Source organism: Sylvia atricapilla, chromosome 6, assembly GCF_009819655.1.
Source record: "Sylvia atricapilla isolate bSylAtr1 chromosome 6, bSylAtr1.pri, whole genome shotgun sequence".
Classification (NCBI taxonomy): domain Eukaryota; kingdom Metazoa; phylum Chordata; class Aves; order Passeriformes; family Sylviidae; genus Sylvia; species Sylvia atricapilla.
Window position 1 is genome coordinate 38,151,799 of NC_089145.1, and position 71,871 is coordinate 38,223,669.

General features: G+C 42.6%; 2 protein-coding genes across 3 annotated transcripts; one reads left to right on the top strand and one right to left on the bottom strand.

The window, feature by feature from the left end:
* Positions 1-16,648: 16,648 nt before the first annotated feature.
* On the bottom strand, positions 16,649-42,929 carry EXOC5 (exocyst complex component 5). 2 transcript variants are annotated; one of them, XM_066321576.1, is made up of 19 exons: positions 42,766-42,929; positions 38,026-38,117; positions 35,571-35,718; positions 35,007-35,201; positions 30,771-30,835; positions 30,298-30,326; positions 30,039-30,148; positions 29,499-29,543; positions 29,250-29,390; positions 28,071-28,153; positions 27,426-27,635; positions 27,143-27,178; positions 26,112-26,259; positions 23,938-24,046; positions 23,131-23,251; positions 22,636-22,722; positions 20,301-20,409; positions 19,142-19,357; positions 16,649-18,996 (listed from the first exon to the last, which is right to left on the bottom strand). In XM_066321576.1, the coding sequence occupies exons 1-19, from the start codon at positions 42,790-42,792 to the stop codon at positions 18,808-18,810; spliced, it is 2,160 nt and encodes a 719-aa protein (XP_066177673.1). In that variant the 5' UTR covers positions 42,793-42,929; the 3' UTR covers positions 16,649-18,807. The 2 variants fall into 2 exon arrangements, with proteins under 2 accessions (XP_066177673.1, XP_066177674.1); XM_066321577.1 differs by lacking the exon at positions 27,143-27,178.
* Positions 42,930-42,984: 55 nt separating this feature from the next.
* AP5M1 (adaptor related protein complex 5 subunit mu 1) lies at positions 42,985-52,458 on the top strand. Its single transcript, XM_066321578.1, has 8 exons — positions 42,985-43,098; positions 47,071-47,716; positions 49,074-49,301; positions 49,768-49,907; positions 50,627-50,712; positions 50,811-50,926; positions 51,170-51,266; positions 52,288-52,458. The coding sequence occupies exons 1-8, from the start codon at positions 43,031-43,033 to the stop codon at positions 52,368-52,370; spliced, it is 1,464 nt and encodes a 487-aa protein (XP_066177675.1). The 5' UTR covers positions 42,985-43,030; the 3' UTR covers positions 52,371-52,458.
* Positions 52,459-71,871: the final 19,413 nt, after the last annotated feature.

Sequence of the window (71,871 nt, forward strand, 5' to 3'; positions counted from 1 at the left end):
CAGCACAGTTACAGAACAATGATGCTGCAGCATTCAGTTACAGATGCAGCCCAAAGTCTCACAAAAAATGGAGTCGCTGCCTAGTAAAAAAAAGGCAGACATCTAAGTCCTGGTACAAACCAAAGTATTCCCTGCATTTTTGACATGCAAGTGAACTGAAACATCAAAACTCCTATCCAGACATTTTGGGCACATCAAGTAAGTCCATTAGTGCACAGAAAACTAAAGGCAAAATAAATGCCTCTTTGAGCTTTATCACCCATGGATTAATTTGGAGAGCACACCTGCTCAGCAGGCATAGAAACAACCTTCAGACCCTATCATGGTTCTGAAATATGTGGCAAATTATGTTGGAAAGGCACAATGATCTCTCTTCTGACAGCTCTCTGAGTGTGGCAGGATTTAAACTCCTTGTGCCACCAGATCTCACAGAGCCAGGTGGAAAAAGAAAATCTGAGAAGGAGATGAGTGAAGGAAGTGGCTTGACGATGAGAGAGGAGTACAGAGCAAACAAAAAGAAGGAAAAGGAAAGCACGTGGCTGTTCTGTGAAGGGGTCAACAGCTGCCTCATGAGGCAGGAGAGCAGCACTTGGCAACTGCACAGCACTGCAAGACCATGAGACACTACAGGATAATTTCACGGAGCAGGAGCCTGGTCTGAGCTTCTCACTCAATGCAGAAAAGTATCAGGAAGGTGATCTCAGCATAAGAATGAATGCATGACAGAAAACAACTTGTTTCACAGTGTTCTGAGCTGTCTCAAATTTGATGCCGTTGGAGGCTCTGTGGAAAAAAAAAAATTCAAAAATCAGCAGAAACACTAAAAAGATGACAATATAGATGGGTTCCTCAAGGGTCCCAGACAATCAGGATCCCGGCCCTGTCCTCTTTGCTCAGACAAAACTATTGAAGAGAGGAATTTCCTCTGTGACAGAGCATGCTGGAAGCATGCCCAGGCCCACCATGGCTCCATCCCAGCAGTTCAGTGTGGAGCTCCTGGTGCTATTCACAATCAAGAGAGTGAATTCTATAGCCTCCTGCTTCCCCCTGCCCCACTGGCAGCCAAATTCCTGCACTGGCCTTATGCAAATCCAGCCCAGCCCCCCTGCTCCCCACTCCTTAACTCTGTGCAATATTTTATTGACCTATTGTTTCTCCAGGACAGTACAGAAAACATCATGTATTTTTCTCTGCTGACAACGTCAGACCACAAAGGAAAATATCCCTGCCCTCACAGAGGAGGCCTGTGAGCACATAGCACGTGCTTAGATCCTGTTCCTGGTGCCACAGTCCCACGAGGTCTGGCACACCAGTTTCCATCCAGGGCAGGCTGTTTGCCCAGCTGGTGCTACCCCAGGCATTGTCCCAACACTGGGACAGCACAACGATGTCCCCAGCATCCAAAAGGCAAAACTTTGCCCTCAACCCCATCCAGCCATGGGCCTGTCATGGTTTACAGGCAGCTGTGCTCCTTGCAGAGGGTTCTCTGACTGGGGCTCAGACACTTTACATGGCTCTGCAGAGGGATCTGCACAGGCTGCATCCATGGGCTGAACCCTGTGGTGTGAGATTCAGCAAGGCAAGGGCTGGGTCCTGCCCATGGGTCCCAACAACCCCTGCAGCTCCAGGCTGGGGGAAGACTGGCTGAAAACTGCCCAGAGGGAAAGACCTTGGGGGTGCTGGTGACTGCAGCTGAACTTGAGCCCAGGTGTACTCAAATGGCCAAGAGGGCAGTGGCACCTGGCCTGGACCAGGAGCCAGTGTTCAGCAGGATCAGGGCAGTGACCATTCCCTGTGCTGGACACTGGTGAGGTCACACCTCCAATCCTGAGGTCAGTTTTTTCCTCTCACTGCAAGAAAGATGCTGAGGGGATGCAGTGTGTCCAGTGAAGGGAATGGAGCTGGGGAAGGGACTGGAGCTGTGGGGGCATAACTTGGAGTAGAGGAGGCTCAGGGTGGACCTTCTGGAACTCCTCAACTCCCTGACAGCCAGGGGTGAGTATTGGGCTCTGCTCCCAGGGAAGAGGGACAGAACAAAGTGTAATAGCTTCAAGTTGCACCAGAGATTTAGGAAAGGTTTAGGATGGTTTAACATGGTAGGAAAAATTTCTTCACCAAAAGAGTTGCCCAGCCCTGGACAGGCTGCCCAGGGCAGTGATGGGGTCCCCACCCCTGAAGAGACTTAAAAACTTTGTAATGTGGCACTTGGGGACATGAGGTACCAGTGGCTTGGCAGTGCTGGGTTAACAGTTGGATTCCACGATCTCAAAGGCCTTTTCCAATCTAAATGAATAAATTATTCCCATGGCATCAGGCTCTTCTGGGATCCTCAGTCAACTCCAGGAGCTGGCAAGTGTGGCCAAAGCAATGGCAGAGCTGTGCCTGTTGAGGCAGTTCACTGGTCTAGCAACATTTCTTTTCCTCCCACATGACAAAATAAAAAGCAGGAGAGAATTATTTGTCAGCTCAATCCCTGTGGTAATCTAGTTGCAAGTATAATGTGATTTCCCTCCTGCCCCAGTAGTAGGTATCTCAACACCTTACATATGGATCATTTTAATCTAATATAATCTGGCTGGCTAGAAAGGAGGTTTCCCTCCACCACAGCTGCTTGTGATTAATGCTAAACATACATGCAAAGCTTCAATCAGCAAGAGTGTGCATCTTTGCTGCTCTGCATCTGGTAAATCAACAGTAAACCCTAGAAAATGCAGAAGATGCTGCAAAGCTTTACATGCTTAAGTTATATCCAGCTATTTCCCGCCCCCCCCCCCCCAGATGCTTCCTCTCTTTGCAATTTCTAATGTACCACGATTTATTACTACTTTTCTTTAAGCAAAATTGATTTAAAAGCTGCTGATCACAGGAGATAAGAAGTGTCAGCTCACCTTTACAAAAAACAAACGCTGGGCAAATACTCATTAACTGTTTTGTCCTCTACGTTTTCCATTCACTTGCTGCAAACTTCAGCAAGAGGAGAAGTGGAGCTGAGATCAAGTACATATGTTATAATAAAGACACAAAGCCAATAAACGATAGTTTTTTATCACTATTAAATACAAACATGTATTCTTATTTTACTATAATTATCAAACTAGGATTAATATAATCTTGTATATTGCTTCCCTTCACGGTGAATTAAATTATGTAAAAAGTCTCCCACCAGTATTCTTACCCAGCAAGAAACATTTTAATTGTAAATTTGCCTTTTGGAGCCTTTAAATGACACACACACACGCATTAAAAAAGGCCACTAACATGGAAGCTGTGTATCCACTAATCTGTAAATAGACTCCCAGTCCAGGACTCATCTCTGAAATGTGGCATCAATTGCACAGGCTCCCATTTAGTTTTTAGTTGAATAAAGCCATAACTAGATACGCAAATAACATCAAACTTGCCGGATTAGAAAGGGGCACCTCATACTCTAAATCATGATTGTCAATCATCACCCAGGATTAAGGCATATAGTTTAAAGACCTAAAAGCAAGCACTTCCTTTTAACTTCTGCCTACTGTGCATTTTGGATTATCGCCCAGAAGCAGCATTACTTGAAACAAGGCTGCCTCCCTTCTGCCGCGTCCAGGAAGTGCATCCTTGCCATCTCCTCACCTCTGCTCGGGGAGAAAAAAAAACCAAACCTCTCAGTAAAGCATGCAATTTAGATTTGAGATCTACTGCTGACTGTGATTATATTTATAACTCGCTTTTCACAGAAAAATGGGGGGTTATTTTTGGCTTAATAAGTGCTTTCTGAACACAGTCCCCGTTCTTACCACAAAGATGTAAGGCAGTTAAAAACCAGAGCAGTCGCTCTGCTCTTCCACAGGGCTGGCAGCCTCCCTGAACCATCAACTTCCTCGTGAAGGGTTTTGAGGGAATTACCTGGAATGCATTTCATTGTGCTCCTAAAAGCAGAGCAGCATCCCTTGTGTAACACGCCTGTCCTCCTGCACACCAGAGAAGTCAACACTCAGCCTTCCAGCTCTGTCCCACACCTCTTCCTCCATCACTTTTCCCACCTTCCCCTGGTTGAGCTACAAGTTGTACAAAGTGAGAGCTGCCACCTGGAAAGTCTCTCCTTGGCTGTCAGAAAAGACCATGGGATAGGGAGATTTGGTCAACAAACATTAACATTGAGTGTGTTTGTCAGCTCACTGGGCTGAGCTCAGGATTGGGACATAAACAACTATTCCCATAAATTATTCCTAATTTATGGGAATGGTTAAGCGAAGTGGCTGCTGTTTGGGCCCTGACTCATAACTGATTACCTGATTTTCCAGGTTTGTGCTTTTCCTTATCTGATGAAAAATTCAGGCCATTCTTGGGCTTTTGGGGTTTTTTTCTGCCCAACAAGTGTGGTGCCAACTGATGTACCTGGACATGCAGGTTCTATTGGAGAGCTGGACATGGATGAACAGATGTGGGACTGGACCCAGGCAGAAGAGAAAGCACACAAGGAATGGGGCAGAGAGGGAACCTGTCAGCACAAACAAGGACCTGTTTGCTCTGTTTGAAGGCATGTCTAGCCAGCATTCTGTGTTTCCATTCCTTTGGCTGCTACCAGAGACAACACACATCCCATCCTGTTCCATAAAAATAGGATTAAGTCATCTTGCACAGCTAATCAAAGCCTTTTGCAAAATCAGCATTTTTGGAACACCTTTTAAACTGATATGGTCATCAGAACCTGGGGACGAGGGTCATACCCTCACTGATATAAATTCACAGCTGCACTGACTCCACTTCCTAAAATCTAAAGTAGTCAAAGATCTTGCCCCTAAGGTACAGTTTATGGCTGCAAACTGATTAAAGAAAATATACACTGGTTCTTTAAGCAAGAAGGGGGAAAAACTCAGCTAAGGCTAATCTTATCAACATATAACCTTTTAATCAGATTATTGAAACAACATGTTAATTTATGAAAAGTTCAGCATTCTATTAAATTGCAAACAACATAGTGAATTGCAACCCAACAGGCTGCTTCATTGAATTCATGCAGCCACTCCTGGCAAAGGCATTCCAAATTTGAACTTAATTAATATTCCTACTCCTGGTTTCCATAGTTTCTTTTTAAACATGAGTACCAGCAGAAACTGGCAGTAACTTTACCCATATTCTCAATAATAACCCCCCTCTGGCTGTCAATATGTATGAAAGGAAAAATTTTTTGCATACCCCAAACAGCCTGTCATTTTCCTGTCTTTTGTCAAAAAATATGTTGGCAACTTCTTTCCCCTCTTTTTTTGCTTACACAGCTTAAGATGCTTAACTATTTCTCTGCTTGGGTTGTGAGTGAGGCACCTTCCCTCCTTAGAGTACTGACCCCAAATGACAGCCACATTGCAAAAAAAAAAAAAAAAAAAAAACACCCAAATTTCACAGAGGTATGAGGGGGAAAAGCTTTCCTTGGAGAACCAAAAATGTAGTGGCTAAAATGCTTGGGGAAGTATCTAACATCTTCGACCCGTGCTTAAGAACTTCAAAAATTACTTATCTCCATCATGGAATGAAAACTTATTACTCTAAATCTGATTTAAAGCTATTTTTCTATTTCTACACATGCTGAATGTCAGAAACACAGACCAAGAAAGCCTCACTCACCATGTGGACAGAAAGCAGGAGAGAAGCACAGCACTGAATCCCACTTGGGCATGGAAACAGAGGAAAGAGACCTTCCCAGCAGTGTCCTGCTTCCACAGGAACGTTTCCAGAGGGCAAAGCTCCTCTGCAGCTCCACAACATCTCCCTTTCTGCATGATGTGGTCCCCAAAGCCATCTTTCACTGTTCACCAAATGAACCCCTCGTTCATGGTATCCTTTGGCTTTTAGGGAATATTCTTTGTATTTAGTGTTGGTACAAGAGGAACATAAATATCATATGTGAGGGTACCCAGAGAGCAGGGGGCTCCCGTGAAGAATTTCAGGCAAAAATCTGCATAGAAAATCCACCCTGAGCTCTGTGCTGCTACAGGACACTGTAATAAAGATTAATCCCTCAAACTTTGGGACCAGTGACTTCAAATTCATGCCTTTGGACTTCAGCACAGGAATAACCCTGGATTACTTTCCATGGGGAGCTCAGTGTCTCTGTTTCATCTGACCATGCAAACCCCAAGTACCACAGACAATGTCTGACTCTTAGAACCAGAGTTGTCCAGCCGAGCTTTAAACCAGGTGAGATGTCAATGATGGCAGGTGGAAAGTGACTTCACAGTTCCCTAAATTAGCGACTAAACCTAAAGCTTTTTCCTAAATAAAAACCAGCAGGTAAGCTCAGGATCTAGCCATGGATATATCCAAACTGATTCTTCTCTCAGAATTTACTGGGAGGATGCTGAGGCCCTGGCACAGGTTGCTCAGGTAGGTTGTGGCTGCCCTGTCCCTGGAACTGTTCCAGGGCAGGTTGGACAGGGCTTGGAGCAACCTGGGACAGTGGAAGATCCCCCTGCCCATGGCAGGTGGGGTAGAATTAGATGGTCTTGAAGGTCCCTTCCAACCCAAACCATTCAAGGTTTCTATTAATTTCTCAGGTTGGCACATTAGTTCCATTTTAACCAAAAGTGGCCAAGGCATAGATTAAAAAAAACCCAAAAAAACAACCCCATTCCCCTACAAATTTTATGCAAAAAGTTAAATGCAAAGATCAGAAATACAAATCAGTGCATCACCAAAGGCAGGCTGCAGAGTGAGCTCAGCAGCAGTTTGTTGTTTATCCCATCTGTTGACCAGATGAAATGTGTGAACTGGTGTCCAGTTAGAACATATGTTAATATACAGGAGATGTGCCAGATGCTGTGTGTCTCACAAGGATCCACAGCACACACAACCACTCATCCACCTGTGGGACAGCACAGAGGGTGCTCCAGAGGGATTTAAAGGAGTTCACAATCACGGAATCATTTAGGGTGGCAAAGACCTCTCAGATCACTGAGCAGAGGGAGGATGGGCATCATTCCCCAGGAAACCAGGCTTGGTTTACTCCAGTGTTCAACACCATAAAATTAATTAATACCCTCCCTGACGAAACAGGGTTTAGATGCACACAGTCAGTAAAATCATGTTCTGCACCTCTTTCGGGGCTGTTAAATGCAGTGTTCTTTATGACCTGAATTCACTGCTGATCCTGCTTTAAAAGTGGAGGTGGGAGGACCAGGTGACTTCCTGAGGTGCCTTTCAATCTGAATTATCCCGTGTGTATCCTACATCTAGGAACACAAGCAGCTAAGTACAGCCATAGGTGTATTTTCCACCTGCAAAGGCTACACTAAAGAAAAATCCAAGTGATCAAAGATTAACCTCACAGATTCTAAACTGACACAGTGAGTCTACATCACACCCTCAACAGGTACAGGAGCAGACAGTGATGCCAAAACCCAACTAACCCAACACTAAGCACGACAAGGCAATCTTGTGCTGGTCCTGACACCTATTTCATTCCATCAAGGCTGATGTCAACCACAGTTTCCAGGATTTTGCAGGATAAGAAGTCTGCCTTCAGGGTACCACAGTGCAAAAAGGTGATGTCTCATGCTGTCATGCCAAATTCTGCTGTTACATGGAGTTCAATCATCGAGACTGTGCTAGCTGTTGCCTCGTGTGGTGCCAGACGGGGAAACTCAAAGCCACCTGCAAATCAGGAGGGGACAAGATGACAAGCAACTGTTTGACTGGTGAAGATCCTATTCTTGGAATAGTTCCTGCCTATCCTGCCAAAAATGCCTTGGCTGAGGAGTGTGTGGTGGCTTGGGAGGAGGGATGAAGAGAGGGGAGGGAGTGCTGAGGATCAGAGCTGCCTCCAGGTAAGGTAGACCCAAGGCAGAGTTGAAAGAGAATGGCAGGTCAGATGGAAGCACTCTAGGAGAGATGGGCGTCCAGGAGGATGTCCAGCCAAACCCAGGATTTTCCTTAGACAGAGATAAATAATTTCTCCTTGATGTTGGTGATGGCCTTCAGCTTTAGAGACTGTCCAACTCAGGGAACTGGTTAAAAAAGAAATTATATATATATATATATATATATATATATATATTTCAGGAAGCCCAAGTGATCCTTTGATGGGGCAAAAAGATGTTTTGTGGTTCACAGTTCACAACACAGAGAAGGGCAAATAGGATGGCTGGAAATAATCTTCCACGCTGCACAGGGGAAAAAAACCCCTCTTAATTCTTCAGCTGCACTGGGAAGGGCAGCAGACATTATTTCTGTTATGGCCTGATAAGCCTTAGCTAGAAATGGATCCCGGAAAACAAAAGGGTGAAAACAGTGAGGACAAATGAGGGCAGGTCATAACCAAAGCCCTGCAGGAAAGTAGGCAGACATGAGGTGCACCCCAACACACTGCCTGAGCAGCTCTGAAATACCAAAAAGCCTGAGAAGCCACTCAGATCAGGTCCAGCACTGCAAAACTTCACCTGTGAAGAGAAGCTCACCATGGAAAAGAGTGAGGATAGAGACTTGCAAGGAGAACAGGAGGAAGCCCATTCCTCCCAGGAGCCAGTGATGGAACAGATGGGTGGCATCTGTAGATTGTCTAACTTGCAGCACAGCTGATGGAGCAGTGTCAGTGCCCAGCCACCAAACGGTCAGACAGCAGCTGCCACTCAGGCAGGCAGAGCTGGGACCAGGGGGAGCACAGGGAGAGGGGGCCTGCTCTGCTCTGCCAAAGCACCAGCAGGTGTGCAAGGAGAGAGATGCCAAGCAGAAGGGAACCAAGCTAGAAGAAAACTCATTTTTGTTTGAAGTTAGCCAGTGTCAGATTAAAGAAATCAAAGAGTTGTTCAGAGTAAAGCAAGGAGAAATAAAAGAAGCGTTTTTCAGATTTCAGTCCAAGCCTCTTGTCCAGTTTAACCTTTTTTCTCTTGCTCCTCCATTTTATTGTTTCCTTCATCAGTCAAAACAGAATGGCTCCTACAGGAGAGGCTCATCCCTTGGCCTTGTGATCACCAAAGAGACCAAGATCAAAGCAATTCAGGAAGCAGTTTTTATGCCTGCATCACCCTAATGCTCCTTCACACAGCACTGCTATGGGAGATAAACCCCTGAGCATTGCCACGGCAGCCAGAGGGGCTGTGCAGAGTCCTTGAAGACAATTCCTGCACACAGAAAGGAAGCATTTGCCTGCTATCAAATTCTCTGCTCTCCAGCCTACCACCAGACCTAGCAGGGAAGCAAAGTCATCTCGAGGTTCTTCCTGTTAACAGGGAAGATGAAATCCAATGAGCCACACAAGCTGAACTCGTTACAGACGGTTTTCAGGGGTCAAATTAACAAGTAGCCATGGCTTTCTTGGCCTCTGCAAGTAGGTGAGGCTATCTTACTCATTAGACATCTCAATTTATCTGGCTTAAACAAGTGGCTTGCATTCCTTCAGAAGTGATGAAGCAACTGAGACTCTTCTAGGAAACAAATCATCTGTCCTACTTTAGTTCCATGCCAGGATGAATCAGACTTTGAAACAGATCCCTTCTCTCTTAGTCCATGATACAGAGAGCCTGCACAATGAGCACAGTACCCATTTAAACTCACAGAATGGGAATTTGGTAATCAGTCCCCCACAATGTTACCATGCCTGGGGTACTGCTCTACTTTTGCTTCTTTTGGCTCCAGTTCTGTCTTGTGTGGCACTGTAGAGTAGCTGTGTTGTCTTCTGCAATCTTGTTCCATCGCAGAACTGGCTCCATTCCATTTCCACTTGGAATCCACACAGTTCAACATCCAAAACACAACTACCCACTGAATTAAAAAAAAAAAAAAAAAAAAAAAAACAAACCACAACTTTAAAAATGTTATGTCACTCTCCCATAGCTTCCTCAGCACATCTAGTTCTTTCGGGGTCTAGTTTGTACGGCAAATGCTCAAGAAGGAGAAGTATTCTTTGTCTTTTTTGGCATGAAGCAATTTTCTGGCACTGACAATTGAAAGCGAGTACACTCCAACTCAAAGCTGGAGACAAGTGTAAGAGCGTGTGTGACAGCACAATTGACACTTGTGCCACTTTTTTTTTTAAATCAAGTTGACAGACTCTTAGAAATTTCTAAGAGCAGAGATATCCTGAGCCTGATTAGGACCTTACTGTGTCCTGGAAATAAAGCCCCAGGATGAACTCTCTTCTTTAGTTGACATTACTGTTGATTTTTGCCCTCGCCATGTGACTGAACAGTCGAGCACTCAGCGCTACCATTGAATCATTATTTCCTGCCTTCTCTCTCTCAGCTTGGCCCCTCGTATTGCTAAATGTACCATTTTTCCATGAAACAAAGCAGAAAACTGCCCACCTTCCTGTTCCTTACCTCACATGGTGGGTCTGAATGGAAAACACCAACATGGAGAGAATTACATGTTGTACAAAGAATGGCTCTGGCTTTCTCGACAGAAACAAGCCACGGTTTGGATCCTATCACTGCTGCACAAGGAATTGTCCCTCCTGATCTGAGGGTCCCTTATGGAATAATGTCCTAGAGGGAAGCTGACAGCTCTTTCTTACCCTGCCCCTCCTCCCTTTACACAACCAGCATCATTATTCTTACAGAATTGTTGTTTGCAAAGACCAAATAAAGTAATTTCCTTTAAAGCAAAATGCCTTCACAGTGTAAAGGCTTCAGAGAGATCTTTGCCCATCATTCCAGGGACTACTACAACCTTGAACCTATGAGGTTTTGTTTCCCCAAAGTCATTTAACCTATTTTTCAATTTGCAGAAAAGAGGAGTCTTTTCTTGCTAATGAAAGCACCACCTTAGCACTCCTCTCATTGAAACATTAAGTGCTATCAGCTAAAGACGCTCCACTGTCTGCTCTGAGTTATACACCAGTCATGGTAGGTTTTAATTTGATTAGTGATTGGGCTAAAAGCAGCTAAATAAAAATTATAATGCCCAAGAGCCACTTAGACTTGTTCAGACTCTTTAAATACCAAATCCCTTCAGTAACATAACATTATCTTTATAGACAAAACTGAGTTTAAAAGTACAAATCTAATTGATCTCAAGTGCATTGGAATTACTATATTTAGGCATTGGATTATGTTCTACAGAAAGCCTCATGCTATGCAGGCAACAAAACTAATTGTGGGAAGACAAAGGTATGTGTCTAACGTGCTTATGGACTTTTAAAAATTCATATTTCCATTGAAGCTGGCAAAGTTGCAGCTGCTCACACCAGCAGTGAATTTGGCACTGTGCCCTATATGTTGAGCAAACATAAGCCAGCTATTTCTGGTCTCCTTCAGAAGACCTGGACTTCAAGCTCTGTCTCAAAATTACTGTTTAAGGCTCTCACTGTTGCAGGAAGAAAAAACTAAATTAAAAAGCAGCAAGTTGACTCTTAACAGCTAAGCAAGACTTTTCTTCTCTTTAGACTCAACTGGAGGCTCAGTTCACGCAGACATTTACAGCAGATGCTCTGACACTGAAGAAAGATGCCTTTCCACATTTAAAGAAGCTTTTCAAATGTAAGATGCTATTTCAGAATAAAGGAGTTGCCTAGACAAGAGGAAGGAGCAATCTATCCCCACAGCCACTTCTGAGACTGATACATATCAACATACATACAAAAAACCCCCACATATACAAAAAAAAAAAAAAAAAAAAAAAAAAAAAAAAAAAAAAAAAAAAAAAAAAAGGGTACACAAATAGAGAGGTTCACTACCCCAGTAGAACTTGTGTCTGGCTGGTCAGGAACATTCCTTTAAATTCTTCAGATGGACTCAAGGATTCTGGCTGCTTTGAACTGCTGTTTGCAATTTAGTTGCCTCCCTGCAGACAGATTTCCCCAGGAGGAAAAAAGCAGCAAAATCCATTTTTTCCCCCCAAATACAACCCCACATTTATACATCAGAACAAAACAATTGTCAAGAAACACTGACAGACAACATGATGCAAGATTACAGAATTGAGTTAGAAGGGGCTTTAAGTATCATCTCATTCCACCCCCCTGCCATGGCAGGGACACCTTCCACTACCCCAGGTTGCTCCAAGCCCCATCCAACCTGGCCTTGGACACTTCCAAGGATGGAGCAGCCACAGCTTTTCTGGGCACCCTGTGCCAGGGCCTCTTCACCCTCATAAGGATGAATTTCATCCTAATATTGAACCTAACCCTGCCCTCTGACAGTTTAAGATACTCCTCTAAAACTTAGTGGCTCATCCCTCTGTAGCATTTCCTGCTTATCCCAGAATGTCTCCTCTTGATCCTTCTTTATAACAGGAGATCCATTCGCTGGTTAAACAAATTGACTTCACCCTCAGAGGCTTCAAAAACACATTAAGAAGGGAAAACAACAAGCAACATAGAAGAAGACAAAGTATGTCCTAAAAATAGGAGGGAAAAAAACCCAAACAAACCCAAACACCTGGGCTCCATATAATTCAGGAAAATCCACAGAAGGAATCCACCTATTACAAGGGGCTGGGCTGGGTCTTGGAGATCTTATTTTAAGCTTTTTCTTAACAGGCTGCAGGGAGAAGGAAAAGATAAGACATTCAGTAGAAGAGCAAGAATCTTTCCAGGTTGAAAGGTGTTATTTTTTGTTTGTTTCTTAATGAGAAATTAAAACCACACACATGCTGGGAAACAAAGTTAAGTTAAATCTAGCCCAGCTTTACACGTTTTAACAATTCACTCTGCTGTCTGTAGAACATAGCAATATAAATATTGCTATCTCTGTTAAAATGAATTATTGACAATTTTAATACATGTTGCACAGTACATATTAATATAGAAAAATACATGTTATCAGCAGCGCAATGTTGACCATGTACTAATCCATTCCACCTGCTCAAATATTAGTGCAAATAATTATATATTTGTAATGCATCATTGCTGTCTAGTTTGAATCTCTGCCTCCAGAATAAATGTTTCTTCCCTGAAGTTGTTTGCTATTATGAGTAAAATGTTATATATTCATACTCAAATTGACTTTGGGTGGATAAGTAAAATGAGCAACCTTCAAAAATCCACTTGCCTAAGACTTAGCAAGTCATTTTAATGAATTGTTTACAGTAAAATGGATGTTATAAAAATGTTTCAAATGCAAGCTCATGTTCACTGGCTTCTCCACAATGCTCTAACATCAGGTAAAGCAGTGGAGGGCTCACAATGACCATCTGCAACCCAGGTGAACCTGAATTGTTTATCCTGACACCTGGAGCTTGGAATTGGTTCTGGAAACATCTTCTCCCTACAGTCTCTTTCTTTTGAAGCAAAGAGCGGCCCTTGATGAGGCTGAACCCCTGACAGCACAACAGCTCCTGTCCCCAGCAGGGCGATGGCCACCATGGAAAAGCAGCTGCACATCCTAGACATTGCCAGGGCTCCTTTGTGCCAGGAAAAACCCTTGGGAGGGAGCTGAGAGGGGCAAGGGTAGCCCTGAGAAGAGATCTCTGTTGGAGTTAAGGTGAATCCATTTCAAAGGAAGAGTGTGGTGCAAAAAGCCACCTTTGGGGAGGAGAAACAGCCCCAAAACTTACAGAGCCCCACTGTGGACACAAAGGAGACAAATGAAAAGGGCCAGCACCTCTGAGTCTGTTCTCTCCTCTATCCCTGCTAAATCCAGGTCTGACAACAGCAAAACACAGTGTGAGGAGCTTCAGCAGCAGCCACTGACCCTGAACCAGCACTTCTTCCCTTCACACTCTGGATTCAGAGACTTGCAGATGAATTTGGGTTTCAGTGGAAGAAGAGAGAGGTGGTTTAACACTTCAAGAAGAAAAATTTTAAAATACCAACTTTCAAAGAATGTTGCACATTAGAAGATCATCAGAACAAGCCAGCAGTGACAGCTGTGGCTCTCTTGAGATGGTCACACATGCTCTACAACTACATTAGTGGGGTGGAACAACTCTGACCTGACAAGGAGACTGGATATTAGGAAAAGGTTTTTCACTGATGGGGTGGCTGGCCAGAGCAAGCAGAGAATATGGGCGCTGGCCCCTCCCAGCAGGGATGAGCTGCTCAGCTGGGACCAGGACAGGCAAGGTATGGGAATGGTTGGGAATTGTCACAGCCTGTGGCTCATCCATGTTCCAGCCTCAGCTCCAAGGTCTTCTCACTCCACAGAGGAAAAACAGCAGTGCATATGAACCATGTTTGGGACTGCTACAAGCAAGCCTCAGACTTAATGTTATCCCATGTCAGGATGAACTGAAGCTACAAATTAATAAGTTAGTAAGAAAACTTCAATCAAGTATCAAAACAAGTAATTTTTATTTAAGCTGATCTCAAAGATACTCTTCAGAAACAGCTCAACTTTGCATTTCATGTTACTTTCCTGGCATGTTAACTGAAGGTTAAAGCTGAGATATCTGAGAGTTTTCTCCCCATGGTTGGCCCCTTACATGAAGTTTCAATATAACGTACAGGTCAGAGGAGAGGAGATAGAAACAGAGACCTGCAGAGATTAGAGAATTTGGGGAAGGTAGAGGCATAAAGGGGAAGGGAGCTACACTTCTCCATCTCACATGGATGAAGAAGCACCCAATAATATGTAAAGGTCTCCAAGAAGCCACACTGCAAAGTTAAAAATTTTCCCCTCTCTGGCAAAAATTTAACAGAGGGGAAGGGATACTGCAGGATAGTGCAGTCCCAAGATCTGAAAGGAAAACAGGGCACAGGGACATAAAGCTGAGAGAATAGAAGTAGAAACCAAGGTTTCCACACACACTGAGGGCTGTATTGACACAAGGCTGTGCCCCACACAAGAGAAAAGACGACAGGCAAACACAGCTGCTTCCCCACTGCAAGATAAGCAGAACATGCGGTAGAGAACTCTCCTACCAGCAAAAGAAATTAGAATGGAGGAGGAAAAAGACAAGCAAAGCACTGAATGTAACTGGGCAGGAGATCTGCCTTTCTCCCCTCCTTAAAACAGATGTAGAGACACCAGGAAAGGAAAAAAGTCTACAACATGCCAGCCTTGATGCAGAAACAAAACAGGAATCTGTCTCAATTTACAATTACCACAGAGCATGTGATGGGGAGGAAATAACATCCAGAAGCCAAAATCCAGCAGAACATGAGGACAGGAAAGGTGCTCCTTTCTGTCATCCTCTAGAAGAGAGCTGGTGGCTGATTTGTCCTCCCTACTGCTCCTGAGACAAGAAGGGCAAAGGGTAAGGGCTGCTACTTGCATTTGACAAGCAATTGTTCAGGCATCTGCTTCCTTTGTACAGAAAAAAAATCATAGCCTTTAACTGGTTTCCCTGACCATGAGTGGTTCAAGTCAAGTGTTAATTTGAATTAAGACAGTTATTGCCATGAAAACTTCCTCCAAAGAGCCATCTCCTGCTCTGAAGTTTGTCATGACACGAAGAATTGAGAATGTTTACTTCCATACACACACTGGATTAAGAAACCTGGAACTTCGTGTTTTGAAGGACAGGAGACAAGGTGTACCAAATCCAGGAAGGGACTCAAACAAGGGCCTCACCCTCACCAAGGCTCTTTGCAAGACACAAAACAGAGCAGCCAATTCAGGTAACACTCCATCACACCACCAATGAATTAAAATTACTTTGTGAAGAGGAAAATAAAATCAAGCCCCAAATCCAACCCCATTCTCTTAGCATAGCCAGGACAGCCTGACTTGCCCTTTGCCAACATCACACCACCCTCAAATCCAGCAGCCACTCACCTTCCTCCAGCCCATTGTGGTCTTCTAAGAGAATCATAAGCTCAGCTCTGGCAAATTCTCCTTCCCTCCACTGAGGGTGCACCTTGCTGATGCATTTCCACTCCTTGCAGACTCACACATCACCACCTGTCCTTCACAGCAGACACTCACTGGGTTTGGATTCTCCTCCTGTTGAATCCAAGTCTTCAGATGAATGAACAGCTCCACAGCCAAGTATTTTAGCCAGGCCCCCTTCTCCAGAGGTTGATTTCATTCCAGGGTGGGACGTAGCTGTGGGAATCCAATGCCAATCCTGCTTTTTCTCCCAGGTTGATGTCTGAGTCGAGTTTCCATCATTCCTACTTGAACCTCCTCCTTCATGTGCTTCTTCATTTAAAACTGCTCCTTCTCCATATCCTTTTGTAGTTCACGTCTTCTTCACTTCTTACCCTCTATTTCTCGATCTTATATTTCCCAGCACTGCTCTTTCCCCATTTTTTTGCATTATTTGTGAAGGATTCTTACAGATTTCCTTCCTGCCCTCTGTGCACACACAAACAGAACAAAATAGCAAATGACCTTAATAAATTACAGGACTTGGAAAAAGCACAGCTTCTTTTCCAGCCTGCAACAGTTTACTGAAAAGCCATTTTCACCAATTGTAGACAACATAATGACACACACACACTCTCTCCCCCTCCCAGGTTTGGCTGCCAGCCTGATAAATAAATGCCTGTGTTGTAGGAGGGAACATTAGACAGGCAATACTTTAACTCATTATATGAACATTAAAAGGCATATCTGTATTTTAGATACTATTTTATTGCATTCATAAGCCACTGGAAATATTTTTCTAAATTATATGCTATAAAAGCTCTAAACTTAAAAATGTGCGAAAATTACAGTTCCCCCACTCCGTCCCAATCCAACTTGTATTATAAAATAAACTTACTGACAATGCAGCCTTCTCCAGAAATAGAGACTTTCAGTGTGTGCACAGGGAGGTTTTTTAAAGGAAGGAGAAAGCTCACACCAAGTGATAAATTTGGTCAGTAAAATTACTTTTATTTTTTTTTTTTTAATAGAAGGGCTTATACAATTGAGTATAAATATCTTTGAGGAACATGGAAATGAAATGAAAAAAGTATCTGGAAGGAATTCTTTTTATTGAGGAAGAGTTTACATATCTAAGTGTTCACCTACTTTTTGCTGCCTCCTGTTAACAGGCGTAATGGAAATATTGCACTGAGCATATGCATGGAAAACACAGCTAATAAAGCAAGGGATATGGTAAATACATTTCATACAACCTTAAAAAAATTCAAACAGTCAAACAACAAATTCTGAAGCACTTCTGTGATCTGCAATCTCAAGATGATGTTCACTGTTCTGAAGTGTTAGCAAATTGACACTTTTATTTTATTTTTATTTTTTTGTAGAAAGATTTTGTATTGGTTCGTAAAACCACAGCCTTAAAATTGTTGGCTTTCAGTTACAGAGGTAACGGAGAGGTATCATCTGAATTCACATCAGAGCTCTTGGAACAAAAATGGCAGCAGTACAAGCAGGTGCCTCCTCCAGTGTCCAAACCCCTTTGTGGCTTTGCCATGGCCAAGGAACAGAGCAGAGCAGCCCAGCCAGACTCCCTGGATCCTGTGAGCCAGGCTGGCATCCATTCCCTTGTTTACCAAGAGAATGCTCCCCTAAATCCAAAATGAAGCAGGAGAACCCCAGCTAAGCAAGAGAAGTTCTAATAAGTCTTGTCAATATTGACTCCACCTGGGAATTCATTAACAGAAGAGGAAAACAAAATTATTTGACCAGCCCATAAAGTGAATGGACAGAAATGCTGCTCTGGAGGTGGGAGACAAAAAAATTTCCATAATGTGCTGAGCTCACAGTAGAAGGAACATGTTCGAAAGGATTTATTCCACTGCAGTTTCAACTTAGTTTCCACAAAAGCCCACTCTGAAAAAGAAGGTCTATTTACAATAATTTCCAGCTGTTTGTGGAAAAGCCACTCCAGATGTTTCAAACACTGCTGTTGCTTCAGTTCACTGTATGCACACTGTGGGTCCATGTCAGGAACTCCTGAATAAACCCTGGAGCACAACAGACACAGAGTAGCCTCTGTCCAATATCAAAGTTATGATCAGTGGAAGAGCAGCTTGCACACACTTCAACATTTTATATTGCTCAGGCACTGAGGATTCAGTTCTCTTCAGCATGAGAATTTGCCATTCTAGGTTTTTGCTCAAGCCATTCCTGCCACATAGGAAAAACTGGGCTACATTTTATCCTTTCACTTCATTAGAATCTATTTACATACAAAATAAGACAGGAGAAAAAGTTCTTTTATAGTAACCCAACAATGGGCACCTTCACTTGTAATAAGGATGCCTTAGGCAAGGCAGCTGCATTTACTTCAGGAGCATATATAAAATTCAGTGTGCTGGTATCAAACAGAAACAATAATGTCAGATCATACAATGCCAGTACATTCCAGTGGGCCCTTGACTATTACGTAAAGAAAACCCAAAGCCAAAGAACCAAAAAAAAAATAAAAATCCAAAACTTTTCACCACTTTAGTTCTGTTTAGAATGCTACACAATGAATAAATTATGTCGTTCTGGAATAGTGTTTTACTCCTACATCTCAAAGAAATTCCAAGCTAATTAATTAGAGCAAGAAATTACATTGAGCAGGATAACGTTTTAAATGAAAGAAATGACTTAGAAACACCAATCAAAGATAATTTGATTATGATTAGCTGTGCTGAAGTCTAAGTCATTAAAATTGATGAAGAATGTTTTTACACTGGTCTATTCTATGTAATCCATTACCTACGCTATGCTCTGTAGTTCAAGTCTAACAAATGGTATCTGATAATTCAATATTGAAGACTGAAATACTTCCAATGCACCATTTGCTCTCCTACACCAACATGTTTCCAATTAAAAAAAAATCAGTAGCAAGTAAATTTGTGAAATTCTTCACTGGGAGAACTTGAGCTAACATAAAACATCATCCAGATATTTACCTGCTCGCCTTCTACATGGTCGGGTTTAAATATGGCTGCTGCTTTATCCTGAACAGTCACCATCCCACAAAAGTTACACCTATAGTTGGTAAGAAACAACTCCCTGTGCTTTCTACCAACTGAGGCTGCCCAAAGGTGCAAGGTTTCCTGCCATGCTCTCAGCTGAAGTGGCGAGCCAGACGAGCAGACCTGTAGTCGACACGCAGCTGGACAAAGGAGTGAAGGATGTTCTTGTCCAGGTTAGCAAGTTGTTCTCCTGAGCAAACCTGCTTCAAATTATCTGGGGCTACAACCAGAAGGTTGCAAAGTGCATGCAGGGTATCAAAGAGCTGTAAGACCAGTGCAATCTGTGGGCAAGAGGAAACAAAAGAAAAAACCATGAATAATTAGAGTTGCTTGAAGTCTTACAACAGAATATCCATCTACATCTTCAAACTTTTCCTCCCAGGAGAGGATTTACAACCATCACTCCCTGCCCATGGACAGGCTCACCTTGAAGTCTTTGGCACACTTCCTGTACTCAGCCACATCACAAATGGCCAGCATTCCTCCCATGCAACTGTAGGAATATTGCTGTAGGTGCTCGTAGATGAGACGATGGAAACGAACCCCAAGCTCCATCAAAACTGTGTCCACGTTCTTACCATCCATGGAATTCCTGATCTTTTCCACCTGTTTTCTAACATAGCCACAGACTTTAACACAAGCCTAGATTAACAAAAATAAAAAGAAATAAATAAGAATTAGGTAATCTGTTTTCTTCCATATCATAACTTGAACATCAGTTAACTTGCTAACCTTGATTAACCTCACTGATGTGTTGTAAAAGTTTATTCTCCAATTAATGATTTTCCAGATTTCTTTTTGTCATACAAAGATGCAAAAATGCAAGTAGAAAGATGGATGCAAGAAAATATCCAATTAAGTTATAGCTCAAATCAGTTCAGCATAGAACATTTTAATTTGGATTTTTAATTCAGCGATCCACCAAAGGGTGCAAGATTAAAAGCCTCTTGTGAGTCACAATTATAAATCCGAATTAACAGCCATACAGGGATTTTCACCCTTTCCACAGAATATCACACTCTATGTCCTACGGCTGCACTTCTCCCATTAGCACCTGGCTGCATTCAGGGAATGCTCCCACTTCTTCCACTGAGTTTGTTCCCTACTCCTCCCTGCCTTTTTCCCTAATGTGAGCCACTCTAGCAGCCCCTAGGCTGGGATTCAGACACACTCACTGGAGAGACACCATTGTGCAGCAAAATGTTCCTGCTGTACCTGTGATGCTTTGCCATGTTCCTGTCATTCTGAGAGGAAAAAGCACCCAGCAACGGGAGAGTACTGATAATTGATTTTCTGAAACTGATAGCTTAAAGCTAGTTATCAGCTAAAAGTCTTGTTCCAAATTTGGGCCTCTTGGGAGGGGAAAGAACGTGCCAGTTCCTCCAGTAGCCACTGATTTTTGTCTGACACCAGCTAAAAGCTACTCCTGTTCCTTTTCAGCTCGAAAAATAGTCCACAACAGGTTTGGAGGTGTTTGGTGCAAAACAGAAGCAAATTAAGTAAATATACATGCTGCCTAACAGGAGCTTGGCAAGTAGCATCTTCTAACTGATAACACACATGAGCTGGGACTTTGCTTACTTACATTTGTATATTGAATCAGAACATTGTTTTCATCTTCTGGTTTGAAATCTGTCTTCTTTTGCTCTGCAGCCAAGATGTGCTTCATCTGTCCAATCATACAATTCAGTGTCCTTTTAAAGTTACAAATACAGATTGAGTTTTGAGAGAAACTTTATAATTTCCTTGACTTTCATATTTGTATCTACTGCCACAATTCTGGACAAAACTAAGCAGCAGAAAGCAATGAGGGAAAAAACCCCAGCATCTAACATTTTTCTATAGAGAAGATCTGCTTGATTTTATGCAAACAGTTAGAAAAAGAAGCATCAGCCAAAAAAACCTCCTAAAAACTCTTTCCTCCTAGTTCAGTGTCTTGGAGCAGAGCACACAGCCTACTGCTTTTAAAGGGGACACATTAATTGTGAGGTAATCTATTCAAATCCAGCTCTTCAGAGAAATTGGATAGCATCCCTCAACACAGTGAGAATCTGAAGGAAGCATTCCAAGAAGTTTAGCAGAATTAGATCACATTGCATATTAGTCAGAAGCAAGCATCAGAAAACACTTAGAAAATGAAGGAAGAGTGAGGGGGGGAAAAAAGGAATCTTCCTTTGTCAGAGCTTGGTATTTCTCTTGTTTCCAGGAATCTAACGGAGTTTTACAGTATCAATTATTTCTCCTTTATAGGATTTATCTGTCTGGAGCATTATCTCAGGTTAAGGCCCTGCTTTCCTTTGAGCCCAAAGCAAAGGTCAAACAGCAAAGCAGGTGACAGAGGCTGCAAATCCCTCCCAGTACCCACCTTGGCCAGGAACATTCCCCTGCCTCTCTTCTCCTCCCTTTTCCTTCACCCCCCTCATCCCCTCAACCATCCCAAAGAAAACTGTCAACTGTCAAGGCCTTGGATTCAAGCTGGGGTGGGCTGGAGAAGAATACATGTATCCAGAGAGGAAAAAAACTCCTTTTTCTTCCTACATATAGAGCTCAGGTCTGTATTTCAGATTTACTTCATTCCACAGTCCACATATCCAGAGAAATTTAAAGAAATAATATCTTGCATTCTCCTCAATCTCCATTTGGAATAAATACTCCCAGAAGGCTGCTTACACAAAATACATACTGAGAGAAAGCCAGTTGAACTAATTCTGTTTGGCTAATAAATCACTTTTACTGAGGTAGATAATTGCTGTGAATGGTTTTCAAGAAGCTGCACTTGGACCTTTCCAGATTGGATAAAGCTGAAACCATCAATGTTTCAAAATTTTGCTTTATTTTTTAAACTCATTTCTTTAAGCAAGACAATCAATTCTCAACAGCATCAGTGGCACCACAAAGCAGCACAAAACAGCCCCCAAAAAACATTTTACATGTAATGTTCATCTCAAAACTAATCTTTTTTATGTGCTGGAACATTTTTTTTAAATTCCTCATCCACGAACCACTGAATGTACTGTCTTCTGACAAGAACTTGCTCTCCTAAGCCTTTAATAGATCAATTATTTAACAAAACCAGATACAAACCATTGTAATACTGATGTCTGACCTGTATCTGTCTAGATCTAAGCTTATGGTCCCAGTGCTCCAAGTATTTCCAACTTTGTATTTAAACCTCTAAGATCACCGGCAGCAGGAGCAGCTAAAATCTCAATTGCCACCTTACGTCCCCTATTTCCACCTTTCTCCTTGCACTTGCAGAAAATAATACACCCAACCAAAAGTAGGGCATCACACAACAGCTCCATTTCCTAATATTAAGCTTGTTAGTTTATTATTTTCCTCTGCTGCAAAACAGCTGCGATTTTAATTTGCAATTTTTATAGCTATCCCCTCATTTTTATTCCGAGAAATAGAAAAAAGATTAAATGAGTCACAACCTCAAAGCAAGTCAATGTCAGAATCAAAATTATTCTAGGTCTCCAGACTTCCACGACTCGGTCTAATCCATAGCACTGCACAGATCCCAGCAAATCATTTAACCTATTTTTGTCAAACCTTGCTCCTAATGGAAATCCTGCAAGTGTTTAACCTATTTCAATCATCATTTTTCCCTCTTTCAAAGCAGAAAATCACCAGTTTGAGACAATAAGGTAACAGTGAATTAGTGCACTCTTTCAACATAAGCAAAATCCTTTAACATCCTTCCAGAAGCATTTATGGGTCAGAAATCTGCCATGGAAAACATGACCCTCTAACCACACAAAATCTAAATTTCCTATGCACAGTGAAGTATATGCTTAAAAAAAAGCCTTAAAATATCAATTTTGAGTTCAGGAATAATTCATGCTTAAAAGGCCAGTTAACATATATCACAAAGGTGTGGTTTAAAATATTAAGAGAAAGTTTTAATCTCTACTTGCCTGTCAATGCCCATATCCAGCTTCACTTCCATTTGTTCTATGATATCCTTTTTCTTCTGAAGGCATTCAGATAATTTAGGAGAAGAACTGCAACAGTATAAAAGATGTGTGACTGTTAAAATATCAAAATGAGTTTGTCTGCTGGGTTTGCTGCTTCCAACAGGATCTAGTGAAGATTTCCCAGCCCAGCAGGAAAATAGCCACAAACCCCCTTGGGTCCCACCTGGAACGCAGCAGCAAAATCTCCAAAGAGCAACAAGTCTTCCCTTCTTATCAATATTACTGGAGATCACCCTCTCCTATTTGTTTCCAAAGGAATCAGTTTGTTTAAACTTCTCTTCTTCCCCCTCCCACAGTAGTATTTTATCTTCCACAATATCAAGATGAACTAGTCCAAGCATAAACTCCTCTTAATAGAGAGGAGAAATGAAAAAAAATTGCTTTCTTCATTAAAAAAAAAAAAGACCAGAGGAAATGTTATCAAAACAAAGGTACCTGATCAATGGCATCAGATGATCATTGAACTGCTTGTCAAATAAATGGAAAATAGTATTGGCCTGGTGGACAACATCCAAGAAATAAAGATTTGCATTCTTTGAATCAGAAGAGGGAATGCCTAAAGCAAAGAAGGCTTCATTAGAATTGTAACGATATGCAGTTCTTATAATTAGCATGATGACTTTTTAAATATGCAGATTTCTTCCATGAATGCTTAAATCACAGGCTGAGAGTTTCAAAGATTTACCACGGTGCCATATATAGAATTCTTCTCCTAGCTTATACTGGTAACAAGCATAAACACAAAAATACCTTACTGATAACATTTCTGAAAGCAGAACAGAGCAGTCAATTTAAGAACTCCTTCAGAATGTGAGTCTCATGCTGTCTACAAGACTGACAGGTTCTCACTGTCAAGATTTTATCTTCTTTAAACAAGTAGTTTTCTTATTTACTGTCACTCTAAGCACACAAATACACAAACAAGCACAAAATCCCTATAATCATTAAGATTTAAGACAAAACTATTCTCCTGTTATGACACAGAATACAGAGGTGGGGAATGCTGATGTCCCAATTTCTGTGATAAAAATGTTTCTAAAGACAGAAGCGCGTTTCCATCTGTGCATCAATTTATCAAATGAAAGTTACACTACAGAAGCCATTAAATGTCGACCGCCAAACACACAAAACAGATTTAATTCCACCAACACATCCTGAACAAGGCCAATCAATAAGGCACAGCAAAGATCATGTGCACAGAAAGGCCAAGGAGATGAAATGCTCAGGAAATACTGTACTCACCAGCAAGGCCTGTTTCTAATGCATAATCGATGTGTTCAGTACATAAGAACTCTACCAGCATAGAAAAAATTCTGAAAGCATTCTTGGGTAAGTCAGAGGGATCAGAGAGCTTTAAAGAAAAAGAAAAAAAATATCCTAAAGGTCAGTTCTACATGGATTTGAAAGTTTATTGGATTGCACAGGGGATAAGCTTAAAATGTAACAAGTATTCCAGAATAATTGGAATTTTACTCCAAATGAAAAGTATCCATACAGAGAATTATTCAGGAACAGCCTATAATATCAATAAACTCTTCAGCATTTACAGGTAAACTGAAGCTGCCATAGGATGTTATAATAAAAGCATTAACAGTTTCTAATAATAATGAGAAACAATAAAAGAAGATATTAATAAATAGTCTTTACAACAGTTTTCCAGAGGCAGTATCAAAAACTACCTAACCTGCCTGTTCCACTGGATGCTGGGAAAATGCATACAGAAGGGATTACTCTATGCATACCCTATATTTTTATTCTTTTAATACTCTCCTGGCACTGGCCACAGTGAGAAGCAGGACACTGGGATAGCTGGACCTCCAGTTTGTGTTCTTTTATCACTGGAGCAAAAATAATGCAGCTGAACCTGGGCTACATTTAGCACAGTTCAGCTGGAGTCAATGGAGCATGAACACTTTTATTAAGTGCAGCAATGCCCACATTTACACTCAGCATCTGGACTTTGATGAGCTGTAAGCAACGTGGGATTTTGGACAGCAACCTGTCAGTAAATCCCTTTTCTAAAGAAAAACGTGACAGGGCTTTTGTACCAAGGAAAAACAGCTTTGGTTCCTAAGGAATTAGGTGAAGACTTTTATAAAGCTTCGAGAAAGAAAGATTACTGCTCAAACTCCAGGTAATTTATACAACACTCACAAATATTTCTGTTGTACTTCCCCCCAAAAAAATCAAAAACCCAACAGCAGAGAACTCCCAAACATGAAATGCTTCAATATATGGCTACATCAGAATTACCAATTTATTTTTCCTACAGCAGTCACAGCTGGCAGAACCTGCACACATCTGCTATGTGACATAAATACCACAATTAGTTAGCCAGGGACTAACTTATCTTTTGCACAGTGAATTGCTTTGACCACAAACCCCTACATTTTAAAACCCTAATTCTGGAAATCTCCTTACATGCCAAGATCCATTGGGGTTTCCACTCAAATACAATTGTTTTAAAATAGTTTATATTAAATCTGATCCAAACAGAAAGGCAGAAACAGAAGGTTGTGCATATGAGGAAAAAAATAGTTTATATCACAAATTAAGTAACTGCTTCTAGCAACTATGATATTGAGAAAAATGATGATCTACCTGCTTGTCTTACGGTCACTGATTCTCACCCTGAGGAAGGTGGTGATCCCAGGGGTGTGCAGGTAACAGTCCTGTGTCTCTACCTTGTTCTGTCTTTGACCCCCACTAAGTTTATAAAATATTAAAACATCTAAACATCTGAAGTTTTTCTGCCCTAAGCTCATTGAGAATGTTAAAGGAATTAAAATTCCCTAGAAATCAGTGTGTTTAACTAATAAAAAAAAATCACATATAAGTCTGCAAGTAAATTTCAAGGGTTTTCATTTACACCAAGTACCAGAAAAATATGACTGACAGGCAGTAAAACCAGCAATTTAATCAGAAGTAAAATACCTTTTTCATGTTAGATCGAGGCATTTAAAGAACTGTAGAAGGTTACCAAGGTAAATAATGTTTAAGACTATTCCTCTCAGCATTTTATTGGTGATCATTCACTAATGTACGAAGAAATTACACTTGAGGCAGGAAAATAACTGTTGAACTATTCAGCGTATTTTTAAAATAGGAAAAGAAAACCACACTAAAGGTTTCTCAGGTTTTGGGTCTAATTTAGTAAGAAAATAATTTCCTAAGAAAAGCAATGCAGCCAGTATGTTTAACCATCCACACTTCTTCCAAAACCAGCCAGTGTTAACATTTACAAATTACGAGATCCACATGGAGAAAACAAGCCCTCAGCTTCCACTTTGGCTCCATTTCCATTAAAAACACAAGAGACAATTTGAAAACGTCTTTTCCTCTTCCTATCACATCTCAACCAAAAACTTAAGCTCAAGACTTGTACCACTAAGGGAGATCACAGGAGGCAAACTTACCCTGTGGCATCTTTCAAAAGCTTGTTTGGTTTCTTGCAAAAGGTTAACCACCACATCTTGTGACAGGAACGTTTCCCCATGTGTGTCAATGCTTGGCCCCAGGGGTAAGTTTGTTCGTTGCCTCAGTCTCTCTTTGAGGTCTTGAATACTGGAACAAAGACAAACCCCAAGAAGATTTCACCAGGTGGAAGTTTTGGCACTCAAACTCAACAACAATTTAGAATCTTTTAGTTGTTAACTCAATAAAACAGGACCCAAGACATGGTTTAGGATGGGCAAGCATTAAGACAAGTCTTGCAAGCTTTAAAAACAAAAATTGCCAATAAATGCAAAACTACCACCTCTGATTCCATGGTCAACTGTGTTCAGGAATGGCATGTTCACACATGACAGCAGCTATTCCCCTTGTGGGATGAGTGACTGCACTGGAATCCTACAGCACTTCTGCTCTGTGGATAAATTTAGCCTCCATCCACTCTGTCACACTGCACTTTCCAAACACTAATGAGAGCCTTCTATCTCATCCACATCCACAAATCCTCTCATCCTCATCCATTATCTCAGCAGTCCTTTATTTAGTCAAGCATGCTTCGACACATTTCCATGCATAAAACAACCCATACAGTTACACACTACAATAAATTTAATTTTCCCCAAGAAAATTAAATTTTCATCTTTGCTTTTTTTTTTTTCAATTACTTCATTGCTGCTTTTTTCCATATCACTCCTCATTTCTGACACACTGAACCCAGCACCTCTTTGAAAGGTGCAGTAGCCTTAGCACCTCTGCCTCACATAGGTTCCTATCCCACTTCTCACTACTCCTTCATTACTTTTTCTACCCTGAGGATAATGAAGTCTTGTTTTACCTTTCTCTAAGTCCATTGCATCTTCTGGGCTCACTAAGAGCTTTCTCACTGACATTGCTATGGTCTTTTCCCCTTCCTAGGTCTTGGGAGGGAACCACAAGACCTGGGCAGGTGAAAAAAAATGTATGCTTTTAGATACACACATATACATGCTTTAGGTACCTTAGTTTTGCTTCAGTCCTTTTGTGGATCTGGATCCTAAGTTGAAACATAGGTTTAACTGGTATTTTTCATTTCCAGTATGGACAAATACCATGCACTGAGTACATTTCACATGTACTGAGAGCAACACACTTTTGAGCAGAACATAAAGTGAAAGCAAATTATAAAAAGTCGTAGGTCTTTGGCAGTTCATCACTGTGCATCGACATGGCAAATACAGCCTTTCTCCCCTCACCTCCTCCCTTCCACTTCAAAATTATCAAACTTCCCCAAAGGAACTTACCCTCCAGTGCCAATGGACCTCTTCTGGTGGTTTTTGGAATCATAATAGCGCTGCAGAATCATAGCACTCCTGCTTTTCAAATAGCCAATTTCCACCTCAATGTAATTCTCCAAGTAGGAAATGAAAATGGCCTTGATAAGCTTAGACAAGAAAGTCTGCTTATCTGTACCCAAGTTAAATTCCATCAATTTGCTTGACAGATTAGTGGTTCTTTATGCAAAAGAAACAAAGAGGAAAAGGTTGAATGTGGATGAATTACAGCATTACATGTTTGTAAAGTACACAGCACAACAGAACCCTGATGGTGATTAAGACTTGGAGCAGTTTTGCATTTAAGTAAAGAATTTCACATAATTCATGTTTAATTACACACAGCACCACTGCAATCAAGTTGCCAGTGAGATGGGGAGGACTGGGTTTTGCACAGTTTTAAAATTACTCTTGAAGATCACCATAATACCCATTGAAAACAATAACAGCCATTTTAAATCTTCCTTAGGAAACCCACCACTGCAAAGGTTAATAGACAAAAAATTTTCAACTTTTATGAGAGGTTTACATTTTGGGCTTTCTTTTTCTTGACAATAAATCTGTTTATTTTCCAATAGCTTCAATCCAGTAATTTCATCATTGATGTATAAATACCTTGTATATAGATCATACAGATTCTTAAGATACTGTTCTGCATCTGATTTCCTGTGTTCTTCCAGCTGGTCCTTCACATAACTCTGCAAAATTTGGTACATGAGTTAGAAGATCAACTGGCAACCACAGGTCATACTCACTACCTCCTAGATTATATGGAATTCCCCACAAAGTCCAGATCTTACTTAAAGGAAATTTATCTCTCCTTTGTCTTTAAACCTCTAATTTGCACTTCCTGCATTATCCACAGAGAGGGTTACATGCATCTGTAGAAGGAAATTACTTAATAATACAAAATGGTAATGTGTGAGGCAAAGAAAAAAGACAGATGGCTTTGAAAATATGTCTGACCAACTAACACAAAATCACCTCACTTTAAGAATCAAAAGCACCAGAGGCCTCAGGGCATTTCTGCAGCTGACAGCAGGCAAAGGAGATGGTTACATATTTGCTTATCATAATACATACACAAAACAGATACAAGCTTAGAGCCTTATTATTATGGAATATTTGGACAAAAATATTATTTACCATAAAATACTAATTCAAAACTGTCACATAAAATTGGGGTTGAAACACAAGCTCAATCTCTACACTATAAGAACAACATCTAGAGGGAAACTACCTTTTGCAAGGAAAGTCATGCTGTTGACTTTAAGAACTTAAGTGAGTGTATTTGCAGGATGAAAAACTTATTATTTTCAATTATTCTAGATTTTCATAAATATTGCATTAGACAGAAGACAGTATTCACAACATAAATTATTTTCACTCATTCAATGCTAACCTCACACATGACACCCAAATCCAAGAATGAGCAAATTAAAGATATGAAATGTAGAAGTTCTTTTCCTGACATATTCTTGGTAGGGAGCATAGAGAAGAAATCAAACTCGTGTATGATATCTCATGAATTATCCAATGAACACAGCAATTCCCTAATCATTTCACATATTGAGTTTGAGTATTTGCAGTCACCTTGCATTCAGAGCACAAGCAGATTTATTTGATACAGGCTTGATTATCTGTCTGAATTGTTACAGAGCAATGAGTTGATTCTACACCCTTACACAAACATTACAAATATTGTAAATTCTCATTAATTGCTATTACTAAATAATTTTTTTTTATTATTAAGAGGTTCCTCAATGAACTTCAACATGTTAAAACTTGAAATACCTGAAGTTTAACTTCAAAGATATTTTGAATGAGTTTGGCTAGCACGGTCTCTGGATTGCTAAAGATTTCTCCAACTTGCTTATTCACTCTCTGGCAGAGAATGGCTGCATCTTCAAAGACATCATTCCTCAGGAATGCACCCTACAGATTGAGAAGCACATTTTAGAATATATTTACAACAACCTATAGGACCGAATAAATCAATAATGTAATGTACATAAAGAAATTATTTAAAAAAACCTGCATTACCTCTTGACACTGTTTTATGTACACATCGACACAGTGGGAATAGCCCTGTGGAAGGAGCAAAACAACTCAGCGTTAGAGCAGGTTGTTTGTGCTTTCAGTACAAAACAAAATCAAGGAAATACAATGCTTGTGAAAAAGTTACTAAAAAAACCCAAAGCCAAACAAAACTCATTCAAAGCAGGGACTTTTCCAAACCCATTTTTGTTACATATCTAACATAATTCCACTTACCACCACTCTATGTGGATTGTGGATCTATACCTCAAGTTTCAACATTCTTTCTCAGGCACGAAAGTCAGGTCACACCCATGCAAGAAGAGATTATCTTAGAAAGTCCTCCACTGATGCTGCCCCCAATCCCCCTCATCTGCCTCCTATATTCCCCTGCACTCAATTTCAGATTGAACAGCTCAGTCCTGAAGTGACACATTATCTGACAAGAAGGCTGTGCCCACGCAAATACATTCACTCGAAACAGGCACTGATTGTACCGTGGGTTGGTTTTATTCATGTATTTAAATTAAACCCCCCAGTTTTTACCTTAAAGTGAAGCAAAACTGCTGCTACTTCTCTCATTCTGGAGATTTCTCCTCTGCGCTGAGCACTGGTAAACTCTTGAATTAACTGGCACTCTAAATCGTGGTACTTACCTGGAGAGGAAAGGGGATAACAACAAAAACCCATCAGGCTATGTAATTTTTCAGGCAAAAACTGTAATACTGACAGCATTGCTTACTTCTTTAATCATCTTTAACAATTCAAATACAGCAATATGGATTGAACTGGATAGATAACTTACTTGCTATCTTTGATTTTACTTCAGAAAACCTGTTAACAACAACAAAAAAAATAGCATGATTAAATTCAAATCCACATCACATGAGAAATCACAGACACCCTGGATCATGAACAGCAGGCACTCTGCTTAAAAATGAAAACATGCAGCACAAAGACGACAGAAAAGTTCCACACTCTATATCCCTAAAAACCTACAAGCATCTAATTCAAATCTAGCATTAAGTCAGCAAAGCAAAATTATCCCATTAAAAGTCTGTTAAGCAGTTTAGGATGTGTATGTAAAGATGATCCTACAACATGAGTGCGTGAACACAAATTTGAGAATAGAGAAGAGAGAAATAAGCACACAATCCAGCTCAAAAGCTCCATGAATCACTAAGCACAGCACCAAAAGGGGAGACAAGGGAAGCATCAGGAAAATCACAGCTGTGCCAAGATTTACTTTCTTAAAGAGATGTTCAGATAGATTTTTACCTGTCAAAAGGCAGCTCCTGTGCAATCAAATGCAGTTTCTGAATAATATCAGCTGCCTCTTTAATCTGGTGAGAGGAAAACATGATAGAGTCATTAAAGAAGGTCTGATTTTGGGCTGTTCCTTTCCTCCCCCTGCCCTGCCCAATTTTCATACACCAAGTTCCTATCTCTAAAGCTGGCTGAGTTGACGTACCCGTGGAAGAGATCAGCCCCTTCATGCTCCCATATGTACTTTTAAGATGCTTAAGGTATTTTTCTCTAACATAAAGTAATATAGGTCAAAATATGATGGAAAGTCACATTATATGTTCTCATTGGGGACGTCTGTGGAGGTGTGTGAGCTGTCTGGACATACAAAAAAAAGCCATGACTATGCTTGGCATGGAGAGAGGAGAAAGGGGAAAAAGGGCAAAGCAGAACATTCTCCCAAAGAAGAAGAAATATAAGATGTATTAGAAATTATAAGCTCTGAGGTCCAAAGCAAAAATCAAGATGGGAGTCAGGTAATTACACAGCTACAAAATAAGAATAGCTGCATGAATACGAAAGTCAATAAAAGGTAACACAGCATGCAAATCTGTGCTCTGCTCTGGGCAGCAGAACCTTTAATCAATTATTCAATTATTCTTCCACCATCAGTCAGCACAGGAAGTGCATCTGAAGAGTGCCTAGTGACTGACTCGTTAGGCCGAATAAAATGATGGCAAACACAAATTTCCAAGAGCAGGGAAGGCAGCTGGTTGCAACTGAACTTGAGTGGGTTTAAGCCAAAACTGACATAGCTGGAGCACATCTGATGACGAGCAGCTGAGGGAGCTGGGAAAGGGGCTCAGCCTGGAGAAAAGGAGGCTCAGGGGGGACCTTGTGGCTCGCACAACTCCCTGACAGGAGGGGGCAGCTGGGAAGATTTGGACTCTGCTCCCAGGGAACAGGGACAGGACAAGGAGAAACGGCCTCAAGTCGTCCCATGGGAGACGCACATTAGGAAAAAAAATTTCATGGAAAGGGTTGTCACTGGCACAGCTGCCCAGGGCAGTGGTGGAGTCCCCATTCCGGGAGGGATTTCAAAGCCATGTGGATGTGGTATTTGGGGATGTGAGTTAGTGGTGGGCTTGGCAGTGCTGGGGGAATGGTTGGGCTTAAGGGTCTCAGAGATCTCTTGCAACCTGAATTATTTGATGACTGAAAGCTTTATAAGCTGACACAATGGAGAACATGGAGAATATGCAGTTTATCTTGTTCTTCCAATTACTGATGATCCAGAGAACTGAAGTGAGAAGGAAGGAAGTAATGAAATCCTATTCTGCCACCACTTAAAGCAGGCTGGATTAAAACTTTTCAAGAATAGAAGCAGACACACAGGTAAGAATAGAGAGCACAGGCATCACACCAGGCTGGTTGTTCAGCAAAAATAGGGGCACTCAAAGTGTATCCATTCTGACTATTAAGAGCAGCTTATGTTTTGAACTGTCAGCTTACAATAGCCTCTTAAGGCAGAAGCTGCTACACTCCTCAAATAAATCCAATGAGAGAGCAGTTATTTCTATTAGCTTGCAGCAACATTAATACCTAAAAACTGGGATCAATAGAATTGTCTATATATGAGCAGTTATTCACCGAAGTCACAAAATCAGAACAAACAAACAAAAAAACCCAACCGAGAAATCCCACAAACACAACATTTTCTTTGTTTTCTCTTCACACAACGGCTGTTAACTAACTTAGATTTTACTGAATTCAGGACTTTTTCTATGCACAAGAGAAACCACAACAAATCAATTCTCCATGGTTTCTGCTTAAACTCGGACATCTTTAATTTTTAATTGAATCAGGATTCTGCAAATCATTAAAACCAAAATAAATATCGATTTTGTAAAATACAACTTAAAAGCTATCATGTATCTGGGAAAAAACAACTGAAAAACCATGGAGAAATAATGGCAAGGGAGAATTTTAAGATGAAACATGCACAAGTGAAAAGGCATAATGAAGTAATATTAAGTACAGAACATAAACAGGGAAATGGACATAAGAATAACAGCAAATATACTAAGCAGGACAATGTTGTTGCATGATGAACAAATTAGATGCTGATCATTTTGAAAGTTTAATTGCGTTGAATGGAATGATTTGCTCACTTCAAGAATCTTCAGTACAGGAGGAAGACTGGTTAGTAGGCAGCACAAGGGAAATGATAAGGATTCAGAGGATGAAGACACAATGCACTAAAGGGACAAGGCAGCAAGGAAAACCTTCACAGAGGTAAGCCAGAAATTGTTCAGTATGGCTGTGAGAAAGTGGGAAGCAACAAATGGAGTGTAGGGAAAGAAAGGAATCCAACAGATTTTAAGAATACACACTATTGAGAGAAGTATCAATTAGAACATAACTGTACTACGTTCTTTTTTGTGCCTCTCCTTTCACAGCATCCCCTCAATGTCTCAAAGAAAAGTCCACACTTGTGAGGGCTGGCAGAGCACAAAAAAATCGCAACATCCTCCACCGCATTCTCTAAAACCCCCATCAGTTTGAAGATTAGACGACACTGATAAAGCACTAAGGTTTCACATTTAAGAATATTTGTTACCATCTCATACTTCAGAAGTATTTTTAGTACAAAGATGCATTAAGACGTAAAAGCTCTCGTCTGGGCAGGCTCTTTTACAAACACTTCTTCAAGTTATTGTTTAAACTAGGAGGCAAGAAACTGAAGAATCCACCTAGCTGAAATTAGGCTCAGTAAGACAACTTGTATCCACAAATTCTTGCGCCCCACACCCTTCCCCTGCACACTGGCACAAGACTTAAGGCCTTTACATTTGTCTTCCTCCAGATTTGAGGAGTATCTTATTATTCTTTCGAGTGTACAGAGACTCATTTGTTTACAAATTTCCAGGTTTATCCTATTTATCTACCGAATTTTTCTGGTCCTCCAACAGGATGTATCATGAAACTTTAATTTACAAATTATGTGGAAGTCAAATTCTTTGATCCTTTTGAGCAGACAACACATCATTCTCTAACTTCTGTTTTGTTATTTACTATGCTGCCAATAATTATTTGTAAAATGCATGTTTTAGTACTCTTTAGGAAAAAAGAAAAGCAAACATTTATGCACCTCTGGGAAAGGCTGTCCATAGAAGAACTTCCAGCATGCTGAAAACCTTTCTGTTTTCCTTGGAAACTGGGGAAGTTTTTCTCTGCTCCCTCTTGAATTAGGGCAGGCTATCAACTGGTAATTACCATATATCCTCAGACCATGAATCCAAGGTCACTGTGCAAGTGACTCCTTGGGAATACAACTGTATAAAATTATTAGCTTTTCATTTCCCTGAGAGATACCTGCAGCTCAGTGGGGAGGGGGTGACTATTAACCTGTTCTCAGGTCTTCCACGAGCTGCATTTCAAGCACATATGTTTTTTGCTGAATGTGCATATCAAGTTTTTGCTGTTTCCACATATTATAATTTTTTTCCTGACTAAACCATACCACTCCACAGAATTTAAGGAGGGAAGGAAGATTCTTCAGGACACATCACACAAAGAAAATCCCCCAAAAAAACCCAACAAACCCAAACCAACAACTTTACTTAAACTGCATTGGGAAATCCAATGAGTCCTTTTGCTTAGAGCTGGATTCTTTTCCTTTAGTTTATTTCTGTTTGTCACACCACTCAGATTGTATTTGCTTCATGAACGTACTCTTGAAGCACAAGAAAAACAAAATGCTTGAACATTTCTTTGAAGTTTTCCTGCCTGGTTTCTCTAAATTCCAAGGGTGGAGACATAACCACAGGACTATACAAAGCCCAAAGGCATGCTGTGACAAAAAGGTATCCAAGGCCAGTGGACTGACCCAACAGAGCAAAGTTGCACAAAGAAGTTGCATTCAGAAATGTTCTGCTTTACAGGATGGATCTGAGGCAAGGGGTTCAAAGGAAAGAGGCAGATATTGTATTGCACTCCAAAGTTGCCCTCCCAGCGTTTCCCAAATCTCCAATAATTTCATAAAATGAAAAATGCCAACATTGCCACATTAAGCATCACTGAATACAAATGCTTTATCAGCAATCTGCAGCCCAGTGTTGTTAATTTACATTTCAGAACAATGAAACTCTAACAAGTCAGTCACTCAGTGGTTTGAAGGCTGACCATGGTAAGTCATGGTAGCAGCTTGTAATTAGGGCAGTCCCGCTTATTGCTTTGAACTGCTTTCATCCCGCTGACAGCTCTTACCTTTTCAGAGTTTGTAAAAACATCAGACTTCAGCTCTCCATCCAGAAACTCATTAAAGTATTTCATCAGCTTCTGAGCCTCCACAGCCCGTTGCCGTGGCGTGTTTACCCCCTCCAGCTGGTCGCCAAGGTGACAGACCTTAGTTGCTACATAGCTGATGTGCTCATCCAGCTCTTGGAAATGTTGGAAGGCAACCTGGAGAACACAGACACTGAACTCATGATTTCCATTTCATGTACTTCAGGAAACACAAGATTTCCTTCAGGAGGAAGCCCAGTGAATGCAGGTGCTGCCATCTCAAAACTGCTAACTAAATTAATTACACACAACCCAAATAAAATTTAGTGTCTTCCTTTAAGCTACTGTGAAGACTCCCCACTTTCAGCATTGCTAACACTCATAAATGGAACATGCAGACAAGCCTCTTTTGACAGGAGAAATTGTCATCAAACCCTCTTTATTCTTATCTCAAACAGCAACACCCTGTACCAAGAGAAGTTAAAGGAGCACAGGATGCTTTGAAAACTTGCACAGCTTCCCACTGACTCCACCCTGTGGATTTACCTGGTTGCTTTTCTGCAGCTCTTGCACTTTCTTGGCAAATTCCTTTGCCTCCTTCTGGCACTGTTGTTCTAATTTCTCCACCTTCCTCTGAATTCTTTCATCCATTACCTGTAATTCTTGGATATGATTTACAAATTCTTCCAATAACCTGATTTAGAATAAAATACAGCAAAACAGACTTTAGTTTGAAAGACACTGTCTTCTGAAGAGTTTAAAACACCTCAAAAAAAAAAAAAAAAAGCAACTTACATACAAGGCTAATCTAACACAGAAATGTTTCTAGATTGCAGATTTAAATAAATAAACAAATTTAAATTTTAAATATTTTAGAAAATATTATTATTATTATTATTATATATAATATTAAATATTTTAGAAAAATCTGTTTCTAAAATTTTGTTTTAAACTACATCACCCTGGTTGTGTACCACTCTATGACAACATAAAACTCTGTGCATGGTGGGCCAAAAGAGAGAGGAACCCCAAATTATCACTCAGGAATATGGCTCTGCCACAGACAGAAATTCGTACATCCCCATCTTCCCTAAGTAAGTCTCATATGGAAAAAAGACCTTAGGCCACTACATCCCTTCAGTGTAAGGGATACAACAGAAAAATATTCTCTACTGTACATGTCACAGTAAAGTTGGGAATCAGCACTACAAGAAGTAATTTTTATAAGTAACTGATAGAGCCATAATTTCATAATGTTGTTCTGACTGACTTCACTTCTTCCTATACCCATTTTAGAGGGTTTTTTCTGCCCTTACCCATCATTAACTTTTCTTTCAGACTCACATTTTACTCCCCCCAATCACAATACATCTGAATGAATTCCTGAATTCCCTCTGTTCTTTTCATTCTATTCTCAACATCTCTGTTTCTCATTCTTATTTTTGTCCATTCTGTCCCATTTCAGTCATATTTTCAGCTCTTACTTTTCTAAGAATCCCAGTCACTGGTCAATGAATGGATTACTCCCAGATCCTCCACAGCCATAAAACTCATACTAAGAACTGAAAACACCTGAAACATTTCAGAACTTTGCTGTCCAGGTTTAATGTCAAAAGAGGCTTTTAGCCCAGTCAGTTACGTGATGGCACAACTTCTTAAAGAAAACTGGACTGAGGCAGATGTTGGTGACTCCTTTCCTTCACTCCCTGCTTGCCAGAAGCCCAAGAGCACATTGCAGCAGATTCCACAGAAAATCACAAGGAACAGATCTAAGTTAACAGAAGTATATTGAAAATAAAATTTAAACAGTGACACAAAACATTCTTTCAAACAAAAGCCTAGAGAAATGCAGGCAAGTCTCTATTAATTTTAACAAACTGATTCAGGCTGGGGTTTGTTTTTTAAACAGGTCTTGTGTCAATTCAGCAGTTATTCAGCAGCACTGCTCAATATATTGAGAAAGGAAAGAAGGAGATGAGGCAGCTGCTTGTCAGGTTTTCAGAAGAGAAATAAAGTCTCCAATACTCTTTCTAGCAAACAAAAGCCACATATTCTAAAAACAGAAAAGAAAAAAACAGACACCAAAAGATCTGTTTCTTTTCTTAATATTAATTTTGGCTTCCTGCCCAATACTAGAAAATGCCACAAGAAAAATATTTACTGTTGCAGATTTTGCTTGCTTGTCCTGAAAAATATGAAAGTGCCTCACAGAAGTTCACACAATCAAACCAGCAGAAATGCAGAAAATCTGCTAAACTGAGTAGGAATTGATGCAAATCATGAATTACCCTAACGTACATGCTGGGCACAATCATGGAGAAAGAGCTCCAGGGAACAATGTTGTGTATTTCCAGGCTTCTTCCTGCTTAAATCATAGTGAAGCTCTGCATAGGATACAGGCACCAGACTGAATGCCAAGGGTTCAGCATCTTGATACAAATCCAAAAATATCCCCTCTCTGCTCACATGCCTCCAAAGAGCCAGAGTGCTCCAGAAGAAATGTCCTTTGACTGTGTCAGGTTAATTTTCTGACGTTTTAGTAGATCAGATTATCTTGAGATCTCATCCCCAAAGCTGCCTGTCTTGCCATTCTACCTTTTTGTGCCTTTTATTTGCAAACTATTGTGTCTTAAAACAAGGCAGCTCAGGAAACTAAAGCAAAAAACTCATTTAAGTGGCTTAACTATCACAGCAGTGAAGCCTCATATTATGCTTGAATCCAGCAACTCCAGTACCTAGGAACATTCACATCTGAGCAAAAACAACAGCAATTCTTCCTCATTCAAAAGGTCTCCATCAGAAAGTGACTTTCCCTACTCTTATTACTGAATAATTAGTTCTGAATATTCAGCTCATGGTCACAAATGTTAACAGTTCTCCCACGTGTAAACCTCCTTGGACACACAGGCCCACTACAGCCAGGCTTGCAATTATATGCGGAATAAAACAGCACAATTAGAGATACATCCACCTGGACCATTGTGCAGTTTGATGTTTTTACCTTTTCGGATCGAAAGCTTCTCCACCTCTGGAACCTCCCCCAGGTGTTCTCCATGCCAGCCGTTCAATGTATTCATCTGCCACAAAAGGCTCCTGGCCACAGAAGAAAAACCCTTTACAATGTGCCACAGCAGGTTGTTCCTTCAGCAGGTGCTCACATCTCATTTTCAAAGTGTTTAGAAGCTTTACTCTAATCAAAAGTACAGTGTTGACAATTACTCCATTACCCCTTGGGTTTACATATTTATTGTTGAGAACACTGCTTTTAATATGATGCTTTACTCTAATCAAAAGTACAGTGTTGACAATTACTCCATTACCCCTTGGGTTTACATATTTATTGTTGAGAACACTGCTTTTAATATGATGAGTTTGGAACATCAAGTTTAGGTATTATCAGACTGCTTGCAAAGAATGTGCTGCAGGTTTGTGAAGAGCTGGCTCTAAATGACTTTACTTGCAGCTGAGCTCTGGCTTGTCATTCCAAAGTGCCTGAACCCTGCAGCTGATGTGAGAGGTTACACCACCAGAGCCAGCCATCAGCCGCACAGCAAAACACATCAGAGAATCCATCTGCCTACAAAAATCATGTGGCAAAATAAGGGGGTTTTACAGCTGTTCAACTCTCTGCCACACCATGGCATCACACACAGAACTGACCAAAGAAACCCAGCACGAGATGCTGCTGGACGCAACCCAACATCAAACCGCAACTGCAGAAATGGAGCAGATTAAAATGAGGGAAAAAAGGCACAAAACCAGAGAATGAATTTGATTTCCACGAGAAGAAAAAACAGGGCATGAGTGATACTAAAACTCAAGGTAACACAAGTCTCTCCCATAATATTTGCTGGTTCTTCCATAAAAACACCACTCAAGGGTAAAGAGTTGAGATTATTTCTCCACCCAATGTTTCCAGAAGGTAGAGGCCTCATTCATAAACCCAAGACCTCCTTTTTTACCTGGCTTAATACTTACAGCAGCTCAAACACTTCCTCATGTAGTTTATACTAAATTACTTTAAACACAGTCCGATTTTGATCATTAATAAAAATAGTATTTATCACTTCAGCAGCAGTGCTTAGGTGCTAACATCAGCACTCCTAAGGCCAGTAAGAAAAGTACTCACACAGGAAATTTATAGAAAGCTTTTAAATTACAAGCAGCAACAGTTCTGAAAGTGTGAAAAAGCTTTTTTGGGAGTGGCTCTGGCTAATAGTGGTATTTGATGAAACAACTGAATATGCCACCACTGCTCTTGATAGAACTTGGTTGAAAAAAATGAAAATAGTAAAAAAATAAACAGATCTCAACAGGTATTACACTGGTTACTGCATCAATGTCTGAAACTTTGTCACGAGAAATAAGGAGGGAAAAACAGCATTACAGAGTTAGTTTCCTAAGTAAAACCAAGGGCTGAAAAGCAAATACTGTTTGCTCAAGGTCTGTTTCCTCAAAACTAAATTATGCCCTGCCCAGTCAGGCCCAACCACTAACTAGGAAGATAAAAAGTTTTTAAATATACTCTGTTACACTGATAGACAGGGCAGAAATTTTATCACTCAGTAACTCCTCATCCACAGACTGACCCAAGTAACCCTGTTGTGCTCAGCCTCCTTGGCTAAACTTCAAAAATAACTAACTGGGTGATACCACATAAAAACAATTTCCCTACAGGTCACTCTTCTCTTTAACCAAGTGCTGCCTGAGCCACAATGTGAAGTATCCTTTACAAGAATCCTTTTCATCAAAAGCCACAATGCCACGTTTTCATGCCAAGTGTAAATTCCCTCCTTATGCCATCTTGATATCTAAAAGTTTGGGAACACTTCTGTAATTTAATTATAGGTGAAATGAGTCATTCAGTGCAGTAACATTCCCTGCAGGGGAGGCCTCCAGCTTTCCAATTATCTTAGGGCTCTTTGCAGGACGCCTCCTTTATATGAAAACTCACGATTTTTGCTCTGAAGATCTTGTAATTCAGCTGGAGCACAACTCTGGTTACAAGAATACTAAGGCCAAGTATGGAAAAACCCTCAAAAAAGGGTTTACTGACACTCCGTGTGTGTAGATAACATTTTCTAGATTTATCCCTTCTCCAGAAGTTCACACTAAAAGATAATTCACCTACACACATATAATGGCTTTGAGCATTTTTTTACTTTTTGTAAAACAGTATTTACAAAGTTTTTCTGCAAGTCTCCTCTCCTAAGGAAATTTGATGTACATGCCTCAGAATCCCCCAAAATACTATAATGCCAATCCTTCTCCACCCTTCACGCCTCTATCCACCTCCAAATATTCCTTGAGTGCATGTGTACACAGACCACCTGCAGCTCCCTTCCTGGAAAATACCTGTTTTTCCAAGAACACATACACAGGAGACTTGTCCTTCAGGTTTTTTTAACCATATAAATCCTGTTCTGTATTATTTAAGCAATATTAATTGCAGTGAATATTATGTGTAAAATATTGATCAACAGAGGAAAAAAAATGAGCTTTTTCCTCCAATTTTCCATAGAGGCTGTGCTAAAAATAAACTACTTGATTTATAAGGAATAAATGAAGTTCAACAGTGTCTTTCTAAGACATGATTTTCCATGTTCCACCACAGATCCAAAAGTTTTTACTTTAGTTTGTATCTTCCATACACATTTGCTTTTTTAAATGCTATCTTGATAACAGGGTTACTCAGAGCTGTCAGCCTAATTCCTATTTTAAGTCTCCTATCCTGTTCTGCAGAAATTGCTGAAACTCAGTTATTACAAATGTCATTTGCAAGTCCTTTGCCTGTTATCAGATGAGCCCAAACAGTCAATTTCTTCAGCTTTGAACTCCCCTCTGGCTCCAGATGAATTAACGTGATCCCATCCATTCAGCCAATACTCCTGATTTAATAAGAGATATGCCTGAAGTGGGTGATAACCTGGTTTGATCTGGTGTTTACAAATGAAATGACACTGGACCCAGCCAAATTAAAAACCAGTTTAGAAGTATCCACTGTTAAGTTATGCTTTAAGTTATGTGAGGGAGAATTCAGTCCATGTTGTGTCCATTTTCAGCACAGATCCTGCTACACAATTTCCCACACCTGTATCGAAACTTACTTTAGAACACACACTCATGAAAATATGGTAATCAAATTCCACCCTCAGCAGACAGCTAAGGGCTACTCCCATAACAAGCACATTTTTATGTTCTTATATAAGGCAGCAATTTCAAACCAACCGAGTAGGCAACATTAAATTAGTGGACATCAACAAATACTCTCTTGCCTTTGGAGTGGAAGAGAAGTGAAAGCAGGAGAGACAGAAATACTGAAATCCCTGTTGGAAAACATGATTTCTAGCCCAAATCTATCTCCAGGCAAAAGTCTCACCTAATTTGCAACTTCATCTTAATTGCTATTCAAAATGGAAAAAAGTTGTTGCATGACCCAAAGCAGCCAAAACACACAGTTTTCTTTCCATATTCAAGTTACCTCACAGTCAACACCCCACAAAGAACAGAAGGGCACTGTCATCATGTTGAGAAATCAAGAGGCTCCTAGAGTGGTGTAGGGAGGGTACAAAATCTAGCATCCAGATACAGGAACACAGGATTTTAGCCCTGCTATTTTTTAAAGCTATGCAAACCAAAAGATCTGAGTCATAACACTCGTGTGCCATCACAGTGATTCAGAAATTCACAGGCACACAATGCATTTACATAAACCTCAGATATAGGATCTTCCAGAGAAACAGGAAGCCCCTTTCCTGAAGGCCGGGCCAAGTGAGTCCCCAGTGATAACCCACCAGGACAACAAGCTCTTGAGTGACTTGGAGAGCAAGTGCAGGACCCCTGGGGATGACACCATGTCCCTGTGAAGAGGAAGAGGGACACCATACACCTTTTGTTTAACACAGGTCACATCATGAGAGCCCATGGTCCAGGCCAGATACTGGAGCCACAGAATCACAGAAGGGTCTGAGTTGGAAGAGAGCTCAGATTATCCAGCTCCAGCCCCTGCCATGGCAGGGACACCTTCCACTATCCCAGGTTGCTCCAACATGGCCTTGGACACTGAGAGAGATGGGGCAGCCACAGCTGCTCTGCGCCAGGGCCTCACCACCCTCACAGTCGAGAAGGTGACACTATTCTTCCTAATATCTAACCTAAATCTACTCTCTTTCAGTTCGAAGCCATTCCCCCTGTCCTGTCACTACACACTCCTGTAAAAAGTCCCCCACCCATCTTTCCTGCAGGCTCCCTTCAGGAGGGAGATGATCCTCGTGCGTCTCTTCCAACTTAGGGCATTCTGTAATTCCACGGCAAGAATCTGACAGCCTCCTGCTATACTCCTGCCCTGCTCCTGCGTGGCCTTGGCTGAGCTATTCTCCTTCCGTGCCTCGCTTCCACCGCGGGTGAAGGAAGGGAGTCATTTCCTTATCCCATGCCAGCCCCACTGACAGCACCGAGCCGGGGTCCGGCAATGGGGCGCGCCCGGCAGCAGGAGCGCGGGGCCGGGCCTGGCGTGGCCCTGTCACCCGTGAGCTGCCGGCACCCGGCACCCGGCAGGGAGGGAGGGAGGCCCTGCAGCGGGGCAAGGCGGGCACCGCACCCCGCGGGACGGCACCGGAGCTCCGCCGCTTCCCCAGCCGCACACACCGCCCGCCCTTCCCCAGGGAGAGGCCGCCGCATCCCCTCAGCGAGCCGGCCCCGCCAGCGCCGCCCGCCCCCCGCCCGCGGGGCCCGCACACACCTCGAAGAGCTCGGCCGTGGTGGCCATGGCCGCAGGGACAGAGGGAAGGAGAGCGGCGGCCCCTCAGCGCCCTTTCCCCGCCGCCGCCCCGCCGCTGCCGCCCATTGTGTCCCCCGCCCCGGCAGCAGCAGCGGCGGCCGCGGCGCCGCCTCCGCCCGCCGGAAATGGGGCCGCGCCCGGCGGTCACGGCGCGGCCGCGGCTCCTCCCCGGCCGCCATCGGCACCGGCGGCCGCCGCCACCTTCGCCGCCGCCGCCGCCGTCGGCATGGCCCTGCGGGCGCTGTGGCTCCTCAGGCACGACCCCGCGGCCGGCGGCGCCGTGCTCTTCTCCAGGTAGCGGCGGTTCCGGGGAGGGGGCGCGGGCACGGCGGGCTGGGCCGGTCCCAGGGGCGGGCTGCGTGCCCTGGGGGAACGGGTGATGTAGAAGGGATCCAGGTGCTCTGAGGGGTCCGAATGCTCTGGGGGAACCCGGTATTCATGGGAGGAGCGGATGCTTTTGTGGGTCCGGGAGCTCTGGAGGGAACGGGGCGCCCTGGGGAGAGCGGAATGCCCTCAGTGGGCGCGGGTGTTCCTGAGCGGGCCGGGAGCTCTGGGGGTCTGGATGCGCTGGAGGAAATCCTGGTGCCCTGGGGAGATGGTTTCTCTGGGGGTCTGGATGCGCTGGAGGAAATCCTGGTGCCCTGGGGAGATGGTTTCTCTGGGGGTCTGGATGCCCTGGCGGTTTGGGTGCTCTGGGTCTCCGGATGCCCTGAAGGAAATCCTGGTGCCCTGGGGGGATCCGGTGTCCTGAGGAACACTTTTCTGCCCTGTGGGGCCGGGGTTCGGCCCCCAAAACAGATGGAAAAACACCAAAACCATCTGATACTGAACAAATCCCTCGTCTGGTCCCAGCGCCGCTGGATGCTGTGCGTTTCTGACCCTGATTTCTGAAAGTTTAGAATCAGCTTCACGTAATGTGCTTTTAACTAAATATGGGGGCTTTTTCGCAGCTTCTGCATTTTGCACGTGAATTTCCTTGCTCTGTTCCTCTTTCTTGTTTGTCGCTGTAAACATTTTGCCCAGCTCTTCTCCATCCTAATATGGAAATATTCACAATTACAAAGCAGTGATTGTGAAATACTGTCAGATTAACAAAACGGACAAAGTAGAAAGCATATATTTTTGCTTGTATTGTACTTGTATTCTCTTCATGTTGTTCTGTAGCTGTCCAAAAAATAGAGTACTTTCAGACAGAAATTCAGCTTTCCTTTGATACTAATTTTTGCATATAAATACATTTTTTTGAAGTTATTGGTGGACTTTTAAGTTACTGGACACTAAAGCATTCTCCAAACAAAGAGTTCTTATTAAGAATTTTCGCAGGTATAAAGTAAGACTTTGGGCTAGGCAAATTACTTTTATGGGGCTGGCAAGATTTGTTATCCTTTTTTTTTTTTTTTTTTTTTTTTTAAGAAAAATAACTGGGGCTAGGGAAAGTTTGTGGGGAAAAAAAAGAGGCCTGGATAAAGTGACCTACATCCCTAGTCTGAATTCAGTAAAACCAAAGAGAGAACCTAGGAGTAAAAAAAACAAAAAACACCAAAAAAAAAAAAAAAAAAAACCAAAAAAAAAAAAAACCAAAAAAGGAGTGAGTAGACTATCTTCCATCTTCAGGTGCAGACAGATCTCTCCATTGGACACTCCTCTGATTGTTTTAGGATTAGTATTATGGTCCTTGTATTACCTACAGGACTAGAGATGAGGCCTCCCCTCTACAAACACAGATAAAGAGAAAGCCTTGTCCCCAAAACCTCGGAGAGTGTAATCACCACGGAGCAGGGGGAGCTGGTGACAGGGATGTCTGAAGTGACTTGTCACACAGTGAGCGGCAGAGACAAGGAGTAGCACTCCTTTGAAAAGGGCAAACTGTCCTTGATGCTTCAAGTGATTTCCAGACTTAGATCTTTCAAGTTCCCAGAGGAAATAATAGGGCTGTGGAAACCCCAAGTTTATCCTTCTAACTGACCTTAAATTCAACAAAGCGCACAGACAATAAAAAGAATGCCCGGATCACATGGAAACTGTTGGTTTCAAGACTTAGGCACTCAGCTGGAGATACGTGAGCCCTGATCTTTAACCTCAGGGAAGACATCGGGGACATCAAAGCATTCCCCCCTTTCTCTTTTTTTGGAGTTGATCATAACTTAATTCAGGCAACAGGGATGGTCTCTCTCTTGAGTCACCGAAGCTCATTCATCCCTGGAAACTTTCATCTTTTTTTTTTTTTTTTTTTTTTTTTTTTTTTTTTTTTTTTTTTTTTTTTTTAAAGTTTGCATCACTTTCTAGGAGGGAATACTGAAAAAGTAGGATCTGAAGGGATAACTAATGATCTAATGACCCAGCTGGTAAAATTCAGTGGGAGGAGGAGGCTGCTGTAGTGTGGGGGCAGCTTCAGCAAACGGAGCAGAGAGACTGGGACTTGACTAAGACACAACCAGACTGAAATATCTCCTCTTCCCTTGCTTTGGAAATGTTGGCCAAAAATAAGAGCTGCTCACCAAGGTTACATATAGCCTCTTACCAACACCCTGGCTCCGCAAAGCCTCATAATTTTAGAGCTGTAAATCCACTTTGTTTCTTTGCTCTTCAGAATAAAATGTGAGACCACAGGGAGGTGTTTTGCTGTCATCTGTATCCTGTTTACGAATTTTGCAAAGCTCTGGCTTTGCTCTGGCTATGTTTGCTTTTTCCTTACCAAAAAACAACCGCAAAAGCCCTGGATGCCTGAATAGGAATCAAAGAAAAAAAAACGCACAGTCTCTGAAAATAAGCCTGAGGAAGTGTAGCTGCCTCCAGCTACTGAGTTGAGAAAAGATGATGTAGGTGGGACTTAGAGGCGGCAGGATAAGATCCATGGACGTGCTCAGGAGCAGGAGGGAAGTGCTACAGATGGAGGTCATAAATATAACAAGGTCCAACGGTGCTGGGGTTGCAAGTTCCCTGGCAATTTAAGGAGCAGACTGTCAATGTGTCCTTAAAAAGATAGTATCAAAAGGACACTAAATGAGGGCATTTGTATATCTGTGCAGTTTTTCTCTCCCATGTTGGTGTGCAAGCATGGCTCTGAGTGCAAACAAACATCTGAGAACATCTGCTTCATCTGGATCCATAAAGTGATTTAATTTTGTGTGTGTGACCTGTGATGGGCACTGTGAGGGGCTGTAAATAACTTCTAAGGGAATCTACAAAACAGAATGTAGGAAAGCCAGACTGTCAGCAAACTTCATGTAAGAGACACTCAGAGGAGTCTGCAGTTCCAAAACAGTACATTAATGGAAGAAATATTTTTTTTTTCTTTACTCAGCTGTTTATTAAAAGACAACTCCTCAGTTCCTCTTGGTGGATTTAGGTTACCCTGAAAAGAAATTCATCCTGCGCCCCTTTAAAAAACAATACTGTTGCAGGACAAAAAATCCTAGATATAGTTTTAAACAGTTAATATGATATTCCTCAAACATGATCTCTAGAAAATCTGTAATTAGATTACATGTATTGGTACAAAATAGCAATTCTAAATTTTACAAAACCTCTGTCCATGGCATTATCATTACACCTTAAATACTTGATAAAATGAAATTATGAAAAAGCCATAAAATCTTTAAGTCACATATACTGCCTGTGCAGTGTGGAATTATTATTATTGTTGTTGTTGTTGTTGTTATTATTGTTATAGCAGCAAAGCTGTAGCACTGGTATACTCTATCTAGGCAAAAAAGCTGTTGTAGTTGCATTTTATTACGTAGAACATCCATTTTCTTAAATATCTGAGAACTTGTCTTCAGAGTGATCTCACCTCTTAGAAATATTTTCAAGTTTTGCTCTGGTGGGAGTTATTCCTTACTGTCATACAAACATCCTGTACCTGTGTGACAGCCAGCATAGATGGACAGAGTCACATTTTATTTTAAAAACTGAGTATTTACACATGAGATTGTATTTACTCAAAGTTTAGACTTGCTAGAAAGAATCCTAGCTACCCATGGAATGGTTTTACTGACAGTGGTTTATGTTCTGATCCCACCACTGCTTCTGTGAAGTTGCTGCAGGCATCCGTGTACACGAGGTTATTTTTAGGCCCAAGGGGTTTTGGGGAGTCATTTGAATAATGAAGGGAAACCCATTATCAGTAATGCAAAGATTTCCATAATGCTTTTGCAGCCAGAAGAGGGCTTGTGTGGTTCTGCCCCTGGGAGCTCTGTTTTGGGGTGACATTTTGGGTGGCACGAAGACGTGTGGCACTGAGCCGCTCCCATTCCCTCCCCGCAGGCGCTTCCCCACGGTGGAGCTGCGCGCCGAGACCTTCAATGGCTCCACACACATCCCCATCCCCTCGGACAGCGCCTTCCTCAAGGCCCTGCTCTTGGAGCTGCGGCTGGTGGACGAGCACGTGTTCGTGCAGCAGCGGGACACCTGCACCCGGATCAACCACTCCTCCGTGCATTCCGTGTCCACGGCCGCGGGGGAGCTCTGGCCAGTGCTGGCCTTCCACAAGAGCGGCCTCATCTACGCCTGCGTCCCGCTGGTGGAGGGGAGCCTGGAGCCACGGCCGCCCCTCCTCACCGTCAGCGGGCTCTCGCAGGGGCTGGCTCTGCTGCTGGGCATCATGGACTACGTCTCTCCCAGCCGGAAAAACGAGGCTGAGCTGAACGCGAAGATCGGGCAGCTCCGAAATCTGCTGATCCAGGCCTGTCCCCTGGGCACCCCCCTGAACACCGACATCCGCAGCCTGAACAGCTCCTTCGAGGACATCCAGGAGATGCCTGCGGATAAGGATCAGCCAGCCTGGAGATCCAGCACCTACAAGGGCAAACCTCAGGTTAATGTTTGTATCACTGAGAAGGTCAAGTGTATGCAGTATGGCCAGAGGGATGTGGTGGACACGTGGCAAGTTTATGGAGCTGTGAAGTGCAAGGTGAGAGCGTTTGATGTGCAAACTAGTTTTTGTGCAAAAGAAATACTCATTTGATGTAAAATGATATATTGAGTTGAAAATTTTCCCAGTTTTGTTGTCTGAGCCACATTCAGGAGTTACTGGTGCCTTTGACTGCTTGGCCACACTGCCCTTACATTAAATGAACCACTGAAATGCCTGAATTAAACAAAATATATCCAGGCTCAGATGTCTAAATTTCTTCTAAAAGTGTCTTTACATGAGCATTTTTAATTATTTTTCCTGCCAAATGAAAGTTTAATCTTCTGTCCTTCCTTTTTCTACTACAACAGCATTTTGATCCCACAAATGCTGGTGTTTTATGACATAAGAGCAGTTGATAAAGAACCTGGTGAAAGAAACTGGTTGTATAATTATTTTTGATGGATTGTATGTGACAGTGGTTTTCATTGTAGAATCCCAGAATGGTTTGGATTGGAAGGGACCTTAAAAATCGTCTCATACCAACCCCCTGCCATGAGCAGGGACACCTTGCACTAGACCAGGCTGCTCCAAACCCTGTCTAAGCAGGCCTTGAACACTTACAGGGATGGGCTTCTCTGCACGTTGTTTAATATTGAAATATCTTATTGTTTAATATTGCAAATTGGGGACTATTGACTAAATACATCCATAATAATTATGAAATATATTAAAATTTCTAACTACAATTTGTGCTGTAATTCATTCTTCGTTCTGAATTATGCTTAGGGAGCACACAATAGTGTCTTGGCACACTGGATTGGTAACTGCCAGTGATTTACAAGGAGAGAGACCTGCTAATAAAGTGATAATTTAATTATTTGCATGGAGTGGGATACTCATCTCCAAAGGAGGCCAGCCTAAATGCTGCACTTCCAAAGCCCTGGGTCATTTCCCACCAGCCATGCTGGTAGGGACTGCATGGGTGAGCAGCTTCCTGCTCTCAGAGGGACAATTCCCAGGTCATTTTGCAGGGTGGGTGGATGCCCTTATGTGAGAAGAAAGTCCAGCTGTGATCATGGCCTGCTGAGCTGGCACTGGGCTGGACAAGACAAGAGACACTCTGCTGTGAAAGAGGTGGCATGGGACCACAGAGGCCATCCAGAGCATGCTGGAATCCATTAAATGGATGTTGTTAAAGCAACCTAATTAATTAAATTGTCAGCAAGCATGTGAGACTGATGTCTTAGTATTGGTGGTTAGTACTAATGATGGATGCCAACTGAAAATTGGTAGGGATTTTATTTATTTTGAATGCTAAAAATGTGTTTTAGTTTAGTGGAGTTTAGTCAAGTCACATCTCACCGTGACTTGACTCAGATGTTTTAGAATAATGTCTTGACTTCCTTTTCCCAAGTGTGACATCGAGGGATCTGCACCCAGTGTCACCCTCAGCCTGACGCTCCCGACGAACGCACCCCCGCTCCAGGACATCGTGGTCCATCACTGTGTGACCTCCGTGGACCCTGCCATGCTCATGTCCACCAGTGTTGAGCCTCTGCATGATTCAGTCTACAATGGACCTTACAAATTCCCTTTCATTCCTCCTTCAGAGTCCTTCAACCTGTGTTACTACACTTCCCAGGTAACAACACTCCCCCAACCCATGCTGTTTTCTAGTGTTCAAGCAGAAATAAAAACACCTGTGTGGACATCAGCCCACATGGGCATCCTGGAGTGAGTTTGAGTCCAATATAGATCATAAAACGTTATATAAAATGTGGTTTATGTAATAAGATGCTTGGGAGGCACTTAAGGACTTGAGTTGTCTGAGTCACGTTCAGGAGTTACTGGTACCTTTGCTTGGCAACGCTGCTCTTACTTTAAATCAGCCGCTTTAATGCTAGAATTAGGCAAAATATATCCAGGCTGAGATGTCAAGTGCATGCCCCCCAAGTCTCTGTCACAGGGAGCCTGAAGAGTTTAGCACAGTCAGTAATTAATATATGTTTGGGGTCATTCTTAAAGTACTTTAGCAATGAAAACAGTATATAAATGATCTTGTGATGATGGTGTTAATATATCTTGAGAATGAATATAGCTTTTTCCAGGTTCCTGTTCCACCGATTTTGGGATCTTACCAACTCGTTGAAGAGGGATCACAGATTAAAATAACAGTTAATTTAAAGCTCCATGAAAGCATAAAGAATTCTTTTGAGTACTGTGAAGCTCGTATACCTTTCTTCAACAGGTAAAGGAAGCCTAAATAAATTTCTTCCATTTTTCTGTTATCTTCCCAAAATTAACTTGTTAGGAGTCAGTATAACAGATTATGCTCCATCAGGGTGTTACCAGTGAACACCAACCTTGAAATTCTTTTAATTTCCACAATGCGGAATTATACCAGAATATTTGGTAACATTGCAAGCACTTCTGTTGCTCATCCTGTTTCCCGACTGTGGTATTTTCTCACGTGAAACACTGCTACTGTCCCCCAGGTGGATTAAGCTAGAGATCACTTCCAACCCAGGGTTACCTGTTGCTTAAGACTGATAATCCTAGCTACAGATCAGCTTATCAAAAATACAGTTATTTCAAATTAAAACAATAGTTTTCATCTAAGCCTCTCTGACAGCTGCCATGACCACGCTGCCACCTAATTATCATGAAAATTCAAAGATGGAATGATACAAAGTTGCTGATTCTGATCATGGTGTTAGTAAAACACCATCAGTGAACTAAAACATCAGCAGCTCCTTGGTGATTACTGGGCTGAGAGCCTGGTGATTTCCTCTTGCTCTGTAATTTCTTCTCATAAATTAGCAGTGTGCTCAGATAGGTGTGATTTGTCTGTACGTGCACAAATAATGTCTGCATTTCCTGCCTTTCTGTAACAAAGAAAGGGCAGGCATTAACAAATGCTGAATGGTAGTAATTGCAGTGGTTTTATTTCTCCTCTCTCACATTTAGGGGTCCCATTGCTCAGTTAGAGTACAAAGTGAGTTATGGCCAACTGGATTTGTCCCGTGAGAAAAGCCTCCTGGTTTGGGTCATTGGTAAGGAGCTCCCCCCTGGGACTGCCCTTCCTCCCCCAGCCTCTTCTCTGCAGCCTGGGCACAGCTGGGTGACTTCTAATAGATGCTCTCTGCCTTAGGACAGAAGTTCCCCAAATCTTTGGAAGTTTCCCTCACTGGAACTGTGTCTTTCGGCACCGCAGGCAAAGAGCACCCGACTGATTATGTGTGCACTGGGAACACTGCTTACGTAAAAGTAAGTCACAGGCTCTGGGAAAAATAGCCTTAAGTAGTCACTTTTTATTGTCTTCAATTGAAGATACATAGATTTAAAATCTCTTATTCTCAGCATGGATTTTTGTTCTCCTGCCTAGAGGATTTGACATCCTGTCACTTCGGAGTACCCTTGCACACCCAGAATGTGTGACACAGCTTGCCAGGATTTGCACAGCAAGGGTGACAACGTGCATCTGATTGTGTTTTCCCTCTCTTTTTGTAGCTGTATTTTAGGATCCCAGACTTTACACTTACTGGCTGTTACGTAGACCAGCATTCTGTTCAGATCTTTGTTCCAGGGAAGCCCAAAATTACTGCATGTGAGTTACTAAAATAAAATTGAAATTATGAACTGGGTATCAATGACTAAAGTTACATAACTAAAGTTAGACTTTTGTTCTCTGCTTTTGAGTTGGGGTTTTATGTGATGTTTAAAGCATCCCTGGAGTAGGGACTGGTCTCTCCCTTTGAGATGAGAGCTCTTCCAAAGCCAGCCTCTCTCTGGAGCTCTCTGCCCTGTGCTAGTTCCTATGCTCTCCATAATGACAGAACTTTTTTGGGGGACACAGGGAATGATCCTCCCTAATCTGGCCCCTTGTTTAGGACACCTTTGTCAGAGACATTTTCAGGTGGGTTGGCAGTACCCGGGTGCAGAACTCAGCTCCTGCATGCAAGGTGACACTGCTGCTGTCAGTGTCACCACACCAGCACCCCTTGGTGGATGCAGCTCTACAGTGAATGTGCGTGTGGAGCAGAACCCAAATCTGCTTTCTGTTAGCACATGAGCACTGCCAAGCCTGCACCAAAAATACCCTGAATGGCACACAGAAAGCACTCATTAAACCTGAGCACTTTCTGCCTAATGTGGAAGCAGTTTTATTTGTAGCTGTCTCTCTGTTGCAACTTCTGTGAGTCATGGTAGCAGAACTCTGTAAATGCCTTTGGAAAAGCTTGGGCTATACTGTTAATTTTGTGACAGGTCACACTCAGCCCTAAATTGTAACACAGCAAAAGCAGCGTTTTCATGTTTTATATCGAGTATGCAATTTATATTCATTGAACAAAATCCAAGCCATCCACCTGCTTTTGACTTAACCTCTGTTTGAATTTTAAGCTCATGACTGATACATTAGTAAAGGTAATTGAGGCTGAGACTTTAAATGTCTCATTATCAGAAACGATTTTCAAATAATAGTAAGAGTCTTACAGTTTAAAGAGGCCATTATACCTTTTCTGTAAACTGGCAAGGATGGATTAGTAGTCACTTAACTTGGATGAAGGAATGTCTGATTGTAAGGCACCCTGTAATGCTTCTTTCTCTTGCCTGTTTTTTCCCTTTAGCCCGGGAACTGATTTCTTCCAATTACTACATCTGGAATTCCAAAGCACCAGCACCTATGGTGTACAAGCCCTTACTCGACTGAAGTACTTGGGAATAATTTTTATATTTAAACTAAGCACAGTGTTAATGAGATTTATGTCATGGTATGATAAAATAAATATTCTTCAGCACTTTTGCTTTCTATGTGTTCTTAAAAATTTCTGTTGATGGAAAACAAGAGGTCACTTGTCTTAAAGACATGAGTTGGGTTTAAATTGTTGAGTCCTGGCTGACAGCCTAGAGAGGACAATTTGAAATATACTTCTCGTGGCTGGTTTTACTTTCTCTTCTAACTTTAACTGGTACAAAATGTGTCCTTGATGTTACAGGTACAGACATTGAGATTCCCAGTTACTTCACGGGTTTGCTATTGCAGGGTAAGGAGAGGTTTCAGCATCCTATTCCTGTACTGAAGTCACAAGAATCTCATCAAACTCCACATTCAGAGAACAGTTCAAAGCAGAAGTTCAGTTATTTTTACAAGATGTGTACAGAATACACACCAGTCAGTAATTTACAAGGATTTTCGAGAGGAGGAATATTGCATGAGCAGCACTTCTGAAAGTGGAGGCAATTTTAATTAAGGAATCCTTATTGCCTCTGATTGCCTCTGCCAGCAGAAGTGGCAAGTTCCCTTGCACACATGCCTGTGAATTGCTTGCTCTGAAAGCAGAGGTGTGAACTGGGTTTTTCAGCTCACAAGACTGGTTCTGAGGAGGCAAAATCAGCTAAGTTTGCTGGAGGTTCCAGAAACCATCACTGAGCTGCTTTTCCTGGAAAAGTAGGTGGAAAAAGGTCTCAATTTACAGATGCAAACCTCTGATTTTGACATCTGGAGGAACACAGGAAATGGACTTTAGGAGTGTTATCAAGAATTTTGCAGATTGTGAAGGGCTGGTGAGCTGCCAGAACCTGGAGAGCAGCACAAAAGCAGAGGATGCTGAGTCCTAACAGAGCTGCTCCTGCCCTCCCTCGTGTTTCACTGTGCTCTGTGGGGTAACTCAGATCAGGGATTCTGCAAGGAGGGAAGTTTTAAGCTATAATCTGAGAAAGATTGATAGAGTAATCTAATGAGTTGGTTAAATGTAGAGGGTGGATTCGTTCTTGTGAAATGTTGTTGAGCTGAAACTGCTGTGCAAACATAGAGCTATGCTCTGTACCCTGTTTCATATAGGTGATGTGTTTGTTTTGTTTAGCAGCAAAAGGTGAGTTTGTGATTTTGTCCAGGACCCAGCCCCTCCTTGCTGCAGTTTTCCACATGCCTGGACACCACAGTATGAGTAGGAAAAGAGCTCTCTCTGCTGGAAGGGTTTAGAGCCTGTTCTGGACACCAGGCCATGGTGTTTGGCTTCCACCTGCCCATGAGAAAGGTGGAAGCTCTGCTCTGCACAGCAACACTCTGCAGGAATGGCTTTTCTTACTCAAATACTCCCCAGTAAATTCTGGGAAGCAAAGGCACTGCCTAAATTCATGGTACCTTAGGAAACCTTTTGCACTTAATAGGAGGGGATTCTTCTTAAACCTGATCCTTTGTGTTTTCCTCCTGCCCATGTCTCTGACTCTCATGGTTAGGGCCATTATGGTGCTCAGGAATGGAGGCCTCTGGCTTTGATAATCTAAAAATGCCATTTATTTCACGGAAGCTGTGAATTGAAATGATGAACTGGGTGTATGAACTGTTTTGCACACACCCAGTAGGGCAAGTTTACAGGGAGGGAAGGAGAGCAGGTGATGTTTCCCTTCTAGCCCTGAGCAGCTTTCACAACCTCACATGGCATCCATCACCTGTTTGATTTGTTATCAAGGTTTGCTCTGTAGTTGCTGCAGTGCTCTGCTCAGGGTCAGCTCTGTAGTGAGAAAAGTGGGGGAAGGAGCCCTGTCTGCCTCCTAAAGAGTGGCTGAGATCTCTCTGCAGATGTGAGCGTGCAGCACACCCTGTTCTTTGGAAAGCACCAGGAATGGGGAAGGTGGCAAAACACACTGGGTTAAAGGCACACAGCTCCACTCAGCATTGTGCAACCCCTGTGAGGACACCCACGTTGGGGGAGAAGGCAGAGGGAGAGCTCCTGGCCTCTCTTTGGGAAGGGCTCATGCGCATGGATCCTTATTAATAAGTTTCCTATCTTATTAATAAATATTAATAAGGTAGGAAAGTAGTAAACTCACGAAATTAGGGAACACTGGGTGGATAACACTGGAAGAGTTCAAAACCTTTCTGTGTTTCTCTGTTCCTTCTGTGATTGCCCAGATAATTTCAGTTTCTTTATGTGCTCTGACTACCTGTTTTATGAAAGGAGAAAAGCCCTTCAAAACTTAACTCATGAAGATCTAATGTAGAGCTCACATGAGCCTAAGGACTCCCAGGACTCCAGAGGTTCTGGTGGGCTCTAAAGGTGATCAAATTCAGTGGCATTCCTTTAGCTCTTTAATAAAAACCCCAAGTTTTTAATAAAACAGTTTCTTTAAAAATGTGTTAAAAGGAAAAAACCCAAAATTTTTCTTTTGGTAGAGTGTTGTTTCTTCTACCAGAGTGTTTGCTACTTGAAGTGCTCCTATTTATAATTTTGTCACAGGCATAGATTATATGAGATGTATTGTGTTCAGTGGGCTAGAAGAAAACCAAGATGCAGAGAACTGAAAACAATAAATGTAAGGACTTAAAAATGGGTTGCAAACCTGACATTTCCTGCCCTGCCCCCCCTCCCCCAAAAAAAAAGTATAAATATTAAGGAGTTAATGTGGAACTCACTTCATTAGTGAAATTAATTTGTTTCATTTCATTAAAATTTGGGAGTAATTTAAGGAACAGCAATTAAAATTAATTTAAAGCAAATACACACTGTCAAAGCTTTTGAGGTGAGACTGAACATTAGTTGGCAATGAGAATTGACATAATGCACCTCTAAAGAAATTAAAGTAATGCAAAATCCATGTATAACCCACTAAACACAGCAAAAAGGGCTGAGATTTCCAAATCCAGTTGTTGGGGAACCCTCATCAAACATGTTTTAGAGCCCACCTCTTCTGCTTAACATTTGTGGAAAGGGTGGAAGGAAATGGGAAGTTTGCACTGAGGCTCCCAGAGGCTGAGAAGCTGCAATTCCTGTTCCTCTCACCACAGAACGGAATGAGTCCCCCTAACAAAACTCCATGTTGTCAAATCTGTCACCAATCACTACTCAGTAATTTGATGGTTTTCCAGTTTTCTGGAAGCCCTTTTCCTCCCACCAAGGTATTTGGTGACAGCTCCAAGATGGTTTATACCAGTTCCTCAAGAACTTTGGGGTAAATCCTGTTGGTTCAGATAATTTGGAAGTAGTGATTTTTTTCACATAATTCAACCCTTCCCACATCTGCATTTTTTCACATTAACTGCTGTGGCCACTTGTTACCAGTAAACACTGGAACAACAAGGCAATAAACATTCCATGGTTGTCCCCTGTTTATTCATGCTGCCCTAGGAATTTGCCACACTTTGTCCTATTTGTACAAGTCCTGCTGAGATTTAAGCCAGGAGAGAGTTTGTAAGTCCATGTTTGTCCCTCACTACTTTTGCTGATTCTCTCACCACCACCTTGCTGTTCTCTCATCCTTTTACCCAAAAAAAAAAAAAAAAAAAAAAAAAAAAAAAAGGTACAAAAGGTACTAGCAACACGTTTTATAAGTGTTATAAGTGTTGGGGAAAACCAAGCCCACAAAAAGCTGAATGCATCCTGAGAGCACCATGGCAGGAAATCCCTGCAGCCCTCAATCCTAAATGAGACATTAGATGAGAATTTTGTGGATCCTAATTTAGGAAATCCAAGCTTCCCTGGGAGAGCTGCTGTAGCTCTGTATGGCTGTCAGTGGGAATGCCACAGGGGCACCTTGGGGTTGCTTCTAAATTTCATTTCCATGCCTGTATTCCCCTCTTGCTACCAAAATTTTGTTGCACCAACCCAATACAACAATTCAGGTGAATTGAATTGAAGAATAGAGATTTAACTCTGACTGACTCCCCTAAACATCCTGGGGCACAAGTAGAACCCCCAGCATGAGGATAGGTGCCACTCACTGGCCACCTAAAATTCCTCTTCCTTATTTCCCTAAATCTCATGTTGCACCCATCTGCTGATTTTTGCAGGAATGAGGTGGTGATTCAATAAGGTGGTGATTGCCCCTGCAGAGGAGCAGGACCTGAGAGAAAAAGGGCTCTTTTCTCCTAAAAATAGGGATTCTCTCTCTGTGAGCAGGCTGGCATTAAAGCACTGTCTATCTCCACCTACACCCAAACCCAAAGGACCACGGGGTCATTGCTTACTGCAGCTCTGCAGCAGACAGGACACCCAACCAGTATTCCCAAGTGGCTTTCCAAGGAAACCAGCATCCTTGGAACTGGAGTGCTGCATGTGTGGGAGGACAGCAATGCCACCAGCCTATCCCAGCTCAAGGGGAGCTGGAAAAGAGAGGAGCTGTGCTTCTCCCAGGGATTGGGATGGCCCATTGCTCCCCCAGCCAAACCTCACAGTCCTCAAAGGGGCCGGAGGGCTCTCCCAAAGGCTTCCACTAAAGATGCACCTGTCCTCCAGGATGCCACTCCCTCAACAAATCAAGCCAAATACTACAGGGAGCTCTCAACCCTCAGGGGTGTTTTTTTCCAAGGACTCCTGACCCACAGTGTAACTGAAAATCAGATATTTTAAGCCACAGGCCTGCCCCCTTCTCTCCTTGCTTTTACGAGTCCTCCAAGAAACCTGGTTGAGCTCTAGATAATTTTTTGAAAGCCTGAGACACATAACAGCAGAGAACTAAACCCTACCCATTTTCTCCCAATGAGATCAGCTGGTTGCTTTTGATTTTCTCTAGAAACCTATCTCTTCAAGACCTTTCTTTTTCCTTTTTCTTTATTTTTTTGAAGTCAAAGTCTGTTTCCCGTTTGGTAGGTGACCTGTTTAATGTTTTCCCTGTGTCTGGGAACTCCTTAGTGTAATTAGCGACCTTTGAACTCCACAACTAATCCTGAGCTATTTTGTATTCCTTACTCATCTTTAAGGCTGGACCTTTCTTTTCTTTTGAGTCCGCTGCCACAATTAAAGAAGAAACAGCTGCATTTCAAAGGGATTCCAATTCCAGAAGCTTAATCGTGATTGACATGTTCTTATTCTAAGCTATAAGAAACTCTAAGAGTCCTTTCTTGGGTTAAAACTTCAATCATTTTCTAAAAAATTATCTCAATATGGATTTTATTCATTTTCTTTGATAACCATTCTTTGTGATTTTTTTAACTTGAAAGATGCTTTGGGTTTGTGATGAATATGAACTGCGCCCACCGAAAGAATGAATGGTGTCGGGCTCGGGCTGGATGCAGAAGTGCCTAAATTCCATTTATTGTCAAAATCTGATTATGAAACCTGACGTCCTCCATGTAGCTTGACATCATTCCCAAAGGAAGGAGAGGTGGAAGCTCTTGCAAATGAAGCCCAGGAAGGCTGGAGAGGGAGATGGCATAAAGCATTCTCCAGAAATAGATATATAAATTTTAAGTTTTTCCAAATTTTTATAGCACAGATTAAAAAGCCACTGCCTTCCAGCCCTGGCGGGGCCCCTTTTCACTCTTGGAGAAATGAATTCCTAATAAAAAGTCCCAGCCGTAAGCAACTGCTGTAAAAAAGGGATAATTCATTAAGTTTAAAATTATTGCCACAATCCCACAAACCCTGAATGAGGCTGTGGCACTTAAATCTCCTCCAAAGGCTGATCCTAGAAAATTATGGGAGCCTATTTGGTCCCATTATTTAATTATCTCCCTTTCACTTACATTCAAATTCAGCGTGACCTCCAAAATGTGGGCTTAGAAAGGAAAACAAAATACAAAACAAAACAAAAAACAAACCAAACAAACAAACCAATTAAAAAAACCCCTGAAAATCTGTTTGTGTGTTTGCCCAGGTCCACCTGATCTTTGGCAAATGGATCTATGGGCATCACTGATTGTCTAAACCTGCCCAAAATGATCCCAAACAGCCCCAGGAATGGCAGCAGGCGAGACCTGGTGTTCCTAAGACAAAGGTCAAATAAAAAAGGATGTTAATAAACAGCTCTCCAGTTTAAAGGGACTTTTTTTTTTTTTACTTTTTTTTTTTTTTTTTTTTTTTTTAAGGATTACATCTTAAATTCCAACAAATCAGATTTAGGAGTTACTGAAAGTGAAATTGATCCATCCCTCAGCCAAACTTTGCAATACTTTCCTGTTCTGACATCATTTAGATAGTTAGCTGCATTATCAGATTAAAAACCATTGTACAGGGCCGCTGAAAGGAAAAGGAGCCAAAAAGCTAAACACTGCCTGAATTCTGAACCTTTTAACCTGGCTGAAGTACGGTGGGGTCCCTGTTATGCAAATACCTTCAATCCTCTGCTAAGTTCAGTGGAAATAATTTTCTTGAATGACAGGTTTATTCAGCAAGGATTCAGTTGGCGATTAATCCCCCTTTGATCTAAGGTATTTCACTTAACTACCAGTTACCTCGTCCTGACAAAGTGCAACCGAGATTAGGGAGATCACCAGAACACGGCCGGGGTGTGCGTTTATTCTCCCTAGCCGTTCAAAGGGAAGGGCCAGGAATGCAATCTATTCCCAGTATTTGAAGATGGAAAGTCCTGTCTCCCGAGTTAGAAAGTCAATTGAATACCAAGTGGGGCTCGGGCCTGACCGAGCAGCAGCTCCCGAGCTGAGATGTTCCCACTCCTTGGGATATTTTTGTTCTGACCCTGCTTTCAGCCGGGTTTTCATTCTTCCAGAGCCGCCTCTTTATTTCAGATCAGCGCGTGGCACTGTGGAAAAGACCTTTCCTTTTGGGAAAAGAGGATGTTTCCCAATTTTGAGCTATTATTTCTTAATTTTTGCTAAGAAATCCCTTTTTGTGCTTCTCCAGCAAGTATATATATATTATATATTTCTTCATATATAATAGATATATAAATGAACATTACATGTATTATAAATTCATATATTAAAAAAAATTTATAATAGGGCTAACCACCCAAATTACATCAGAAAAAGAAAGTTTTGCTGAGGGATGATTAATCTCACTTTCAGTTACTCCTAAACCTGATTTGTTGGAATTTAAGACGTAATTCTTAAAAAAACCCCAAAAACACCACAACTCTTTTCTAACTCAAAGGCTGTTTATTTTTATTTTACTTTTGTCTTCGGAGCACCAGGTCTTGCCTGCTGCCATTCCTGGGGACCTTTGGGATCATTCTGGGACAGGTTTATATGGCTGGATACACATTTATACCTCCAGCAGACGCGGCATAAAATTTCTGTGCTAAAACCTGTTCAGGAAAACACATCACTACAGATGACAGAATCATGCCCTAAAATATAAAAACATTCAGGCAACTGCTGCATGGCTGCCTGACATCTGAAATAAAGCATTTTTTACTCCACTTGTTCATTTGCCGATATGCTTTCCTTTTTTGCTGAATTATGACATCATTTTGTAGCAGCACCAATTCCAAAAACGCTGCAGCGACCACGGGAGCACGGTCCTGATCTGGGGCTTAGCTGGGTCAGCCCGTGAGAAGTTGATTACGGGATTGGGCACAAAGCTGCGTTTCCCTATCCGAGGGGAAAGGCGGAACAAAATCATTTGTGGGATTCTCCCCGTGGTGAAAGTGGCTGCTGGGATTTCCACTCAGAACTCGCTGATTTTAGGGGGGTTGCTTGTGTGTAAATAGGGCTGAGAGAGGAGAGGAAAATTATCTTACTTCAGTTCTAGGACTTTACCCATCCTGAGATATCAGGCAGTCACTTAAAGTCCTTGTCTGTAGAATCTGTTAAAATCAACCTCCTGAAGTATAACCGTGCTCGTAAGTCCTTGCAGAATTGTAGTTGGGTATTTCTTCACTCCACTGGCAAACGGTAAACCATCCTTCATCTCTGTTGTTATTTTTTTACTCCCTTATGTGAAATAATTGGGATTTTTAAAAAGTTGCTCTGCAGGGCAAGCTCTTCCACACGAAGGGGCTGGAGCCTGCCCCGGGGTCCCCCCACCCCAGCTGCACCCCCTCCTCATTTATTCCCATTTTATAGAATCACAGGATCCTGGAATGGTTTGGGTAGGAAGAGACCTCAAAAATCGTCCAGTTCCAACCCCATGCCAGCCACGGGCAGGGAAATTTTAATTTCCAATGCAAATTTCCTCGTGGGATTCCACAGCCTTGAAATCCCCCCGAAGGCTCATCGAAGGCCTCCATCACACTTGATCAGGTCAATAATACACAAACTAAGAAGGATTTGCACTCGAGACAGTAACAGCTTCTCAAGAGCCATTACAGTGTAGTGGCTTTAAGAAAGAAATCCCTTTTAAGAAATGCCAGACTCTGGAGTAACGTGATAGTCCAGAAGGCTTTAGGGTCTTTCTAGCAAATCTAATGTTACATGTGCTTTCCAAGGGAAGTTTACCCACTTACAAGTCGGGAAAAAAATAAGATGGGAGGGTTTTTAAATATTTTCTCTATTTGCTTTATTGACTATATGAACTCTGCAATGAGCGAGTGAGGGAAGGAAATTTATATTTGAAAATAAGCCTGAATTGTTGTCTGCATAATAAATACAGAGGGACTGCAAACAGTCAAAGCAAAGAGCCACAAACTCCATGCTGGTTTCTGTAGTGCCTCATCAGTGACAGATAATTGATTAATTAGTTTTGCTAAATTAAATTATTTGGTAAATAATTTTAGAAATTTTTTATGTTAGATTATATAGAAAATTGGTTTGTATCCATATGAGATTCAGAAAACACTCACTCCTGTTTTGACCAAAAAGAAAAGTGGGGAGGGGTTGTTGCTGTTTTGTGATATTTGTGTGAGTCTCTGTTCATGTCTATACAATGAATATATATATAAGTACATAAATAAGATGGGAAATACTTTATGGCAAAACAGCTGAATGGCATTTGTCAGCCTTGTTGGCTGTTCTTCCCAAATAGAGCAATTAAAAATTTTCATCGAATACATAACATAGGATGAGATTCTACATTGATTACATTAAAAGCTGTTTACTAATTATTTCTAGTAATCTGACAGTTAATTGCTTAATAAACAGGGTTTTGTTCAAAATTAGAAGGCATCCCCAAGATCCCTGAAATGTGGATAATTTCTATTTTTCACGTCTCAGCAGTATTTCTAGAGGAGAAATACCTCAAACCACCTCACAGAGCTCTGCTTTAAATGCAGTGTGCAGTAGGTCAACTTCCCAATTTCAATAAAGGGCAGAGATATATTAATAAAGGCAGAACTTCCCTCGCTCCAGCGTTGCCGCAGAATTCCTGGGGAAAGCTGATGTTCTCCAAAGGCCGTTCCTGCCCCCCTGTGGCGGCACCAAACCAGCGCTGCAGCCCCAAACCCGCCCGGCAGCAAGGCATTCCTTTCTCTGGGGTCTGGGATGTCTGAGGGCCACTGGGGCACTTTATTTTTGAGGGGAGGACATTTCACGAAGGGTCTGGAGTGACAGGATAACAGGGGATGGATTCAAACTGAAAAAGTGAAGGGCTAGATGGATATTAGGAAAAATCTCTTTCTTCCCTTTGATGGTGGTGAGGCACACGGTGCCCAGAGAAGCTGTGGCTGCTCCTGGATCCCTGGAAGTGTCCAAGGCCAGGACAGTGCTTGGAGCAACCTGGGATGGTGGAAGGTGTCCCTGCCCACGGCAGGGGTTTGGAACAAGATGAGCTTTAGAGTTCCTCCCAAACCAAACCATTCTGTAATTCACTGGTGTGACTGGTTTGTTGCAGCCTCTCATGGTGTGAGCACTGCTCCTTCAACTCAGCCACCATCGTCCTCACACATTTTTTATTTTATTCTGTCACGTGTTTCTCATCCTGGCAGACATTTCCTCAGAGTCTGCTTAATTTTGGGGATGGGAGAAGGTTGGGAATGACTTTGTTATCACAGCTTGACCTTTGCAAACATTTAGTGTCATTCTCAGCCTCACGCCACAGCAGCTCCTGTCCCCACTTTAGCCTGGAGCAGATCCAGCCTCAGCCCAGGCCACGGCAGCTCCCTGGGATGGCCCAGGTGAGCAGAGCTCCCTCACTTTGGGAAAACCTCTGGTGGCTACAACAATCTGAACAAAGCTTAGAAATAGATTCAGGATTATATTCACAAATTTCTGTGGAATCGCTTTACCACTGGCAGAACATCAAGGTTTCTTCCAGTTTTCAAAAGAATTTTCCCAATTTCAAGACTTGGGAGTGCAATATTATGCACCTTTCACCCCTAAGCCTCATTTCAAAAAGCAATAGCAATCCTGAATTGATTTTTGCTTCCATTTTTCTACTCATTGGCAGAACAAGTGTGTCCACACTTATCCCTGAGCTTTACTGAGTGCCAGTAGAATCATTGTCAGGCTGGTTGTATTTATCGGTACCAGAGGGTGAGCTGGGATTGCAGAGTGGGAAATTAGGAAAAATGACACTTTGCATTGCTAAAATAGACACATTTGGCTTGGAGCCACAGAGAGAACAAGCAGGATGAAGAGAACATCAGCCCATTCCTACAAAATCACTGTGCTCCCTATCTGTGCTCCAACACATCCACCTTGCTCCTCAGCCTCCTCCGTGCTTGCCCAGGGGATCTGGCTGGAGAAAAAATGATGCCAGGTGAAGGGAGTTGGATTGTCTGACCAGCCTGAGAGCAGAACTGGAGGCTATTGCCAGGGGAATAAATCATCTCCAGACATTTCTTCACCTCCTCAACAGGTGCCTGTATCTGTTTCTGCGGCCGGCAGGAGCTGCTTTTCCGACATGAAACCGTAGATCTGCTGGCCAGCGCCTGGTGGCACTTCCAATTCAATTAACTTACTCACTGGAACTCCCAGAGAAACTGAATATGACGAGAACAAGAGGGGAAGCTGGGCCAAATTAATAGGACGAGATCCTTTTACAGCCCTGGCCAGCAATCCTGAGCAGCAGCCCTGAAAAGCAAATTGGAACAAGCAAATTGCTGTTGAAAAATTCTTTCAGCACTCGGCTGTTGCTACTCAGCCGGTCACTGGTGGGAGTCAAAGGTTGAAAAATCCCGGGATGGTGCTGACAATGAAGGCATTCTTATGACAAACATTTACATTTTATTTATTGGTGTGTTGGAGGTAGATTAGTCTCATCTTCGGCCGCTCAGGATGGGCTGTGCCTTTCGGAGAGAAGAGTAGTGGGAAACAAGCATTTTATTGTGGGGGAAAAAACAATAAAATCATATTTCCTGCTCCCAGCCTAAGGAAAGGGTAGTCAGATTTTGAGATTACCCTCAGGAGAAAGCTTTTGTCCTCAAGAACTCATTTTGAGGAAAAAGCACATTATGGGGGATTTTTTCTGATTTCAATGTAAGTTCTCTTCAAAAATAATGTCATTTTATGGATATGCCTGACTTGCCATGTGCTTCATGCAAAAGTCCTGCTGCTTTCCTTCATGGAGACCAGGGTACACAGCAAATAATTCATTCAAAGTGTCCAATCAATGTTTTGTACAGATACAAACTTGTGTGTAGGCATTGTTTAATTGTGTGTGGTTGTGTAGCCCCAAAGTCATGGGAAACTCATTAGTTTGTAAAAAGAATAATTCTAAGTTCACAGCTACAATTTCACTGAACCTTTTTGACTCCCAGTGAGCTGTGGAGAAGGAGAGGGAATCTCTGCTGGAGGGATGGACACGAGCAGGAAATCAGAAGCACATCATGGAGACATCCTTCTTCTGAATTATACCCCAGACTTTATTTTATAGATAAAAAAGCACCAATGTACCTCCAGGATAAAATGCTGGGGAAAAGAAAAGGGAAAATGCCCAGCTGGGACCCAAGTGAATGGTTTGAACTGGAAGAACAATCATAGTGATCCAGCTCCTCTCATGGCAGTGCTGGTCCCATGGGACTCCTGTGCCTGGAGATGTCCCAGTGGGGTGCAGCATCTCCAGGATTCTGTCCTAAAAACCTTGAGACAGCTGCTACAAGGGGAAAATCCCCTCTGGCATCCTCCTCCTTGGCTCTCGCGTGACAAGCACACAGCAGAGGGCAGGGCTGGTGTTGATGCTTTCCCCCGTAACAACCTCAAATCCAGCTCTGTCCTTGTCAATTATTTGGGAAAGCTAAGCCCCAAATCCCTTTACTCTCTCCTGCTGCTCATGCCTGCTGGCCCCCAGACAAGAACTCAGGGAGTGCTTGGTCACAGAAAGAATTTTTCTCTGTTTTCAGTGGTTTTCTTCTCTTCTTCCTTGGTATCTGGGGACAAAGTGGAAGGAAAGACCAGAGAGACCATCAGCAAGGGGAGTGTTGGTCCCAGGGGTAGGATTTGTGTGCTGGCTGCCCTTGGCCACCTCTCTCTCAAAAGGCAAGAGCTTTTTGGGGGTGATCTTTTGCCTATAAATCCCAGACTGGAGCATTCCAGGGGCCACAAAACCTCTCTTGCCCTACACTCCAGGACCAGCAGGACAATAAATCCCAAGGCAATGCAGCAAGGTGAGCCCTGCAGCAAACACTGGATGTTTACTCCGGCTCCTCCCAGGAAACAAAGAATGAGCCATAACAACTCCAGCCCATGCTAGGGGGTCACTGCCACACTCAGCCAGCCCTTGGATGATGACCAAGGTACATCTGATCACCAAAGATGCACTAGCTTGAGTTGCAATAAGGCCACTCTGGCCAGCAAAACTTCTGCTGCAAGACTCACATGCCTACAAGTAGATTTGGCTTTGTTTTCTTCCTGAAAGCCTGAAACTTCCATAAAACATCCTTTGTGTCATTTTCCTCCTATGTTACCTCTTCTCCATCTTTGCTTTGTGTCTGGCACAATGCTGCCATCAAATTCCATAAAAGCCCCATCTTAAACAATTTGTCCAAGCAAAAATCTACTCCTGTCCCTGCCCAGCTACAGTGGACTCTGAAGGAAAACTTGGAGCATCATCGTGAATTAAGAAAGGATGGAGAGGAAAGGTGTCCTCTGGCTTTCTTTTATTCATGACCATGTATGGAACAAAATGAACTCTCTGGAGAGGGACTCTTTCCAGGAACTGTACAGATAGGACAAGGAGAAATGGATTAAGACTGAAAGAGGGGAAATTTAAGTCAGATATACAGCATAAATTCTTCCCTGTGAGAATAAATTCTTCCCTGTGAGGGTGGGGAGGTGCTGGCAGAGGTGGCTACTGGGGAGGTTGCCCAGAGAAGCTGTGGCTGCCCCTGGACCCCTGGAAGTGTCCAAGGCCAGGTTTGATGGGGACTGGAGCAACCCGGGGTAGTGGGAGGTGTCCCTGCCCAACCATTCTGTGATTCTCTGTCTGTTCAGTTCTAGGTGAGATTTGCAATAAATCTCAAATTTATCTCCAGAGTAGGGCTGTAGGATCTCTTTACCACTCCTGTAAACCTAAAGCAACCCAGCACTCTGAGTATTTGGACTACTGACACCTGACTCAAAGAGCAAGGACACTGTATTAAATATTTTGCACCTTTTTAATTGCAGTGGCCTTATTTCAAGCATTCAATATTTTCTCTCGTTTTTGATTCAACTTATTTTTAGCTTTTTTTTTCCACTGTCAAATGTATTGAAGCTGACATAATTATTGCTCTGCCTCCCCCAAAGGCATGTATTTACCTACTTGTTAAAAGGCTTTTTCCATGCTGCCATGCTGTTGCTGTGACAAGATGACTTTGAAGGCACAGTAGGTAAAATAATAATGTATATTGCACAGCAACCCCAACAACGAAATGTTAATTTAACCAATAAAGTAACCACATTGTAATTATAATAATCACTGTTCCTTATCTCTTAACAGGGCTAAAAGTGGAAATCAGATTTGCCATGCAGTGCATGTCAGCTCGGAAATTACTACACAAATCACTCAGAGCAGTGAAGTTTTTAGCCCCACCACCTCTAACTCATGGAAAGGATTCTCTGGAGAGTTCAACATGGTCTCAGAGTCATCATCTTCCTCTCTCAGCTCCCTCCTGCCCCAGCACGACTCTGACAACAAATCACCCAAGGGCTGTGCAGGGACACCCTCTATGAGTAGGTAATAAGGACTTATCCATCATTCCTTTGTGCTTCCAAACCTCTCTGCTGGCTTTGAGACTCCCACCCTGCTTCTCATTCCAAATGTCACACAAATAAATGGATGCAAAGTTCTCTTTTAAACTCAGAAACCAGTTACCAAAAATAAAGTAAATCCGTGGCAGTGATGGACATGTCGGAAGGCAGAGAGCTTGCAGTGGGAAAGAAAGGCAAGGAGAGGGATGGAGAGCCTTTTTGTGTTTGTAGGCATAGCAAAAACTGCTTTTTGCCCTTTTGCTGAGCAGCAGGTTAGGAAAAGCGTGGTCCAGTGCTGCTTGAAGGAAGATGATCTAAAGCTGTTCAAGGGAATTAGCACAGCTTAGTCCATGGCTGCCCCCCAAAATGGCAAGGCAGGAGTATCTCAGGGTGGGTGCCTCAGCCCCAGAGAGGAAGAGGCTGCAGCTGCACACCCCAGTGCCTGGATGGCACTGAAGAGGCCCCAGACTGCACCCAGGGTCCCACAGGGCTACTCCAGGGATCCAGAACTGCTTAGGAATCATGCCCAGCTCAAGCACAAGGGGCTCCTTTTCCTGCCTTTACAACCTAAGGCAGAGATGGGATGGTCCAGCTGACCCACCCAGCTTAAAAATCTGTGCTGGGAAGGTGCCACAAACCCTCTTGGAATGTGGGGCAAGTGCACATAGTCCTGCACAGACAGAACAGGGTCAGATGCAGACAGAAGAGCCCATAACCCCATAACAACACCATGGGTTAATTCCTGCTCCTGCTGCAGGATGTTGCTTCCAGACCAAAGCTGCCTGGCCAGGAGCCCCTCAGTAAAGGCATGGTTGTTGTTCCCCTGAGGGAAGTGATCCCAAGAAGGTACTGACATCCCCTACAGAGGGGCTTTTTGAGGATAATTCTGTTACAGCCCGAGCGGCGTTGAGATACTCCAACACCACGAGTCTGTGTGAGGTCCAAAAACAAATTTTTCCCTTCTCACATTTTATGGGGTGTGGAAATAAAGCCAATTCCCATCCCAGGCCAAATCCCCCAGCCAGATGCCAATCTGGCTCCTGACTGTGATCCTCAAGCTAATATTAACTTGACACGGAGGCAACAGCAGAAATGAGGAACTTGAAGAGTGGGCCTGGGTCCATGCTAGTGTGGGTTTGGAATTTTAGTCCAGAACTTTTGACCTGAAAATCAATCTGTGGCTTTTCAACACAACTAAGGAGGTATCATTAAACATCAGAATACCTAATGCTTGCCCCGAGCAGGTTTTCAAGATATCAGTCTTTCTCTTCCCTTAAAAAGTCCTGGAAACAACAATATTTCAGGAAACCTTGGTAAATACTAAACCACCCTAGGAGAAATGAAGCAGCTCTTGGTGTGGCCAGTGGGTGTTGTCAGCCAGGGCTCAGGTTGTCTTTTTGCCAATATGAATCCAGCAAGATATTTCTTATATTTCCCATTGCTACTCCCAAAGTCGATCTTTCTTCTTTTTTCTCCTCTGGAGCTATAGCAGGGGCTGGGCACCAGAGAATTCCCCACAGTGACTCCATCATTTCCTCAGGCTAATGAGGAAATGCAGCAGTAACTCTTTCCTCTGTGTTAAATAGAGGGAGTTTAAGCCATCTCCACATGGCTTCTCCTCACCCCAGCACTCCCAAGAGCATTTTAACACCAAATCTGCAGCACCCGTGGCACTTCCCAGGCCTCAGTGGTGACAAACCTTCATTGTCACCTGCAAATGCCACTTAGTGCATTCTGGGGACTAACGGTGAGAAAATGTAACCATGCTTCTTTCTAATTTTCTCATCAGATTAGAGGCATGCACGTGGCAGGGGTTAATTGCCAGCAACTTTAATTGTTACCCTATGACTCCTGCTTCCCTCATGTGTTAGTGGCACACAGTCAGGGCTAATAGTGAGAAAATTTGACTGTAGCTCCACTACTCTCTCTTCATTAGGCTAATGGAACATTTTCCTCTCATTTTCTCCCCGGGGTAGCTGTAGGAGTGCTACCTTATAATTGTTGCTCTTACTGTAATTGGCAGTAGTAGGAGGATGTATAATCTCATTGTCTTTCCTGTGCAGTGGTAGATTTATTTATGACCTATTGACAATTCCCAGCCAGCAGCTGTAGCACAGTGAGGGCTGCATTAGCCTTTCCCCCACCCAGCAAAGGGGAGACTGCACAAAGGCTGTGATTAACCAGAAAGAACAGGAGCCCAAGATGTCCCACAGGACCAAATGTTAACATCAGGAACAGCAAACAAAGGCACTGCTGACCCTGAAGGGACCTTGGTATCCAATTCCCAGGACTTAGAACAACCTTTGTGGGCACTCATGGTGCATTCCCATCTCACTTGGCAAAACACAAAGGGTTAAATTCATCTTCAGAGCTGCTTCAGCACATCGACACAAAAAGTGGATGGACCAGACTGTCTTCCACACTACCATCCACCATAGCTGGGTGAGAAAATGAGGTCCTCAAAGCCTGTAGGTGAGGGGGGATATTCCAGCCTCAAAGCACTTAAACTTGTGCTTAATTTTCAAGTTCTTGCTTTGGGATTTTGCTTCGCAGGGCCCTAAACTGATTTGGCATGAACAAACTTGATCCTTCCTCCCAAACACAACTGTTGGATCTAGAAGCAGCTTGTAGGTCATGGCCGCTGTTGCCAGGTGGCTGAAAAATAACAGTTTTTCCATGGATGACACCCTGCAAGCAGCTATTTCAATGAGAGGCTGGCAGAGACCTTATTTATGTCTCCATGTCTTTTACACCTAGAAGCTGCTGCTCCTTTTGTCCCCTGCTCCAGAGGAAAGCGCTTTGCTTTTAGTCACAGACCAGTATTTTCATAGCAGCAGCCTCAGACCTTTAGAAAGTTGGGGTCAGGGTAAGCCATGAAGCTTTCCAGGTTGGAGGAACATTGCCCTGTGAACAGTGGTCCCAACAGAGCCAGGATCAGGCCCTGAGACCCTGATAACACGGGGTTATCCTGCTGCAACTCAGGTGGAGAAAATAAATAGAGCTAAGTCAGGATCAGAGCCGGGATGAAGCTCATGCAGAATGCTCCCATCATGTTTTTCCAGTGGCAGAAATGATGCTCTTTTTTCCACCTCTCATCCTCAAGGCTGAATCAATCAAAGCAACACTTGGAAAATCCCTGTGTCTCCAAAACAAGGAGCACATGAAATGCAAATATCTGTCCTCTATGCTGTTAGCTTTATTTACTTATTTTCCCATCTTCTCGCTGCTTAAAAAAAAAAAAAAAAAAAAAAAAAAAAAAAAAAGAGGGAGGGCACCACAAGATGCATCTTGGTTCTGTGCTCATGCTCACAACAAGGGTCCTGCTGACCTCCCTGCTGCTCAGCCAGGTCTGTCTGTGCTGCCATCTCTCCTCAGCCCAGGAATAGCAGGTTTGGGGCTGGTCAAGGGCATTCCATAGCAGGCAGGATTTTCTCTCACAAAGGAATTTGCCAACTAGGCCCCAGAACATGACCCAGGTAATGAGCTTTGTCATTTGGAACATCGCGTGTGGGAGCTATTTTGGGAGCCAAACCAGCTTTTCTGCACTGCTGAAATGCTTTGAACTTAGGGGGGTTGTCTCAGGGATGCCTCTGACAGTGAGAGCCATAACACCCACCCTGACATATCTAGCACAGTTTGTGGGGGAAGCTTTCCCAGGAAAGGCTGGGATTTTCCAAGGGAACATCATATCTTTGGGTAGGATGGAGAGCCAGGCTCTCCAGGGAAGTGGCCCAGGCACCAAGTCAGCCAGAGTTCAAGGAGGATTTGGACAACGCTCTCAGGCACAGGATGGGATTCTTGGGTCTGTGCAGGGCCAGGAGTTGGACTTGATGGTCCTTGTGGGTCCCTTCCAATCCAGGATATTCTGTGATTCTCTGATCCTGTCCATCCAGAGGCAGAGATGCTGGAGATGAAGCTGCCTGTGCTCAGCTGCAGCCTGGTGGAAAACCCAAGCACAAAGATCCTCTGCAAGAGCCTGGCTTGTCCCATGGGAGCAACAACCCTGAGAGACTCCATGGTGGCCCTGGGGAGTTGTACCAGGAAAACAAAGTGTTCAAAGAGAAACATTCAGACTCATCCAGGAGGAGATGGACACTTGAGCCCTGTCTATCCCAACACATGGAACAACCTGACGTAATTTTTGAATCCCACCACTGATTCCACTCCTTGCTCTTTATCCATGGTCAGGCCCTGAAGCTGACTGTTCGTTCTTCCCAGTCCTGTAACAAGGTCAAGTCACTGAATCCCAGAATGGTTTTGGTCGGAAGGAACCTTCAAGATTATCCAGTTCCAGCTCCCTGCCACGGGCAGGGACACCTTCCACTATCCCAGGTTGCTCCAAATGCCATCCAATCTGGCCTGGAACACTTCCAGGGATAGGGCAGCCACAGCTTTCCGGGCAACCTGTTCCAGTGCCTCCCAGTCTGAGCCTTACTGGATCCCAGTGGAAGTTTTACTTCCATGAGAGGGAAAACCAGCTCATATCAGCCCAGGATCTGCCCCTGCCAAGAGCAGCACACACGTGTTGATAGACAGGATGAATTTTCGTGTCAGAAGAGTGGTTTTGCTTATCTTCCACTGCACACAGATGAGCCTATTAAAGCAAAGGAGGTCAGGCACACGATATAACAGTGTGATCTATGTGAAAGGCACTGGGAAGTGTTCATTGTGCTGAGACACTCCACTCCTGATGGATTTATTCCACTTCACACAAAGAGACTCGGTCAGAGCCAAATCCCCCCAACAAAGCCAGAAGCAAGCTCCCCACTAACTTCAGTGAGACCAAGATTTCAGCATCAGTCCCTGGTTTCTGTAGAGAATATTTAAAGGAGTCCACAAAAGAAATTACTACCTCTGGATTCTATGGAAAATAAAAAGAAGACTAATAAAATTAAAAAATAAATAAAAGAGTACAATGCTGACTTCAGAAAGGGGATGACTTTATTCTCCAGGCTGTAACAGTTTGTGTCATCATGGAACATAATCACAGAGTCACAGGATTGTTTGGGTTGGAAGGGACCCTAAAGCTCATCCAGTTACAGCCGCTGCCATGGGCAGGGGCACCTTCAACAGACAAGGCTGCTCCAAGTCCTGTCCAGCCTGTCCTTGGACACTTCCACAACACTTGTAGTTCTGCAGGAACATGAGCAGCCACATGTGTGCCTTCACCCAGCTGAATATTAACCAGGTTTTGTCCCTCCTCATTCCCAGTTTCCTCCTCTCCCTGACCTGGCTGGCCACAGCACGGATGCTGATAGAGTCCTGGAGGCTGGGCTCAGCCCAGGACTTCATTTCACCTCCTAGACAGAAGATTATTCTCATTTAGGCATCAGCAAGCCCTGACTCCTCACTGGTGAGCAGCTGGAAGTGGTGCCCCCTCCAAGAGGTGTCAGATCCAGCAGAAGATGCCTGCCCTGGGCTGGCAGTGATAATCTCTCCCTCCCTGGTGACAGGCACCATCCAACTTTATCAAATCCAGTTCATGGCT

Coding starts and splice junctions, on each gene's coding strand:
- EXOC5 (XM_066321576.1), bottom strand. CDS start 42,792: ATGGCCACCACGGCCGAGCTCTTCGAG. Junction 30,327..30,770: donor CAGGAGCTGCCTTTTGACAG/GTAAAAATCTAT, acceptor TGTTGTTAACAG/GTTTTCTGAAGTAAAATCAA. Junction 19,358..20,300: donor TTCTGATTCAATATACAAAT/GTAAGTAAGCAA, acceptor TTGTTAATCTAG/GCTTGTGTTAAAGTCTGTGG.
- AP5M1 (XM_066321578.1), top strand. CDS start 43,031: ATGGCCCTGCGGGCGCTGTGGCTCCTCAGGCACGACCCCGCGGCCGGC. Junction 49,302..49,767: donor TGTGTTACTACACTTCCCAG/GTAACAACACTC, acceptor AGCTTTTTCCAG/GTTCCTGTTCCACCGATTTT. Junction 51,267..52,287: donor GAAGCCCAAAATTACTGCAT/GTGAGTTACTAA, acceptor TTTTCCCTTTAG/CCCGGGAACTGATTTCTTCC.